At 39.4% G+C, this 72,089-nt stretch overlaps 1 protein-coding gene across 1 annotated transcript; it reads left to right on the forward strand.

The window, feature by feature from the left end:
- The first annotated feature begins 19,793 nt into the window (after nucleotides 1–19,793).
- Nucleotides 19,794–55,295, forward strand: Adamts5 (ADAM metallopeptidase with thrombospondin type 1 motif 5). Its single transcript, XM_038346220.1, has 8 exons — nucleotides 19,794–20,897; nucleotides 31,004–31,136; nucleotides 40,285–40,452; nucleotides 48,435–48,718; nucleotides 49,932–50,115; nucleotides 50,444–50,619; nucleotides 52,465–52,640; nucleotides 54,344–55,295. Exons 1-8 carry the CDS (start codon nucleotides 19,794–19,796, stop codon nucleotides 54,909–54,911), a joined length of 2,793 nt encoding a protein of 930 aa, XP_038202148.1. The 3' UTR covers nucleotides 54,912–55,295.
- Nucleotides 55,296–72,089: the final 16,794 nt, after the last annotated feature.

The following is a 72,089-nucleotide window of genomic DNA, read 5'->3' on the forward strand; positions in this document are numbered from 1 at the left end:
TGTTTGATAATTCATGGAAATGTGAAGCTAAAAGACAATGATCTGCTACTTGTATTTTCAGAACAGTTAAGAGTATACAATAGTGCTTTCAGCTTTCATTATTAAACGTTAGCAAAAATAAATAACCCTTTAGGATCTGTATGATTTTAAAATTTATAAATTCTCAGATAACTTTAAGATACAATGTGTTTGACTTATTGGAGCTTCCCTAAGAGGGAACTGGCTACCAACAGATAATTTCTCATGTTCATAACTCTGAGAAGATTTAGAAGAAACGTAATGGCTATGTAATAGTAACTAGTAAAGGTTTTCAACTGCCTTCAAATAAGTAATTATGAGGTAATTCTAAAAGGATTTTAAATCAGCAGAAAGATGAATTTATGTGGTGTGTGTGTGTGTGTGTTAAATATTTGATACTGAGCAGATATCAGTCACTTAGTCTTTTTAATTCTCACTTTCTTGTTTAATGCTTATGGCAACATGACCATGAGCCAAGGTCAGAAATAAGAAACATGCAGAATGGGTGCTGAGGAAGCATAGCCACAAGGATGAAAAGGCTAGTGATGCATTATCTAACAAACTAGCCATGGCATCACACACGCTTTTCCTCACAGTCTGCGCTACGTACGTATATTGGATTTACTCTAAAGGTGCCACAATTGTATGAACCAGTTCTTGATAATTCATCGATCAGTTGATCAACAAATTGATCCTGTTTGTTTTGGATTTCTTTTGAATAGAATTTAAGCTAGGTTTTTCCATCTGGGATTTAAATTCTGTTTATATTTTATAAGAGCTCATGCAAGATGAATGCTAGATGAAAGAAGTCAGGTGACTCCGCTAAAAGTTGACAAATGGCAGAGTCCATGAGAAATTGAAGCAATCAGAAACAACCTCCATGGCCACCTGAAAAAGTATTGCCACTGATGACTTCCTCTTGACTCTCAAATGTTATTGGACATCTGACCTTCCAAATTACAAAAGAAAAAATTTCTATTGCCTTATGTCACTAAGGTTGTAGCAACTTCCTCATAGAGACTGATGTAGATACCAGGAAATATGGCCGGTTTTTTTTTCTTTTTAACAAAGATCACCACAGTCCCATCCAGTGAAGCAGTGTGTCAAAAGCAAGCAAGCTCATGCAGGGAGTATGGTTGCAGAAGTGGTCAATTTCTCCTTGAGGTAGTGAGCACTTGACAGGAATTTTTGCAGCTGCACTTAAAGATTAAACACATTTTCACAAGATGCCTTTGACCCAGATAAATGTGAGAAAGAACATTATTAATACAGCAAAAGCAGAAAACACAAAAGGAAAGCGCTCAGGAGGGAGTCCGAGGTGCTGATAAACTAACACATAATCCTCCAGAACAGCCTAAGCAGGGATGGTAGGCTACTAAGGGGGTGTAGAAAGGAACCTCGGGTCCCAGGTTGGCTTTTTGCTTGGTTCCTACTTAATACTATAAGTGTTGGGAACTCTGCAGAGTTTCAAACCAATCAAAAGTAGATCACAAAACATTATTTTATTGGTAGTTTAAGAAAGCTGTGTGGGTAAGAAATTGAATGGGGTCAGGCAGCAATCTGGAGACCATGTCACAAACACTGGCAACGCTCTTTCTGGCGTTTGCGACTGAAGTAACAAGGAGATGAATGTAGAGCTATTTCTGAGGTCTAACTGACCAAATAAATATTAGGAATGAGCAACTATTTCAGGGTAGCAAACAATGCCATTACCTGAAAAATGTATGATAGAAGGGACTTGTGCAATGTTTACATAATCCATCGACTTCATAAATATTTACTATCCACCTACTTTGTCCTGGAGCTGGGCTACTGGCATTCAATAATATCCCAGGCCCTTGAGGAAAGGTCAAGTAGCACACACACACCCAGGATGAAGAGGGAAACAGGTCACTGGGGAACTATTTAATGTTTGATTTGGTTTTGTTTTGACTTTTAAGTAGGTGTGTAATGAAGGAAGGTGAGATAGAGGGTAGAGAGGCTGTTAGTCGGAAGAGAAAGAGTAACCCATGTGACGGGAGAAACTTCAGTGTTAACAACAGGTTAAACTTGTAACAACATTAATGTTACCCTGAACACAACTGGTAACTTGCACTGATTCGTCAATGCCATGGCTTTCACATACAGAAGGAGGAACACATAATCACCTTCTCTTACAAATATTCCATCCTTTTACTACAGAATGGTCTTTCATTGGGGTGATTTATGATCATTAAAGAACTGCAGGCCAAGGAGGGAGTGTAGGTGAAATCTTGTTAGGACCACTGGCCAGCTCTCAAATAACCACCCAGAGACTTAATATTAATATAAATACTTGTCTCATAGCTTAGGCTTGCTACATACTAGCTCTTGCAATGTAAATTAATCCATATTTCTTATCTAAATTCTACCACATGACTCAAGGCTTGTTAACACATTTTCTACATGCCATGCTTCCTCTGTATCTGGCTCATGATTCCTGAGACTCTGCCTTTCCGACTCTAATGCTCAGTCTCTTCCTATCCAGCTATAGGCCATTCAGTTCTTTATTAACTGATGAGAGTAACATATATTTACTGTGTACAAAGATTGTTGCATAGCAGTGGTACTGTACCAAATGACTCCTACCCAATACGGGTGCTGTAAGGGAAATATTGTAACAGATAAGAAAACAAAACTGTTATTTTGGTCTCTCACAGCACAAAGTCTTGCTATCTTCAGCTTGTAAACTATCTCATAAGCAGACAAGTGAAAAATCCTGAAACAATCAGCACATAGATATCTTTTGGTAGATTTGACCAGATTCAGTTCTTTGGGAAAATAATAAAATTTTTCTTTTATTGTCACATTTTTCCATGTTTATAGAGATTGCCTTTTGTTACTTTAAATGAGATCAGGGTCCTCAATTAGGTATGTCATGCCTTGGAATTCAATGTGTATGTAGTTCTTTTTAATGAATTCAAACAATTAAACATAGTATTAAGATGAACAAAAAGTCATAGTAAGGGTTGAAAGAATGGCTCGACCATTAAGAGCATTTGATGTTTTTACAGAGGACTCAGGTTCAGTCCCCAGCATCCATAACGTGTCTCACAGCCATGGTAACAACAGTTTCTGTAGCCTGACATCCTATTCCGACTTCCACAGGCACTAGGCAGGAATATGCTGCACATAGGCATACTCATCATTTGCATAAAATTAATAAATACATTTTAATTCATAGTATGTATGGTGATTTCTGTGTATGTGTGTGTGTGCGTGTGTGTGTGTGTGTGTGTGTGTGTGCATGTAACATGTGTATCTATAAACCACCAACTCCATTTAGTGCTCACACTGGAAAATGGATAATCTAACAGTGACCACATCCCGAAAGAAGGATGGCTATCCCTCTTCCAGCAGCTATCCACTGCGAATACATTCTCAGTTTGGGGATGGGGCTTATGAGTTCTGCTCCATATATACTGGAATTTTGACAGTATCTTTCTTGTAAAATATTTTTTGCTGTTTTTGAACCACACAAGGATCACCTCCTATATTTATCACCTGTCACTTTTCAGGCACATCCTAAAAAAATTAACCAAATATCATCTGTTTTTTTAATCATTTTTGTATTCTCTCTCTGCTTATACAAAAATCTCACCTTTTAGCCCCCCCCCAAAAAAATATTGTTTCACAAATACTGAGTAAGGACAAATCCTTCTAAGTACTAATTTTTGTCACATTTTTCCTGTCCTAATGGATTAAACAAGGTCAACTTTTCCTCCCACAGTCACAATATTATAATAAGGAATAGTTCCCTAATGCGTCATCCTTTTCACAAAAGGATCCCAGAAACTATATTAACATTATTGATTTGTAATTACGCCCTAAACTTACAAACTTTATATACAGTACAAAGCTCTTATATTATGTCCATGAGGAATATATAGTTTGTTGAAGACACCCCTGAAGGATAAAGGTGAATAGCAATGGGCTTCTTGAAGAAAGAGTGTGTGAGCCATAGAAAGCAGGAAACTTGAACAGCTGTCCCTACTCTGCTGTATATGAGGTCTTCTCCCTTACTCTAGTCGCACATTATTTTCACACCTAAATGCACCCGTGAGCAAAATACTATTAGCTATAACCTCCTCATCAGTTGAAACAAATACAGTCATCCATCCAAATTTACAGTCGTTGTTACCTCATAAGCAGCCGATAATGTATTTAGTTACTAATGTGAGTGTGAAATTAACAAGACGTATGCAAAGGTATTTAGCACAGTTTCAGACAATATTTCCTATAGTGTTTTTTCCCAATAGTGTTTTAGGGACAGAGAGTATTTAAGAGAAAATAACCAAAAAAAAAGTCAATCTGAGGAAGCCATGTGAGCTGTCAGGAGGTCAACTGAAGTCAAGAAGCCAGGTCAGAGTGTCTTAAGTGTCATGAACATTAAGAAGCAGTGGCAATAATGCAGCTGTGTGTGGTCCCCTGCCAGGACTCAAAAGAACTGGCAGAGTAGAGAGCTTGTGAGTCATTGGTAGTCAACTTGCTGTGAGAACCACCTGTAGTTAAGACAAGTGTCTCATTGAATTTGTTAGAGCCAGAGAAAATTCAAGGATCTCTTTGATGCAAAGTACATAGCCCTCAATGCTGGCTGGCGGTGCTTTCGAGGAATTTCTTTCTGCTGCACATATGTCATATAAAAATGTCTCTTCTATGCTTCCTTTTGTAGGGAAATAGGATTAAGGAACTAAATCCCAATGGGGTAAGTGTCCTGTATTTAGTGCTTCCTTTTCCTAAATTCCTTTCAGTTTTTAAATTATGTATCAGTATCCATGTGGACATGCACATGAGTATAGATGCCTGAAGAGGCAGAAGAGGGGGTAAGATTCCTGAGAGGCAGCATTACGGAAGGTTGTGAGTGAGCCACCAGATGTGGCTGCTGTGACCCAACCTTGGGTACTCTGCAAGAGCAGCAAGGAGTCCTAACTGCTGAGCCATCTCTCCAGACCTGATCCCAACTTATTTACAAAGTAAAGGAGAAACTTTAATGTCCTTTGTAAATTGGAGATGGCAAATTTCTGTCTCAGGAACAGACATGGACACCTAAATTGAGTTTTCTAAACCATAACACTTCTGCCATTCTCAATCTATTTTCTTTCTCTCCATCTTGCCCAGAGGATTTAACTTATTATCAAAGTTAAATCTGGGCCAGAAAGATTACTTAATGGTTAGGGGTGTTATGACTTGGGCCCGAAGACACGAGTTTGATCCCAGGGACACGTGTAGAGGTGAAAGGAAAGAACAATTTCTATAAAGTTGTCTTCCGACCTGCACACATACACACACACACACACACACACACACACACACACCGTTCCATGCATGCCTCTATACAAACACATGCACATGCGTGCACGCATGTATGCACACACACACATACATACACACACACACTAACTGTGATGATAATAAAGTTATAGTATTTATAAAAGTTATATCTTGTATATGGACACTTAAAAATTCTTTGTCTCTTTTTTTCTTCCCTTTTAAATCCACTAAACCTGGTGCATTCTCTAGTCTCTTCTAACTAGCTCTAAATAAATCTTCATTTTCTTTTTATGAATTTACATTCCAATTTCAATACAAGCTTAATGCCTCTTCTGTCTTTTCTTTTTTTTGCTTTTTAAAATTTCACAAATAGAGAACAGGAATATTAATACACTGTTTCTGGGACTATAGTTTAACCCAATCACTGTGAAAATCAGTATGATGGTTCCCCAAAAAATTAAAAATGAAAACACTTATGTTACAGTCACTCTACTCCTGTGTATCCATGCCCAGGAATCATCTAATATTCATTAATGATATCTGTATGTTCATATACATTGGGGCACTACTCACAATAGTAGCTAATTTGTGAAATCACTTACACATCTGACAATATGTGAATGAATAAAGAAAATATGTGTGTGTGTGTGTGTGTGTGTGTGTGTGTGTGTGTGTATGTACACTCCCATAAACACATAACAGTTTTATTTGGACATAGACACAAAATTCCATTATTTGCAAGACAATCAGAGGAACGTGAGATTGTAATGTTGAGTAAAGTAAGATTCAGGGAGAAAAACAGCTCATGATTTCTCTCATATATATGTACTATATATATATATATATCATATATATATAACTTCTTTCATATATATATATGACATAATATGAAAGGGGATAGGTGACTATTTGTGTAAGGAGAGTGAAAGAAATGGACAACAAGGGTAGCATTAATGTAAATATTAGCAAAGTATCTGATAAATATACATGAATATGTAAAAATGAAGTCCATGATTCTCTACAAGGAAACAGTGGGTAAGTGGATAACAATGTAATTGACAGTGGAACATGCAAGTGTAAAACCTAAGTGAAGCTCTTTTGTTTCAGAATGACTAGGTGCAGGCAAGGCCACAGAGACTAGGTAAGTGTTTGAGTAACAACCTTAAGCTAGTTGTGTGATGGTTTTATTTATTAATTAGAATAAAGTGATTGAAAATGCCTGAGATAATCAATATGAAGAGGTAAGACTTATTTGAGTTCTTGCACTGGAGGCTGCAGTTCTGGTTGATTGACCCTACTGCTTTCAGGACTGTGAAGACGCACACCATGGAGGCACAGTGTACAGACAAGGCTGCTCTCTTTGTGGTTACCAGGAGAAGAAAGGGAGGGGATGGGACCCAAACCCCTCATGGATGTATTTAAGGAACACTTACTCCAACCTAAATGATAATTGTTACATATTAAACACTCCCAGCTGGGAAATGCAAAAGAGTGCTTCTCTGTTGCTTTCCTTGGTATGCTGTTTCTCAAGAGGAGAATCTGTAGGAGATGAAAACATAGAAAACAGTGTCTTTGCATTTATTAATGTTGATGAGCAGAATCAGGGGAGTCTGTGAAAATGCATCTCCTCCAGCAACCTTGGAATTATAGCCTGAGCTTACAACTTCTGGAGAGGTCTTTTGTAAAGCTGCCAGGAGATATGCAAGATGTGTGTGTGTGTGTGTGTGTGTGTGTGTGTGTGTGTGTGTGTGTGTGTGTGAACCCATGAGTACACAAAGAGCAGAGACAGGTGTCAGGTGACCTGCTCTATTACTTTTTAGCCTTATTTCCCTGAGACAAAGTCTCTTACTGAATATAATACCAGTGGGTAACCAGCAAGGGCCTCCAAACGTCCTTTCTCTGTTGCCTCCCAACTCACTCCTATACTACTAGAGTTACAGATGCCAACAGACTTGCCCAATTTCATGGGTTCTGGGAATTTGAACAAAGCTCCTCATATTTGAGTAGGAAATGATCTTACCTGCTGAGAGATTTCGCCAGTTCAAAAAATTAGAGTTCAGTAGAGTTTCACAAAGATACTTATCAGATTATTACCATAACTAATTTTCAAACATAGAATGAGAATCCAGCTATATTCTGTAAAGAGACGTGCAGAAGTATAAAATAATATTACTCGTTTCCTTTTTTCTAATTTAGAAAATACAGTCATTTTCATGATTATTGCTTGCATTAGCATACAATAGATTTAAGATAAATCAGCAAATAATTATGCTTCCAGTTCTATATTGTTTTTTAATATGGTAAACATTAGTAGATGTAACTCATAAGACCAATTTGGGAGACTCTCCAGTAAATTTTAAGGAAAAGAGCCTAGAACCATTAATGATTTACTGATTTATGATTTATTTTCCCTTGTTTAGAAAAATCATGAAGAAAAATAAAGAATAATCTCCTACTTTATAACTATTTTTTTTAAAAAAAAAAGAATGGGAAAAAAGAAGGAAGAAAAGAAAAAGAGTAGTGCCTGTGTGATATATAGAACTACATTAACACACAATACTTAATACTTGTAGACATTTTTTTAAGAAAAAGAAAAACAAAAAAGAACTTGGCTGTGTCTGTTTGTTCTTGATGGAAGGTTAATAAACATCTACCAAGTTCTTGTTCAAGTTCCTAATGCTGGGAAATGACAGAGCAGGAAACCAAGTGAGTCCTAATCCCAAAATATGTTATTCTGCCCCCAAAAGCTGATGAGTCAGTTCATCCTTGGCTTCCATGAAGCCTCATGTTTTCTTGTTCAACTCATGTAGGGTATTTGGGAAGGGTGGTTCATCCAAGGCAGATCACTATTTTCATCGCTGAACTTTCTGTTTCTCTTTCATGCATTCCTTCTCTTCATGAGTGTACCTGTTGCATAATACATTAAAGAATTATCCTAAGGTGTGGATCTGAACTGTTCCCCATACACAAACTTGCTTTTTGAAATCTATTCCTTAGCTATGTCTCTAATGGGGAGGTAGGAGAATCATTATGAAGTTGGATCTAGTTAAAAGAAGTAGTTCACTAGGATAGAGCCTTTGAAAGGTATACACAGTCCCTGGTTTCTGCTTGCCTATCTGCTTCCTTGTCTACTATGGGATTCTGCTATCTGCTCTCACCTCCATGAACTGAGGGGCTTGATACCATGCCTTTCTTGCCATGATAGGCTTAAACATACTGAAACTCGGTGCAAAAAAAACAAGTATTGTGCCTCCTTAGGTGGTTTCTGTCAGTACTGGGTAGAGGTAGGCCAAGTAACCAATACAAACTCCTTTGGTGACTTCAAATACAGCAAAATTGCTTCTGGATGTTCAACCCAAAATTTATTCCAAGTGTTATTAGTTCAATGGCTGCATCTTGGCCTTACCACTTGAGCATTATTGAAATGCTAAGGCTTTTGACTCTCTATGAGTTTATTTTAATGGAAGCTAAAGACATGGATATGTATCTACATATTTCACCAGTTTTCCAGTTTTCCCAGTATTCCTGGTGTACAAACTATTCACTTGATGAATTTCTTGAAGATTGTATTTCCTTCTTTTACCCGTAGACAGCATATGTGAAATTCTTCACAAGCACATTGAGTCATTACTTCATTTCCTTTGTAAATGGACCCACTTTATTATGTGCCTGAACACACAACTGCCTTGTTCTTACTCAATCTCTCTTCTCTCTACCCTCAACAATAATAACCTCTTTAGGAAGACTCCTTTTGAAAGAAGTGAAGCATTTAGTTTTCATTTTAATCTCTTTAGCTGATTGCTTTGTAATAAAAGGTGTTATTGTATTTTTGATACCAAATGGTCAGCCCTGAGAACATATGTTCAAAGTAACATTATAAAGACTGAACAAGTTTTGCTTACTTATTTAGAGAAAGAAATTTATTGCAGGTAATAACAACTAATAAAGAGAGGTCAAGAATTATAAAAAGAAGAAGGAGGGGTATAAAGAAGGGTTTGTATGGAGGACAGGGAAAATGAAGTAATTATAATTTCAAAAATAAAAAATTAAAAATCCTTAGAATCAAATATGTAAGACAACTGCAATATTCAAGTTCTTCAGGAATTTTCTCAGATGTTGAGATGCATGAACATCTCATCCAATGATCCTGAGGATAACACAGACAGTAGGGAAGGTTATTTTGTGATACTTTGCTCAAGCAGAAACAGTCAATACGGATTCTCTTCCAGTGCAGGGCTCTATAATAGAACTGTTATTAAAACTGAGATAGGAAATGTTCTGTTCTTTTTTTAAGCAAGATTCAATAACTAATGATGATGATGCTGATGATGATGATGATGATGATGAATTACCATTCACTCCTCAAAAAAAATTATGTTACATGAGGTTGACATATTAAGGAAGCAAACAAACATGAAAAGTCTCTAAGGTCTGCCATGCAGCCAGTGGGTGTGGTTGATAGTCTGTATGCCCTGCAGCAAGTCTGTGTAGTATATACAGAAACTTAAATTGCTTGACTTTTTTCACAAACTTTTTAATACTGTTGATGATTCTAGGAATAATAAACACAAATAGGAAAGTTATTTTTTTATAGTTTTCATAGATGTTGGAGATAACTGTCATCAGAAGTACATTCTTCAACCTCTTTGAAAGTGCTTCCCTGTGGCATCCACTGTTTATTTTTAACCTTGGTATCTAGAACAGAACATCTTAGTTGTAAACATTTTTATTCTTCTCTTGTTTATGGTTCCCTTTTAAAAGTCTTCTTTGGGGACTGAGTCAGAGATAAAGTCTGACGAAAATGAAATGCACACAAAGAGCATTAAGACATAGCCATTCAACTACTGTAATGGGCTTTCCTTAAACTCTTCCTTATCTACTTAAATAGAATTCAAGGCATTTTTTGAATTATACTGTTGGAAGTCTAAACTTTGATGTCTGTTACTGATAGTAATACATTTGTTGGTCCCTTGAACTAGTTCACCAGAATCCCAGTGCTTCATCCTCATAAAACATGGCAGCATAAGGGCTAAAGTTGCCTCTCATTTGGAAAGGAGAAACCAAGAACATGAAGTGTCTAACTGGCTTCCACGGCATCACAGTGCCCAGCCAGGGATAAAAACCTGTCTCTTAACTTACTGTTGTTGCTTTTGAAAGATGTGACTAACCAAATAGAAAGTTAGCACAAAGGAATCTTTTCCAAAGTTTGAGAAAAAAAATAAGGAAGCTAATTACATTAGCTTAACTAAAGACCACAGCTTTATTAAGCATGCTGGATCCCAGATTCTGGATAAGTCTCTTTTGATATTCTTTCTTCTTGTCTGCTTGCCTTTATTCCTCCCTCCCTTTTTTCTTCTACCTTCTCGTCTTCCCTTCCATTCTCTTTCCCACCTTTCCACTTCTTTCTTTCACATTTCTACAGTGATTTATTAAAAATTATTTTCATTTTGTATTTTGTGACACTCAGAGAATAAGATGACATTGACAGGGTCTAAATACATACTTCTTCTGTTTCTCTCTCTCTCTCTCTCTCTCTCTCTCTCTCTCTCTCTCTCTCTCTCTCTCCTTACTGCTTGGCTCAAATCTGTTTTACATTTCTCAGCTTCCTTTGCACAGTCCTAGGGTGTGGCCCTATGCTTTTACTACCATGTAGCCTGTCTTTTTACCAATGGTTATAAAAATGCATTTTCTAGGAAAAGACAAATAAGAGAGAACGTTCCCTTCTACTTTCTTCTTATCTTCCATTTCTATGTCAGTCTTGGGAATAACAAGTTAGGAACTGGGCAGAACCACACGATGGAATAAGATGGTTCTTTGATGATGGTGTGGGTTAGAAATATGTTAGCTACTAAAACATGCTGGACTGAAACATGAGCTAAGAATACTACGAAACCACTGAACCACCGGAAACTTAAGGGTGTTTGTCCAGCAGATAGACTGTTTATTTCTTTTCTTCTTAATTTGTGGATTTTTGCATGTTTGAGTTATATGTGCATATCTGAGTAGGTGTGTGGAGACTTAATTGAGTGTGTGCATGTGTGTGTGTGTGTGTGTGTGTGTGTGTGTGTGTGTGTGTGTGTGTGTCAGAAATCAATTTTGGGTGTCTTCCTCAAATGTTGTCTATTTCTTTTACTGAACGTGGTGCTCACCAATTTGACTCAGCTGACTACTAACTAGTAAGCCCCCTGGTTATAGCTAACTAGTGGACTCTGGGAATTGACCTGTATCTGGCTTCCCATCACTGAGTTTACATACACACACCACTATATCTGGTTAGGTATTCAGATTTAGGTCCTCATGCTTGTGTGACTAGGCCCAGTCCCCTAGACTTTCCTTCTTGCTGTGTGTTCCCTGGATCTCCTGACTCTACAAACAATGTGCATCCACCTGAAGGTAAAAATGAATGTTCCAAGAGAAGCTTGGGTGTGGGATGCTCTTTTTAGAATCAACTGCTCCTGACATGTGTAAGGGCATCTGAGTGGCCAAGGTTTGTATCCTGGGTCCATATCTATGGGCAAAGGATGAGAAATTTGAGCATATGCATTGGATTTACTGAAATAACTCCAGTTTTTGCTATTAGACAAAAGATAGTAAAAATATCAATAAATACCTAAATATGTAACTGTAAAATAGTTAATGCAAATTTTTGTTTATTATTCCTGCCTCCTCTTTCCCATTTATTTTACTATTAACTGGAGGTACACTGGTGAGGAAGAAAAGAGAAGCTCATTTTCAGAGAGTGTATTCCAGTGAGGATGGGGATGGAAGAAAGACAGACTTAGCATGATATAGAGCCAAAGGTGAGATGAAAAAGAGAGCAAGAAATTAAGAAAGAATACCAGACAGAGGGAGTGAAGACGGGAAGAGGAAAGACAGATGGGGAGGGATTATTGCAAAAAGGGGCTGCTTGTTTGTCCCAGCCACCCAGATAGTTTAGCCCCAAAATAACCACACAGAAATTGTATTAATTAAATCATTGCTTGGCCCATTAGCTCTAGCCTCTTATTGGCTAACTCTCACATCTTGGTTTAACCAATTTCTAATAATCTATATATCGCCACGAGGTCATAGCCTACCAGCAAAGTTCCAGCACATCTAGCTCCTGCAGTGGATCCATGGCGTCTCCCTGACTCTGCCCTTCTTTCTCCCAGTATTCAGTTCTGTCTTCCCTGCCTACCCAAGTTCTGCCCTATCAACTGGCCAGGCAGTTTCTTTATTCATTAATGCTAACCACAGCACAAAGGACAGTTTAATTACCTCTACCTTTACACTTACCTTCATCTTCATGAGAATTTGATGCCCTATCTATCTATGATAGGGAACATGGTTTCATTCCTAACATAGTCTGACAAGCGTGTAGACAGATGCAAAGAAGGTTATGAAAGGAGAAAGGGGGAATCAGTAAAGAACAAGGTTGGCTTTGTAGAAAAACCACATGGAGAACCACTAACAAGCATTAATTCCCCAACCCGCTAATCTGGAAGGCTCTATTTCTGCTGATCTTTTGCTCACATCGTCATAGGTCAATTATCAAATCTGTTGGGATCTTGGGATACTTCAGCTAATAATAATATTAGGGAGTTTGCAACAGTGCCATGTATGGTCTCAAGGAGGGGAGAAGGTGAGGAGTTGATGATGAACCTTTGCGTTTTCTTGGACCTTGGTCAATTTTTTTTTTGGTAAGTAAGTGTGCATTATCTCCTTCTTCTTCCAAGTATAATTTGGGAGTTGGGAAGTGAAGATGTGGAAAGAAATGGCATCTCTAAGATTAAATATATTGAGTAAAAGTTGCAGCATCTTCCCCAGACCCTCATAGAGCAGTGTGGCCTGCTGCTGCCTCTAGGAAATGCATGCACTAGGGAGACAGGCAGCTGTCCACTCAAATCCTAAAAAAGAGAAGCTTACAGAGCTGGTAGGGTCAGCACACGGACCAGGCCACCCTTTTCTCCATTTCTTTACCATCTCTGTATGAATAGTCAGTTGATGATCATCAGCTTTGTTTGGACTGTCTTCAGCTTCTTCCTGGGCAGGAACAGTCACATTGACAGCTACAATTACAATTGCATTTCCATCTACAACTCCTACTCATTGGGGCTTGGAAGTATGTCGCTGGAACTGAATTCATGAGGAAGAAAGAAAAGGGAAAAGAAAGAGACCTCAAATGTTTCAAATTACTCTGGGTGGGAAATTCCTGGTTTTCCATGTATTTCCAGTAAGGCTTGATTTTTTTTTAGGTAATTCCAGGAAAATAAAGGGAAAAAAACAGGATTTGGTTAACTCATAAAAGCAAGCAATATGTGCATAATTGTGTGAGAATTGTATAAACAACATTTTACACTCAGTCAGCATAAATAATCACTTGGCAGTTTTCTTTACAGATAACACCTGTATGTCTTGAATAATATGTGTGTGCATTTTTAATTCAAAAACTTTTATACAGTATAAAATTCCTGAGTATAAGGAATTAAAAATCTAGCTTTTCTAAAAATGTATTTTTTAATGTTAAGTAAAACCAACTTGAAAACACATGTGACCAATCGCAACAAAAGATTGTTCTGTTGTATATCCTATTCAGTCAGCAGAGAAAATGACAGTGTTCTATCAGGCATGAAGTAAATTCTTTGCTTAGGACAAAAGATTCTCTCCAGACCAAGTCTCAAGAATATTGTTTTTGCAAGGGAGAAAGAACAGGGCATACAAGCTCTTCTATTTAAGTGATTTCTGAGCAGGACCTTGTGTCAGCCATTAGCAAGGAAACCATGAGGTGTGGTGAGTGTATCTGTATGGGCACACATGGTGACATGTATTAAGTATGTTTGCTGCTTGTGAATTCCTGGGACTTCACTAGTCATCAGTTGCATGTCTGCATTGTGGAATACAAGAGATGGCAAGGGTAGAAAGCGAAGAGGGACATTATTCAGCAGCAGGTTCTCTAAAAGCCCTCTGCAGACTTGGGACTTGTGTCAAATCTAGAATAGCACATACGCTCATTGCCCTGCTGCCATAACTTTGGTTTCGAACTGTAACTTCTAAGAGCTAGAATATTGCAAATCAAAGAGACATAGGAAGAAGAGACTAACTTCACATCATTTATAAAGGGGCCATGCAGCTCGACATTTCCATTCTCAGTATCCGTGCTTGCTGCATCTGTGCTCTCTGCAACAAGGGAGAGTGTTCTAAATGCAGCAAGGCCTGCGGTAGGAGTCTTGATGTGGGAAAGCAAAACAGAGTTGAGAGGCTGTGATTCTTCCATGTGGGAGGTAAGGAGCAGGTGTTTGGCTAGAGGGGAATACTTTACTGTCAGATATTTCCTCCCTCTCACCATTAAAGCCATAGTTTGGGGTAGAGGTAAGGATTTGACACTTTAGCAAATGGAAATTTGAGAAAATACTGCTCTGCCCAGGTTCCAAACTTCTGTGGAGCGCAGTGATGCTGGAAGCACTGAGCATAGAACATCTGGATGTGTTACTCTCTCTCTCTTCCCCTCTGTATTTGTACTTTCCACGTTAGAGTCCAAGTACCTGTTGATCTTCTCATCTCCATCCTTGAGTCTGTGAATTCCTTGCAAACATCAATGGTGCCTTGTTCACCTTCACAAGCCCCCAGAGAGTCTCGCAAAGGCCTTGACACCTTGACTTGTCTTTTCCTAAGCTGTGCTGTTTTTAAGAGGTGTTGTGGATTGAACATAACTGAGAGTTAGGAGATTTTAGTTTTAGGAGAGCTGGTCACTAGAAGGCTTTTTGATCCTCAGGCAAGTCATTTTGGCCTGGAGGTCTCAGCTTGTGACTAACTGGTACATGGTAGATGCCTTGCATAATCCCTATGGTAAATTTGTACTTGTAGCATTCTACAATAGAAAATCTTTCTTTGGAAAAATGTAAAGTTCATGTATCAGTGACTTGGGAACATATATTCAATAAATGCAATTAAAAAATCTCATTGCCTATGCACAAAATTAGCCGTTAGAGCAAAAAGTTGATGTGGGAGAGTTTTCTGTTTGTGTTTATTTCATTTGTTAATGAAATGATGAGCCTTGGCCCATTTAATATTCCAGCCCTTAGATGAGTGGAGTAGACAGAACAGGAAGAAGGAAGTGAGGTAGATGGCTCAGATAATTGCCCCGCCTCTCCTCTCTGGGACAGTCGCCATGAAGCCAGTCACCAGGTCAGACATGCTGAATCTTTCCCAGTAAGACACCACTTTGTGGTGCTACACAGATTATTAGAAATGGGTTAATCCAGATGTGAGAATTAGACAATAAGAGGCTGGAAATAATGGGCCAGGCAGTGTTTAAATGAATATAATTTGTGTGTTGTTATTTCGAGGCATAAGTTAGCCAGGAGGCCAAAAGCCGGACGGCGGGAAGCGGCCCGCTGCTCCTCACTACAAAAAGTAATGAACAGATCCATCTAAACATGGTGGACAGTATAGTGTGCCTTCCTCTTGTAAAACTAAAGACTTACTTGCACACACACAAAAAATTTCTTCTGTGAATTAACAGTGATTAATTTCTTCTGTGGAACATCTCAGCTAGTGCTGGTTCACTAATGCAGTATCTTTGTTTCTCACAGTAACAAAGTAACTTTATACAGTGTATAAGTACCTTCCACAGAAAATAAAAATATGCCCAATAAAAACTTTCTTCAATAGGAATTTGCTCATTTTATCTCAAGCTCTGCCTGCTCCTTTCGCTATGAGAAGTGTTTCCAATAAATATTAACTAATCAATCTTTACCTTTTGAAACAGATCTACTCATCATATTTCCAAACATTTCACTAATACCTCTGAATTCTTATGTCATTCATTTATCAGAATTGAAGGCATGAAATTCAGATTCAGGAGTCCCGTTAGAAGAGCAGAGTTTTTTGTTAAATGAGTAAAGACTTCAATGAGGACAAAGTCATTGGGAAGTTCCTTAAACTGCATAAGAAAAATGATTGCAAAAGAAAACAATCACAATTAACAGTCCCAGCCTAGCATCCCTGAAATTAATCTTTTAAGGATAATTTTAATGATCCCTGAGACACAGTTGAGGAGTCAGTTAAATGTTTCAAATGAAAGTTGTTTTAGAGACTGTGTTTGATGCCAAATAGTGAACTTTTTTTTTTCTTAAAGTGCTATACAAGAAATAAAGTTTGTGTCTGAATTAATTTTCCATTATCATGACAAAACATCATGATCAGGTCAAAATAAATAATAATTTAGCTTATGAGACAGTTTAATTGGTCTTACAATTTCAGTGTGTTAGAGTCCTTGTTGGAAGAAATAGCTGAGAGCTCATATCTTGATTCCAAAATTGGAAGCAGAGAGAGTACCCTGGGAAACTTCAGAGCGTCCCCTAAATGATGCACCATCTCTAATAAGGCTGAACCCCCTAAACCTTCCACAGTTACAGCAGTTGGAGATCAAGCAGAAGAGTTTCTGGAGGCCATTTTTATTCTGACCATTGCTGTATGCACAAGCACAAGGTAATCTCCCCTGGAGGAACTATGTCATCAAGGCTACGGGGAAATGAGATTTCTGGACCTCCATTAAGGAATGCCTTTAATGGCAGCTCATTGTAGTGATGAGTACAGAAAGCTATAGCCTTTGCGGAATTGGAACGCAAATGTTTACAGCAACAGCCTCCTTCTAGGTCCTGATAAAGTTCAGGATTCATCAAGGATACCATGTGTTCCTGGCATCTCCATAATCCTCTAAATTCAGTGATGGTTAATACCGACAGGATCTAACATCACCTGTACAGATACAATCCTCTGTACACGCTTATGAAAGTGTTGCTAGATTTAGTTGATGCCAAAGATCTATCCTGAATGCAGGCAGCACTATTTCATGAGGTAGGATTCTGGACTGAAGCAATGGGGAAGGTGAGGTGAGCACCAATGTGTCCACTTTTGCCTCTTGATTGCTGTCGCAGTGTGACCAGCTGCCTTGTGCCTGTGCCACCATGCATGCCTTCCCATCAGAAGGGGATACAGAACGCACTGTATCCCCTTATACTACCATCCAAAAATAGGTCTAACCTTAAAGAGCTTCTTGAAGGGTATTTAGACACAGAAGTGAGAGAAGCAGCTGATACAGTTTCTGGATGAGAACCAGCTATCAGGATTGAGTTTCCTTGTGTACCAGAGGCCCCATAGGGGCACATCACCACAAGGGTGATGGATATCACAGCTTGAGGGTTCTTCTGTTTTATTCTTAAGAATCTTTAAAATTGGAGTATAGCAACATCATTTCCCCCTTTCTCTTTTCTTTCTCCAACTCCTCCCAATGCATTCCCACCCACCCACTTAGCTCTCTCTCAAATCCATGCCCTCTTGTATTTTAATTGTTGCTTTGCCTTCCCTGAGAAGAGGGGAGCTGTGTAAGTATCTCGGCTATCCTCCAAAGCAGAGAAATTAAAAAAGGATGAAAACGTGTAGATAATATGGGGTGTATGCAGAGATCAACAGTGGACAGGCTGCGCATCAGCTTGAATGTGAGAATCTCCCTGGATTTTCAAAATCCTTCTTAGAATTGATAATTAGAGGAAACAAAGAATGGAGAAACTGAGTAGCAGGAACCATGCCACCTGCCTACTAATGACCACCAACCTTCCTCCCTTAAAACATTCTTTCATCCTAGTAGGAGCTTTTGAAACTGGGCAGGGGAGGGGGGAGCTGGCCAGGAGTGGCTGACTTAGGGGAGACATAGCAAGTAAACAAAGGCGCGTTTGCCATTTAATTGCCTTTTAAGACATAGGCAGGAAAGTGTGAGCAAAAAATTTCAAAGTCTGGTGTGTGTGTGGGGGGGGAGGGATGCAGAATTGCTTTCACCAGTTAACTCTTTCCCACCCCGACAGTCTACAGCCCCAAAAGTTCCAGTGGCTGGAATAGCTGACAAGTTGTGGGCACTGACCAACTCTGCGCTGGAGAAAGCTGGGAGCACCGCCATTTATACACAAAGCCAAGGACTTCCCAGGCCGCAGCCGGCCCTGTCGGGGTCACCGCAACACTGCCTGCCCAGCGACGAGCCAGGAAGCGCCCGCTGCTGCTCAGTTGGTGGCCGGGAGAAGTTAGTCACCCATAGCCCTAAGTCAGCAAGTGTTGGAGCTTGAACAAACTAGGAGTTGAGAAGTTTAGAAATCAGCTACTGGGACCGGCTGGAGGGAGCCAGAGGAAAGAGAGCCGGACTTGGGAATGCACCGGCGGCTGGAAGCCTTGGCCAGTGGATGGAGTTGCCAGGTCTGCAAGACCAGAGCGCACCAGTCCGCAAAAGGACGCAAGAACTTCATATCCCACAGCAAGGGGAAGGAGGCAGGGAGAGAGTTTTTAAAACACCAAAACACCCCTTCAGGAGATGAGGTAAGCCGAGGTTAGCCAACTCCGATTGGTTGTGAAATATCACACGGACCCAGAGTTGCTGTGACTTTAAATGAGGCCAAGGAAATTTCCTGTTTTCCTGCTCAAATACTTTTTTCTCCCTCTCTCCCCATCTCTACCTCCTTTGTCCTTTCTTCCACCTTGCCAGGTCCTGGTCCCTTCCTCCTTCCGGGTCTCCTTTTCCTCGATCACCCTCCTCCACTCCCTGCGCCCTCCCCTAGGATTAGGCGCGGACCGGGAAGGGTGGGAGTGGTGGGGGAAGCTCTCCCTTTAAGAGGCAGCGTGCAGTGACGAATTGTTGAAATTGCCATTGCAGGATGGCACGCTGCTATAAATTCATTGTCCCACCTCCTCGCATCTTCACAGTGTTGGAGCCGCTCTCCGCGCCCGCAGCAGCCGACTGGGGATGACCACGGGCGGGAGGACGCGGTAGCCGAAGGGTCCCGGACGCCCCGCCTGGCTGGCTCGCCGCAGGCCGCCTCCTGCCTTTAGATTTTAAACATTTTAGGGTTCTTTTTATTTTTTATTTTTTTATTTTTTTTCTTTCCGTCTCTTTCCCCTCTACCTTCGGGTTCCAGCAGAGCCAAGGAAGCCCACTGAATACGAAAGGGGCTTGGAAGCTCCTCCACAGCCTGCGAGCCTTAGGCTTCGAGGGGGCGGGAGCCGGCACGCACTAGTTGCGGGCGGGGAGTGCGGTCGCCCTCCTTACTCTCTTTTCTCATTTGTTTTGATCCGTTTGTGAAACGATCTTGTCTGCATTGGTTTTCTCTCCTTTTTCATATTTGGTAGCTCTCCACCGCCTGGCTTTTGCTTTTTGCTACCCCTCCCCTCCCCCTTTTGATTTTTCTTTCTCCGTCTCTTGGAGCACAATTCCAAACATTTTCCAAACCAACAAAGAAAAAGTTCGCACGCTGGCACGGCGGCCAGGACAGGCTGGCGGTCTGCTGCGGGTCCCCCCTACCCTCCCCCGGACACTTGACTCAACTTTGCACGCGAGTGTGTAGAGTGTGTGAGTAGGTGGGTGGGAGAGTGAGTCCCCCACCCCCGCCCCTGAAACTTCCATAGCAAATAGCAAACATCCAGCTAGACTCAATCGCGCAGCCCCTCCCGGCGGGCAGCGCACTATGCGGCTCGAGTGGGCGTCCCTGCTGCTGCTGCTGCTGCTGTGCGCCTCCTGCCTGTCCCTGACCGCTGACAGCCCCACCACGGCACCTGCCCAGGATAAAACAAGGCAGCCTTGGGCTGCGGCAGCGGCAGCCCAGTCGAGCCAGCCGCAGGGGGAGGAGACGCAGGAGCTGGACCATCTGAACCTGCTGGCCAGGCAGCGCAGGAGCAGCGGGCTGGTGCAGAATATAGACCAACTCTACTCTGGAGGTGGCAAGGTGGGCTACTTTGTGTATGTGGGCGGCCGGAGGTTCCTGCTGGATCTGGAGAGGGATGACTCAGTGGTCACCACTGGTGGCATCCTTACCGCAGGAGGCGGACTGCGTGCATCATCTAGCCACCGGGGTCACTGCTTCTACCGGGGCACCGTGGATGGCAGCCCTAGATCCCTAGCTGTCTTTGACCTCTGCGGGGGTCTCGATGGCTTCTTCGCGGTCAAGCACGCGCGCTACACTCTGAAGCCGCTCCTGCGTTCCTGGGCAGAGGCGGAGGCCAGACGAGTGTACGGGGATGGGTCTTCACGCGTCCTGCACATCTACACCCGAGAGGGCTTCAGCTTCGAAGCCCTGCCACCACGCGCCAGCTGTGAGACTCCCGCGTCCCCACTTAGGCCTCAAGAGCGCCCCTCGGTGCACAGTAGTTCTAGGCGACGCACAGCTCTGGCCCCGCAGCTCCTAGACCAGTCAACTTTCTCACCCGCTGAGGATGCAGTTCCTCAGACTTGGTGGAGGCGGAGGCGCCGTTCCATCTCTAGGGCCCGCCAGGTGGAGCTCCTTTTGGTGGCTGACTCCTCCATGGCGAGGATGTATGGCCGGGGCCTGCAACATTACCTGCTGACCCTAGCTTCCATCGCCAACCGGCTGTACAGTCATGCTAGCATCGAGAACCACATCCGCCTGGCCGTGGTGAAGGTGGTGGTGCTGGCCGACAAGGACAAGAGTCTGGAGGTGAGCAAGAATGCGGCCACGACCCTCAAGAACTTTTGCAAGTGGCAGCACCAGCACAATCAGCTAGGCGATGACCATGAGGAGCACTACGACGCAGCTATCCTGTTCACCCGAGAGGTAGGTGCAGCGGGTGGGTGCCCAGCTCTGGGATACGGAGGCGCAGGTGGTCTTGCGGGTGGCTCTGTTTCCGCCACAAACTACCTGCCACTGACTGTAGATTCGCTTAACTGCATCTGTAGGAAACTCAGCCTCCAGCACCACGCAGGTGTCCAATTAGCCTCTTGTAGTACATCCTGCTTTTAGTGAGGAGACCTGTTTTAGGAGAGCAACATTCAACAACGCTGGATGCCATCCAGTCAGACACAACAGTATGGTGTACAAGCATGATAAGAAGACGTGTTTGTGCTTGAGGAAGGTGAACAGTTAAATGGGAAAGGGGAAAAGTAAAGTTGCCTTTGAAATCGTGTTTTCTACTTCCCAGTGAAGACAAAAATGCTGCTTTGTGCAACTTAATGGGAAAGACTTGAAAGTTGGCAGTTGCTTTCATCTGATTGATGTAAATGTCCTTATGCGAACCCTTCTGCATGCAACACTAGCCCTTTCCAAAGGACTTCTTTTCTAATGTGGCTTCCAAATGGGCTTCTGACGTGTCCACCTTGGAATCTGAGTTGCTGAGAGGGAAGGAATGTGGGAGGGCCAGGAGGATGCGGAAGTCCAATCAGCTGAGAGGACAACCCCTAAGGTCCTTGAGCAAGGCCTTCTCCTAGCACATCCCAAGTACCACCCTCCAACCCAGCTGCCAAACAAGGGTCAAATCCAGTTGGAAGGTTTGGGTTTTGGATGAATGTTTCTGAAGGTCTGGGCAGAGCTTCAGGATGTGGGGAAAGAATGTTGTCCAAGGACTTCCCCCACGTTAAGGAACATGGTTAAAGGGAAGGAAAGAGATGGGTCATTATAAACCCAGACATTCTGGGAGGAACAAATCTATTTACACAGTTACCAGACCACCACGTTAGTGTGACATGTCAGACACAAAGTTGGGGCTTGCTGGCAGTTATGAGCCCATGTTCACATTCACAACGCTGTCTTGGTTGCCAATATTTCCCTCCATTACCCTTAACTGATCCCCTTCTACTGTGTGTGTGTGTGCATACGTACATGTGTGTATGCACACGCATGTGTGCACATGTGTGCATTATGATGACTGCTTCAGTATATGCATAATTGTCACGTACCCAAAAGTCAACTTAGGATGAGCAGTCCACTGTCCTACTTATTCCTAGCATTTTGATGCGTTTTGAGTCTGTGACTTAAGCCTGGCCCATTGCCAAAATACAGTTCCCTGCCTAATGTGGGCCTCTTACATACCTGGAAGGGATTGGTGTTTCAAACTCATACTAGGTATATGAAATCCATCCAGAATAAATGAAGTAACTACAAACTATTTTGCTGTGCAAAATTGAAACTTATAGCAAAAGAGCAAGGTTAGGAAGTTCAATGGCACACTGTAGAGGCTTTAGGGTACTACATTTTTTTGTTACTTAATTTTCTATTTTTACTAAGGGAAACATGGTATGAAGGAAAAGGCGTTAATAAATACAGAAAAGAGAAAAACTTGTGGTTCATGGGGTGGACATAAATGTAACCCACATGCAAACAAAGCCACCAAAGACAGCATTTAGGAAGAAGTGGGCATCACAATCTTGTGTGCAACGGAAAACCTTTCGTGTCATTGAGAGATGCTCTGGAAGGCGTCCCTTAAGTCCTTTCCTCATTGCTAGTCTTTGAAATGGCAGAACATTCATTTTGTAGGCTGCCCTGTGAAATTCTTCTGTAAAACTATCCCTTTCTCATTTAGTTTCCAAGTCTTCTTTTTTTTTTTTTTTTTTTTTATAAGCAACTTTCCACGTCTGTGTTTCCTAGTGTTGCTATGTCATGAGTGCCTGCCAAGAAGGAGGCTTGGGACGGTTTGTGGAAGGAGGTTCCCTAAAGAAAGAGGAAAAAATACTTTTGTAGGCAGACCACACCAAAAGGCATGTACTGCCAATCATCGTAATAGTTTTCTCTTGGCTTTAATACAAAAGTGTAGTTCATAATTCTAAAATCACCCTGAAGGCCTCTCACTCTTTAGCCCCTTGCACATTCTTTTCCCAGTTATTTCCCAACTAAAAGGGAACCAGCCTGTGATTCCAAGTGGTGTCCATTGCTTTTTCTGGGTTTGTTACTCACTTGGGTAACTGACAGTCACCTTTTTCCGATCTGGAAAATACATCACTGTAGTTTACCTCGACAAAAACAATGTAGAAATAAATTCATTCTCCAAGTTGTTTTTAATTTAAGCATTCTCAATTACATTCTATTGATGGAGGCATTCATGTGCCAGAGCATGTAAGCAAGGGTCAAAAAGGACAACTTATGGGAATTAGTTCTTTTCCTCTACCATGTGGGTCCCAGGGATCAAACTCAGGTTCTCAGACTCCGTGAAAATTGTCTTTACCCACCTGAGCCAGCCCTAACTTAACTTTACTAAAAATTACTAGATTCTCCAAGATGGTTTACACATGGGAAATACTTCAGTGGCGCCCTCTCTGGCTTCCTTGCTAAGCAGAAGCATACTTAAATACAGCAAATGCCATTTGGCTTGTGGTTGATCTCTGACATATTCATCTAACTTCACAAGCATTAAATCTTTGAAAAGCACTGATTATATGAATCTATTATTCTAATTTAAAAGAGAACTATGAGGAGGCTTGTGAAAGCATTTCAATGCTGGGCAATACTCACTTAAAAGTACTCAACATGCAAAGTTAAACTCTGCCTAATGCTTCAAAAAGTGGAAACCAAGAAGTCTAAAAGAGAGACGATCAAGACTCCACCATCCAGGGGACGTCAGGTATTTTCAGGCTGGCCCATATGAAAGAAAATGAAAGAAATAACTCTCATAGCTATTTCTCTTCAATGAGAAATACCCCGAGTTGGCACCAGGATTCCATTTTTACAACTCTGTTTTGAGTGTAAGATGTGTGTTGCTTAGCAGCCAGACGCTCAGCCATCAAATCCATGTTTTGATGGGCTCGGAGCTCTGTTCAAATTTTGTGTCCAGATGTCTTCTGCTAAATTGCTTGTTTTTCAGGCGTGAAGCAAATGTGTGAGGAAGGGCTTTCCACTCCTGTTTACCAGCCAGTAACACCTTGAACATTGTGTCTAGCAGTCAGCAGAAGAGTGTTACTAATTCAGCTATCACGCTAGCACACTTCACTGCCCTGGCTATGCCCTAGCCTTCAGTAATGTTCTAATTATAGAAACAACACCCATTATTTTTCTGGCACAAAGTCACTTCCATTGTGAATGGCATTTCTGCTGGAATTCACACTATTTCTGCCACCCAACATTAGAAATCCAGCCCCCAGGGGTTTACTCTTTGCTTCCCAGAGTCCTCTCCTAATTTTGATTACCTCCCTTATTATACAATAAATTTTTAAAGACAATCGTCAGTTTATTGTCCAGACCAATCACTCCTCTTTAGAAAGATGTCTTCCTGATCAATGTCGAAATCAGAAATTATTTCACCTCCTTCTTTACAAAGACCAGCAACAAACAATTCTTTACTACTGCATAAACTAAATACATTGGGTTGAATACAAACAGGCTAAAAAACCGCAATCCAAGGCCTATTAATTTTCATTAATTGCTAAAGCATGCTTTAATGAGCTATTATGCGCCACCTAGACCCTCTCTTCTCCCATGCCTATCTTAGTATGCTTGATCCAGGATTCAAACATTCCCCTCTACTATGAGGTTCCTTCTGGGGTTGGGCAAGTAATGGACACTAGGGGACAAAAACCTTGGAAGAGAGAGAGGGTTGCACTCTTTGCCATTTGGTTTGCTGACTAGATCAACTAATTCAGTCATGTTCTTGAGTTCAAAACCACTTTGAGCTTACAGTGACCATTGTCAAGGAATTACAGCTACAGACCAGCCTTAGAAATTTAATAATTCAAGAGTTACAGATCAACCTAAAAAAGATTTAATAATCCAGAAATGGGGAGAATGGTCATGGATTAAGCAGTTCTAGCTTATCATGCATGAAAAAGATATGAGGGTTTTTTATGAACTTGAGCCATAAAACAACAATATACAGCAAGACAAAAGATTTAGATTGTCTCATAGTAGGCACTGTGCATGTGCACATTCGCTATGGAGAGACACTCTGTTTGGGAGATGAAAGCAAAAAGACCAAACATACCTGCTTGCCATCTGCAGGCTTATCAGAAGCAGAGAAAAATAGATGTATGAACAAATCACTCTTATCAGGAAAACTGATAGACTCTCACCATGGATGAACAAACTCTGTGGCAAGAAAGAGAAGAAAACCACTGGTTGGTTCTTCCTTGGTGGCTCTACCCAGGTCTCTATGAAAATATATAATTGCATTGTTTTCAGTGGATGGATGGATTTGATTTGGATTCAACTCCCAGTTTCTGAGCATTTCTTAAGTACTATTGTCCACAGTGTGAATCATTTCATCCCTAAACAACTGGACAATCACCAGCTATCATGCTGTTTTGTTTTGCAAGTAGAAACATACATTTGAAGAGAAATACAGGTAATCTGAAGATAAAGTCCCATCAGTTGGTCTTCAAACTTATTGTATTGGTTTATTCAAATACCCAATCAATAATGTTCTTTATAGTCAGATATACAGAGGTTTAAAAAGTCACCACTTCCGAAAAATCTATTCCAGAAAATATAGCATTGATATGAATGGGTATACCCCATAGAGCTTCTGGTAGATACAGCTATCAGATGTCACAGGCAGAGATGAAGCTGTAGAATTCAGTTCTGGAGGAGGCAGTGTTAGTGAGACACATGTCCAGGAGTTAACAGCAGACACACCAAGCTGCCGTGTGCCATGAATGGCCAGAGGTAGTGTGAAGAATTGGTAAAGTGTAAGAAGGGGCTGTAGGAAGACAGAGAACAGGAGGGTTGAATGATTATTGATGAAATAAAAAAACTAACAAACAGATTACTGGGGAAAAATTAAATATTTGAAGGTATTGTTTTGCTAGTGCTACAACAACAAAATAGCAAAGGAGAGGCAGCTCTAACAAAAAAGAGAAATTCTCACTCAGTTCTGGAAACTGGAAAGTTCAAGATCAAAGATTGTGCTGGCACACCATTTTGATAAGACATCTCTTCCTGGTTTGTAGGAGTCTGTCTTCTTCCCGTGTGTTTACATTGTCATTCCTATTTCCCTATGTCTGTCAAAAACAACAGGTATGGCAAGGGAAGAAAAAAGAAGGGATAAAAACAGAAAGAAAGGAGAGGGAAGGAAAAAGATCCTGAAGAGTCCTGTATTATCTGAGCTGAGTTCCAGCCTAGTGAAGTTATAGACCCTTTCTCCAAATACAGTAACACTGGAATACTGGGAACTGGGTTGAAAAATTTAGGGATGATACACTCAGATTAGAGCATCATGCTGCAGCATCTCATCCTGTGTACTAATTGCAGTAGAAATCAATGGACAGAGCATTAGTGGAGGAGACAACTGAGGAGTGCTACTGATTGGCTTACTGGCTACTGTGGGCACAGTGGTCTTAGGGATTAAAAGATGTGGGTCAAAAAGGTTTAGGAAAAAGAGAGAAATATGGGTAAGTTAAGCTTTCCTAGTAGATAAAATATTTAAGCTTATTGATCAAAATACAAAGGACCCATGCAGGAAATAGTTGCCAAAATAGGTCATGAAGAAGACCAGGGTACGCTGTGTAGAGTTTTGTGTGACAAGCTGTGATCAAATGGAAGAAAAAATTAATCTTATCTGATCCATACTCTAAGGAGTTAACTGATAGCAGCATACAAATTTGGAAATTTCAGATGGCAAAGCATCAGTATGAAATCTTCAGTGTTAGTCCAGGTAGAAAGGAATAATGGAAAGCATGAGAAACAGGACAGTTATCATGACTTAGTTAGATTTTGCGCACGCACGTGTGTATGTGTGTGTGTGTGTGTGTGTGTGTGTGTGTGTGTGTGAGAGAGAGAGAGAGAGAGGGGGGGGGAGAGAGAAGAGAGAAGCTAGCCGTATTATAACATTTCTTATCTCTCACATCCATTTTCTCTTTTTTCTAGAATGTCTTTCACAGTGTTTTGTCTGTTTTGTATGCTTCTCATGGTTTAGTTTCACCAACATACCTCATGCATGAAGACCACCATGGCTATAATGTTTTATTTGCTATAAGAAAAGAAATTCATTTGATTAATGTTCATGTCAGGAATAGGATTGTTATTTAACAATGTTGTGTTGTAGAATACAGGGAATGCAATGGTTAGCTATAATTAAAATTCAGCTTCACTGTGCTGAAGCTAGACTCGCACACTTACCTCTTCTGATCTTTAATTTCTTCATCTATATTTCTGATGTTTTAAGTTAATACTATTATAGGTGTTGCTGGAGCCCTCGCATGAATGATGAAGATCGTTTGTCTCAAAATTCATAAGGTGTTTGTAAATTGTGTCTTATAGATTTGAAATCTCAGAAACAATTGGCCTTACATTCAGCATCTTTAATAGCCTGGTTACCATCATCAAGGACTGGTCCAAGCACCTGCTCCCCTCAGTCCATAGTTTTCTGTTTCTCTTCTTCCCCTGTCTCCTTACCTCAAACTTATCAGAGTGATGTCTGCTCTTAAAATTCTTCATTCAGATTGTTCTTCCAGACTCCCTGTTAGTCCACTACAAACTCTTGTAAATCTAGTCTTAGCAAATGCCATGTCATATCATTCCCAAGTGAGAGCTTGCTTTCCTGAGTCCTACCTTGTTAGGATGCCCTTCTCGGAACATCATACCCAATCCTGTGAAAACCATGCTGATTCCCTCAAGGAGGGTCTTTCCACCCCTCTGTGTACTTGCAACTCCCTGTTCATCACAGCATGTCAGTTTGCTTCCTCACCACACTTCTGTCTTGGTCGCTCACTAAGCTATCATGCTTCTTAAGAAGCAGCATTTGAGCTATGCCTTCTGTGTGCATGTGTGGGACTGTAATACAGAAATCACCAATATGCACAGTCAGTACATAGTAGTCAGGGATGAAAAATCCATCTGCTGCCTCCCCATCCACTTCTCTGTCTCTACAAATCTGGTGGGGGCACTACTAGTATTTCTGAATGGCATGAAAAGTCACAAAATCCCCACATTTACATATTCACGGTCTCTCTGACAGTAACAGGCCTAATGACTTCCTTATGGAAACGTTTTGTCCTGAAGACTCTCTCAGATATATCTTGAAGTTAAATCCACTGTCTCTGTCCTGTAACCTGGCTAACACCACACATGGGACCACAGTTAACTCCCCTAACACTTTCAGAACACTTATATTTTACTCAGTCTTTCACAGTATCATTCCATAACCAATAATAATAAGTTATTGATCCTACATAGATAACTAGTTCCAAAAAAGCAAATATATAATTTGCCCTATGATGGTTGCTGAGTAGGCAGAAAAACCACTACCAACACTTTTAGTTCAGTTACCTCTTTCATAGATGCTGAGCTGCCTGCTTTAGTGTCTCTTACCTTCAATTTTAGAAGACATGTCAATATATATGCTATACTGTGTATACATTAATATGTGATCACCCCAGTACTATCCTTACCCTTCCTCTGGATTTTAAAAATCCTCTCAACTTGAAGGCTAACTGTTGTAAAGGGTCACTGGAAAACAGAAGATATGGATTCAATATTCTATATTAATAGTTTGATATATAGTCTTCATACCTTAAGGAAAACATTGGCTCGCAATGTTCTTGTGTTCTTTGTACATCTTAGGTTGAAACCATAACTGTGCTAAAATGTTTGAAATTACGTGTGAGAAATGGGAAGTTTCCCACTTTATAATTACGGCTGTTGAAGTATAATGGCATGGCTATGTCGTCAAGGGGCTTAATCAGTATTGCTAAAAAATAATAGCAAGTGCTTCGGCTCATAATTTAGTCACATGCACAATTTCCATGGCAAAAGGCCAAATGCATTTAATGCAATTCAAAGAAAACAAGGAGGGCTGATGGCCTCTAATGAGCAATTGATTAGCAGTAAACAGAGATAATAGGCTTCCGGTTTCCACTCCACTGGGGACAGGAAGGCCATTTCCTTTTGCATTGGCTCCAAGCTGATTAGTGACAGAAGGAGTGGAAGTCACTTCTTGGATTTTACTATCTGAAGATAATCAACTCCAAATTATGATTATAAACATAAATCTTGGTTTAAAACATATGTGTATGTAAAAATAACCTACTGTGTGTACGGATTTAACTATGACTGAGGATCTGCTCCTAAAATTGCTAAAATGATGAAAGAGAGGATTAAAAATGTGTTATACTGTATTGCTATCCCAAATAGAAATTATTATGCAAAAGACTATTTGAGTTTCAATATTTTAAAACCACTTGTTTGTTCTTAGCTGCTGTAATTTGGAATTGCATGGGATAACAAGAAAGGATGCCCAGGGACATTTAGGGCAGTGTTGTTGACATGAGGCTGCAATTCACGGCCTGCTGGCTGATAAGAAGCTGATTTTCATTATCTGAAACTGTAATAACACTGTAGCCCACTGGGTAGCAACAGCACAAGAAAGACCTGAAAACATAGATTTGAGAATTGGGTATAGCTTTTAAGTCTTGCTCACCTTTGTTGGACTTCTATACAGCAAAATGGAGAGGAATGAGGAGTGTCTGTTGGGCCTGACTCTATACACTGGACATGTAGGAACACCACCTTGTACCTGGGTGCTTGAAGGCAGCTTAGGTCCTACCAGCAGGCAGTACAATAAAGATGTATGGGGACCATTTCATGGAGTCTGACTATATCTCACTGTTCATCTTAATTAGACGAATGTTGGTTGAGTACCAACTGTAGGATACACGCTCTGAACTGACAACAGCCATAATAGAAACCGTACTTTTCAAAACTATTAATTAAATTTCTTTTCAAGGTTAATTATTAATGTATGGCTTACTTACTTAGGAATGCTATGTTATTCTTTTGGTTGGCGAATATACATGTTGAGTTTAATGACATTCATAAGTATACACAAGAAATTTTTATATCTACTTAATAATTAGTTTAACACTTAAAGAGAATGTTATTAGACATGGTACATATCAAAAGTTCTAGGTCCTATTATATTCTTCAAGCTTCATTTCTTTAATGTCCTGTTGATGTTCTTCAAATGATTTTTAAAAATTAATATATGATCATTTCTGCTTCTGAGTATCTCTTAAAAGCTGTGGCACTTCTCAAAAATAAAATGAATACATTCATATCTACCTGTACAACATACTTGTATCACACATTTTCTTGTGTTCAATCAGGTTGAGACACACTATACTAAAACTATGTGCAAAATGGCTCAATGGGTAAAGGTGCTTGACGCCAACTGTGACAAACTGAGTTTGATGTCCTGGGCTCACATGATGGAAGCGGAAATCTGACTCCTACAAGTTGTCCTCTGGCAACTTTATGTGCACTATGGTACACAGATGTTCACACACACACACACACACACACAATAAATAAACATAAAATGCTGAAAAAGCTGTGTGTGACCTCACATAGGTTTCTGAAGACACAGAATATAAAATTACAATTCAATTGAGAAATTTGAAACTGATCTTTCAAGTAATAATGTACAAATGAAAGTTTTTCTTTCTATAAAGTTATTTATATAAATTCCAGTTTAGGTTCTTTCTTGTATAAATGACTAAATATATGCATATACACAGATATATGTATAAATACAAATGTCTTTGTGATGTATATTCTATCACAAATGTGTGGTTATAGATGGACTCAAACAGAAAACAAATTATTTGCCCTCTCTTCTAAGAAGTTCGGCTTGAATTTAGGCGAGAATATTGGACTTTGCTATGCTGAACACATGCAACCCTTGGCATTTGTGTATGGACTGCAGCTTTAAGGCTGTGATGGGCAAACTGTAATCATGACATCTTCTAAAATGTCGTTGAATTTCTTTATCCTTCTGTGCTTCTGGGTTGCAGAGTAGCTCAGAAGAGCTTCTGCTTTGAATTTGTCTTTGGAAGGCGTCCAACCCTGAGCAGGTGACACCATAAACATATCCCAGTCTTGCCATTCGGGGTGAGCAAGTGGCTGTCCATGGTGGCTCCTTCTGGGTGGAAATTGATTTTAATGATTTCTTTCTTTCTCCCGGGCAGGATTTATGTGGGCATCATTCATGTGACACCCTGGGAATGGCAGACGTTGGGACCATATGTTCTCCGGAGCGCAGCTGTGCTGTGATTGAAGATGACGGCCTCCATGCAGCTTTCACGGTGGCTCATGAAATTGGTACGCAGCGTCTTTTCTCTTCCCTCGCCAAATCAAACACTTGCAACAGCTGCAACGGGACCAAAAACACTTGGCAATTAATTCCAGATTCCTTCTGGTTCAGATGTACCATTGGGTATTACATTTGTTTATATTTGAACTTTCAGGGTTAACTAATGCAGGAAAAGGAAGGCAAAGTCAGCAGCACAGTAGATGTTTCCTTTTGACAGTGCATTTAAAAATTGAGGAGAAACTTGCTGCAGAGTTTTCTCTCTCTCTCTTTAAGCATCCCTAAATGACTCCTAGACAGAATTTGTCACAGTTGCCCATGGAATGCAGAAGTGTCCCTTTTAGAAGTTATTCATGACACTGTTGACTCATCCAAGGACAATCAGTTTGCACAGAAATTTAACAAGTTTTGTGCCATCCTGAGTGATAATAGTAGGCTCCTGTCAAAGGGAACCAGCAGCTTGTGGTAAATATTCCTGTCTCCTTCCCAGTAGCCAAGCAGCTGGAGCCAAGCTGGCTCTCAGCATAGTTTACTTTATAATATCACATATTCAGTTTGCTTAGTATACCAAATATTTCTAAATCCTATAACTGTAAATTGACGGCAGAGGTAAACAGTTAATCTATATCCCTGGGATAAGAAATACTAACCACCAACCTTGGAAACTGATGTACAAGAAACTGACTTAGTCTTAGGAAAAAATGTTATAATCAGATACATACAACTTTGTGTCTTACTGAAGTAATTTCTCCACTGTGTCAAATAATTCTATTATTAAACTCTTTGAGACCTGCCTTCATTTCTGAAATATAAGGAGAGCCATACCTTCTATATGGAATTTTTTTAGGAACTAAATTGGGTGGGGTGTAGATAGTGGGTATTGTAGGCAGGGACTACTCATTTGTAAGAACCTGAATAATAACACAGAAACTATATTAATTACAATACTGTTTGGCCAATAGCTGAAGCATATTTCTAGCTAACTCTTACATCTTAAATTAACCCATTTCTATTAATCTGTGTATCGCCACGAGGCTGTGGCTTACTGGTAAATTTCTGGCTGGCAGTTGGCATCTTTCTCCTTCAGCAGCTACAGGTTGTCTCCTTGACTCTGCCAACTTTCTCTTTATACCTCTGGTCAGACTTCCTGCCTGCCATTGGCCAAAACAGCTTCTTCAATAACCGATGGTAATAAAACATATTCATAGCATACAGAGGGGAATCCCTCTTATATTCACATCCACATACAACAGTTAAATATTTTATTCCCTTTCTTGATTTATGCATAACCTCTTTGCATCTTTGTGGTGCGAGGAATCATACAGTCATCATTGCATTTAGTTTTTTTTCAATATTTTTGTTTAAAAGGTTAAGCTTGTTAAAGCTACAGTAATAACTATTAAGTGGAAATTAAAATTTTTACCTTACTTTCCTAGTAAGCTATGTTTACTAACCACATTTCTTTGAGGAGCTGAATAATGTCTAGAGAAAGGGACAATTTTGTAAATCCAAAGATGATAGCAGTTGACCAGAATTAAGTAATTGCATTTCAACTATTGTATTTCAAGTTTTGATCCTGACATTGATGTACCAACAGTCTCCTTAGCATCAAATATAACTCTTTGAATAAACAGCATTCCCACAGCATTATTGATGTTAATTCAATTCAAAACATTTTGAGCATTTTTCACTTAATCCAAAGTGCTGAGATGAAGCCCAGTCACTTTCAGTTCCCTGAGAAATCCTATTCATCAAGGTCATTTAGACACCTTGATCATATCCATTGTCCCTATATGGCCAACCAATAATAAACTATAGTGAATCACACATTATTTAAGGAAGGTTACTGCTTTTTTCTGCCCTCCTCTCCTTTACACAGAGTGACAGTATTGGCAGGTTTCCCTACAAGAGAAATACTGATCTTTCTCCAAAGTACCTTCATTGCTTCTTTTGACTCTCATACTACACCACCTAGACTAGAATGTCTAAGTCACATTCCCAGTCTTCCTAAAATCTTTAGCAAGACCTCTGAGTTGTACAGGCTGATGAAGCAGTGAGAGACATGGAGCCAGGCAAAACAAGACAGGCATAATTGCCCAGAAGAACAATGTAGGAGCACAGTGAGCTATTATATGCAGAGTCAAACTGATGTGGCATGTCCTCTGTGTATGTGTTGTTTTATTGGTTGGTGAATACAGTTGTTTCGGCCAACAACTCAGCAGAATAAAGCTAGATAGAAAGTCCAAACAAAGATACAGAGAGTGAGTAGGTGGAGTCAAGGAGACACCATGTAGCTCCAGAAGGAGACAGATGCCGCCAGGAACTTACCAGTAGGCCACAAACTAGTGGTAATGCATAGATGAATAGAAATGGGTTTATTTGAGATGTAAGAGTTAGTTAATTAGAAGCTTGAGCCAATAGGTCAAGCAATGTTGTAATTAATATAGTTTCTGTGTGATTATTCGGGTCTGGGCAGCTGAGAACGAATAAGCAGTCTGTTTACATCAAACCTTTGTCTTTGTATATGATTACATCCTGATGTCTCCTTTAATCTCTTGATTGAATTATCTCTTTTTGATTCACTATAACTCTCTGATTCATTTTCCAGTTAAATATTGTCTGCCTAGTTTTCCTTTCTGTACTGCAAAAGGCCTAAAGAGATATTTAAAGTCCAAAGGTCCAAAGAATATGGATTTTATTCCTTTTTCAATAAAAAATCTCTTATTAATTTCATTTTAATAGCTTTCTTATTCTATTTTAATTTTACCTAAATATTCTGAGGCATATACAATGGGAGCCTTAAAGTTTTAGAAGTGATAATCCTAAGACTTTATCTCTGTGGATGATCAGAGCCTTACCTCTAAACATCTTAACTCACTGATCTGTTCAAAGTGTTTATTTAATTGTTTCATGAACTGTCAGCTAAACCTATGCTAATCACGGACTAGATTTTAATTCTACTCTAATATTAGATATTTTCTACCTTCTCTTTTATTATGTATTTGCTACTTTTTAGATGTGGAAATTATATACACAGTCAATGTATTTATAAAAATATGATTTTCAAGCTGTGGCTTTCAAGTACTTAGAATCTGCTTGAATCTCATTCCAAAATGTGCAGTTTTCTTCTTTCCAAACAAGTGCTGTCAATGTGTTCCTGCACTGAAAACATAAACTAGAAGGAAATATCCAGAATGCTAGCATAGATTCTCCTTTTTTTTTTCTATAGGAAATAAAGAAATGTATTTGATTAAGAATAGCTTCTATTAACTGACAAAGGATCTCATAGAGTGTTGTACACTTTCTTTTGCTGTATATAATGGTATCAGATACAGGGTACAGTTCCTTTTATGCACAAAGAAATCAAAAAGTTCTTCCCTCACATAGTCTACACTAAAAAAAAAATAACTCTTAAATTGAAAATTAACACATAAGATACACAGGGATGGTGGGCATGATGGCACACTGACACTGTTCACACTGCAAAGGCTGACACAGAAGGGTCAGTTCCAAGCCAGCCTGGGTCATATAGGGAGACTCTGTCTCAAAAAGAAAAAAGAAAAGCACAAACAATAGAAACCTTATGATGCTACAGTGCAGGACATGGAGCATCATGGATTAGATTACCAGTTCTGAGAAGTTCTTGCCTGCTTTACCTGTTAGCAGGGACTCTCCTGTCATCTGCTAATCCAGTCAATCTCAAAATCAAATGAGCAATGAAATGCAAGAAGTTAAATTACATAGTCACCTGATGCCAATACCACCGGTTATAGGCTTCTGCAAGAGCAGTGTTCACTAACATGGACAAGACCCATAGGCAGTTTTAAATTGCCTTCTGCTTTCTAGGCTGTGCCCAGTAAATACTGACTCAATTGCTGGAGCATTTCAAAATGTTTCTTCAAATCATCCATGTGCTTTGGGTGAAGGCAGGAACATGTTTACAGCTATTTTACAATCCAAATGAGAACGGCAGAAAGTTTTCAAGTTGATGTAAGTTTACATTCTGAGTTTATACTTTTAAGTTGTCAAGCTTTTATTATAGACTTGTAATAATAAAAATTTCACCTGCTGCACATATGGTCATTAAAGACAACCATTTTACTGATGTTGAGCCAGCTTCTAATACACTAAGGGGAACAATAGGATTTTATTGCGATTAATGAAATTCATAATTTCCAAACACACGAAGAGTTTGTGTTATAGTTGTTAATTATAAAATGTGCTAAGTGAATTTCTCCACAGAGAGAGACCGCAATGTGTTTCCTAAGTTGAAACAAGGCAGCTTAAAGAGCCAGACTGAGGAAGTGGTTAAGACACAACAGGGGTCTGCCTGGATTTTGCTGTGGTTGGAGGCTGCCCTGGTTGTGCTGATCAGTGTGTGACTCTGCCCTAGATGGCTAGATTAAACAAGCCTATGTTTTAAGAAACTGCAGGTCCACTTCCCCCAAACACTTGGTAGACCAAAAGCAAGTCCGCAGAATCAGATGTTCCGTTGGCGAGGCAAGCGAGATGTGAAGTGAGAAGAAAGCCGGGGTTCAACTTATTATTTATCTTCGGACCTGTCGCTTTAATCAACCAGACTTGGCATATTTCCTGTCATACTTGAATTAGCACCTCACATGTCTTTCTTGGACCGGGGATAAATGGCAGGGATAGGTATGGGTTACATGTCTCAAGCACTGCGAGATTTAATGTTTACTATGACTTTAAAAATAAATTTTATCCCAATCCATGTTTCCGTAGGGCAGGCCTGTTAATTTTTTTTTTTTTTTTTGCCACATAGGTTGAACCAGCTAGTTGAGCGTGGAATTAAAAAGTAGATTGCAGTCATAATGTGTGGTTTGTTTTTCTTTTCAAATTAGGGGATTGTTCTCTCCCTCTCAATTCCAGGTATTTAGTAATATTAAAATTTATTGCAAATACTAACAGAGGGATAGCTTCTTGGTAAAGTGTATGCTTGTAAACACAAAGACATGAGTTCAATGCCCATAATCCACATTAAAACAAAACCAGAAACAAAACCAGACATTGTTGTACATAGTTGTAATCCCAGGACTAGTGAGGCAGAGGCAGAGGCAAAGGCAGAGGCAGAGACCCCTGAATTTTACTGGTCCACTTGGAGCATTCCAGGCCAGTTACAGACAAGGTATCAAAGAAAAAATTTAAGGTGGATTGTGCCGGAAGAACATTCTCCTCTAATCTTTCACAGGCATGTGCACACAGGCACACATATACTAGCATAAACATGTGCACACACAGCACACATGCACACAGGCACAGCAAGAAGTAAAAATACTATAATGGAGCACCCAACAAAAGAGGAAGTTAACAGTCAAAGAAATTTCTAGACCTGTGTAATATTCATAACTAGCCTACTCCAAGGGTCAGATTCAAATCCAACCCTCTGGTTCCAAAATCCAAGATTTAGCACTGCATAATGAGTTTTGGAGATTATTTAGTGTGAAATTCATTTAAACAAAGAGATCGTCATAGGGTAAAAGAGTAAATTTTTTTCTCTTCCTAAATTACATACTCAATACTACATTGATCATTTTTACTCAATGTTTTCTTAAAGGGGTATTTCCAAGTGTTATCACCTCAATATAAAGGTCTATGTTAGGAAGAGCATGTCTCATACAGCTATTGGAGGTAATGATTCCTCTCTGTGGTGGTTCTAGATTCTGTCCCCTGTGAGCTGTTGACTCAGTTTTCAACTCCTGGCCAGACCTTCTTGCACCTCCATAATCCCAGCTGGAAAATTAGGTAAATGAAAAACATGACCTCATTAAGAAACAGATGCCTTTTCAGAGCTGCACTTTCCCAAGTAAACACATTACAAGGCTTCTTGGGACATTTTTGTAGGATGTGGTGCTGTGTTCCCTTGACTATTGGTTAGTTTGAGATCAGGAGACAAGAACTTGAAATTCTGTTTAATTTGCAGACCAAAGTTTAGCAAAACACTCCGTTTCCTTCCTGAGGTCAGTGCTGCCCAGTAATACCTGAGTTGAATGAGCAGCCAACCCAGCGGTTCCCTTGAACATAATGTGTCTTGGCTGGAGATGTGGCAGTTGGTGTAGCTCTTCTTGCCTTCACGGTGTCCCGAGTTCCGTCTTCAGTGCTGGATAAAGCAAGAGTGGGATAACCCACCTATGACCCAGCCTTCAGGTGGCAGAGGCTTGAAGATCAGAAGTTCAAGGTCATCCTTAGCTTTGGATCAAATTTAATGCTAGCCTAGGATAATTACAAACTGTCTTTTTAAAAAAGTCTATATTTCCATGGGTATGTTTTTGTGTTCCCTTCATAGCTATTTGAAATCCATGACTGTCATCTGTGATGGCAGATTTTGAATTTCCTAGATTATGGATGTGCACTGCCCTACCATGTCACCTGTTGTGCAAGCACCTCAGGCATTTGTACGTAACGTACCATTCAGTTCTCAATAATGCTGGCAAATTCCAGACTGGCATTAAATGTCTTCACATCATGACAGGTGACACAGGCTTTAAACACTGCATTTGCTGTTTGTGACTTTCAGCGTGTGTGTCATGTCTTCTCTGAAGAGCATCTGACACCCTTCACATTGTTCTTCCTTTTCGACTCCTGCCCAGCCCTGGAGGGAAAATCACATGGGTCCCTCGCTGTCACCTGGGTCTAGCTACTCTGGAGCTGGCCGCCTGTTTGTGGGGTGCTTACCTGTTCTTCTAGAGTCATGACTCCTGCTGCTCCTGAGAACATGTTTTCCCCAGGCAACAAACAGCTTTTCTCCATGGAGGACAGAGTGTTTTTTTAAACCACTGTCTTCCAGCCAGTCCTCTGGCAGTGTTTCTGTCTGATTGGAGGATTCTTACAAAATGTCCATCTCCTTTAAGCTATAGCAGAGGTGGAGCTTTGATTTGTTAATGCTCGGATCAGCAATCTGTTCTGGTTAAACTTGCTTATATGTGTCTGTCTTTCATGGCAATTAAATTAGATGGCAACCTTTAGGGATGATAAAAATCATTGTAGGATATGAAATAGCACACTAAATAATTTATTAAATCATGCCAAATATTTTCAAAATAATCTGCCTGATTGATACAATTTAAAATTTTAAGTTTATAGGAGTTACCGCTATGTGTGACAAAAACAAAACAGCTCCTCAAGGTGAATCTGATATTTGCCGTACATAATATATTTTAAACCATAAATCCAAAATACACTCTCCAAATGAAGTGAAAATCCCTTGACGCACTAATAAAAATGCTATTTATATCAATTTGGAAGGAAAAATTCTGGCTTCATTACACATGTGTGAAAATCTTAGATAATATAATGCAAAAAGCACATATTGTCAAATGGAAAACATGGATTTGATGAGATATCCCGCGATGGAGATTCCACTGGGCACATTTCCCTTTTTCTTTTCTCGCGACACAATACAAATCCCCAGCATGAAACTTCCAAGCAGGCTCCACTGTGCTGGCTGTTAAAGCTTCTACCTTAGAAAAATTCAGGGACTGCAGGGTGAATTCTCAGCAACTGCTAGATACATTAAGTAATTTTCAGCAATCTTAATAAAAATGTTCTCTGTGGATGGTGACACTCTTGAAAAACTTCTCTGCATACTACTGACAAATGAGAGAGGCAATCTAGCTCCCTGTGCTATGTGTGACACACTTCCCAAACAGTTCCCAACATAAGGTGCAATGGAGAGGCTTTCAGCGAAAATCTTGCTAGCCTGATAAATTCTGTAAATGCTGCTGAAGGCAATAATCAAATAAATAGCATGAATATGTGGAGAATTGGAAGGTCACTGAATCGTAGTCATTTCATTTCAAGCACAAGAGCAGTCAGCTGCACAGGGAATAATTTTGTTATGAGGTGCCAGTGATTTAACAAGTTGGCCCAAAGTAGCTGGAATGTGGTGCGAGAATCTCATCTCTGTTGGGCTGGGCTGCTCTGCATTGACTGGACTCTTGATCAGATGGCCAGCGTTCCTGCGTTTGCTGTATAAGAATCTCAGGGAAAAAGTGACAAGTCTGCTGTACTGTCTTATTCATGGTGTTGGGGAGTTTATTTGATTCTGAAAGCTTAGCTGAAATAACTACCTACTTCAATTCTTTTTAAAAGCCTTTTAGATTTATAGAAAAATGTCAGTGTACCCCTTAGGGTATGGGAAAAATGAAACTGAGTAACAAGAAGCAATTTGAGATTCTTGAAATCTAAGTATTCTGACACACTCTGAGAACTGATACCTGGATAGACGTGAGGGCAATGGTCTAGACTGGGATTGCAGGAAGTACGGACGGAAGGGTTAAGTGTAGACACATTCTGGCCAGGTGCCTTGGAACCATTACTCATCTTCTTGGCATCCTGTTCTTCACCCATGTCTAGCACTCCAAAATGAGTAAATTGATTTTTTTTTAACCATAATATAGTAGAGATGAGCATATTTTCACAATAGGTTCTTTGTGAGACAAGTAACTATGTACAATTCACTAAATAGCTATAATAAACAAAGCATGACGAGGGATGATATTTCATGCAACAAGAAAGTGTCTAAATGCTACTTTTTATTTGTTTTCTCTTTTTGCGTCATCTCAGAGAATTACTTATGTACTTGACAAAGAAAACAGAAGTCACTGACATTCAAAAACCATCTACTGTTTGTTGTGTGCACAGCATTAAGTCAAATAAAAGAGTTTTACCTGTCGATGTGGGAAATGTACTTAGATCTTCTGAGGTTTGCAGTTGATCCGAGAAGGCAGAATGCTAACAATAAAAATAATACGTGGTGAGGGCTATGACATAATCCCACAGAGGCTTCCGAAATTCATGATTCTAAATGAGGTTTTACATGTCAGTGAGCATATGTGATCCAGATGGACTTCGGGATTATCTACTTCATTGACGTTTTCAATTTTCATCCAAATGTTCACCCAAAGCAACTACTTCATAACATCATGCAGCTTTCATATGCCCCGAGGATCAGTCTGGATATGCAGACTGTTAAATTCACCATTGGTTAGGTGCCAAAAAAAAAAAAAAAAAAAAAAAAAAAAAAAAAAAGAATGAAGATGTGTTGGGTAATGTATTGTTAGGTGGAACTAGAACTTCAGTGTCATCTGTAATCGGCAATTCCTTTCTTTCTCATGTCATTTGCACTCTTCTCTTGCCTAGGACATTTACTTGGCCTCTCCCATGATGATTCCAAATTCTGTGAAGAGAATTTTGGTTCCACAGAGGACAAGCGTTTAATGTCTTCAATCCTCACCAGCATTGATGCATCCAAGCCTTGGTCTAAATGCACTTCAGCCACCATTACAGAATTCCTGGATGATGGTCATGGTATGTAGTTTTAAGGACAGCATAGACTCATGAAAACAGGTTCAAATTTTTGCATCATGATGGCCTCATAATGTTCCGGTCATCCTGTGAGACAATGGTTGCTAGACGGTTTCAGAAAAGAAGCAAGCAAATTGATTGCCTTTTGGCATACAATGCCAGCATCCCTGGTGGCATTACAGCTATGGTAATTTTGCTGTTGACTTAAAAAGTTCAAAAGGGAAACAGTGTGGGAGACCACACAGAACGGCTAACAGTGGGTACCCTGAAAACCTAGCTTTTATTTCCTCTTTCACCAGTAAGTTCCTGTGAGAACATTGGTTGACATCGTGGCTTTCATGATGTTAATGTATCTCAGAATTATTTGTTGCATGTCTATTATAGGAGTTTGGTTAAGAATCCATAATTCTATTGGATTCTCTTTATAGTAACATAAAACCAGGAAAGGAAGCTCTTTAGATATTCATTGACTAGAAAAATTTGAATTCATCCTGACAGCAGATTCTCCCGGAAGTAGAATAAAAACTACAGAACAAAAATAGCAAAGACATAGTGGGAAGAGAATTTAAGAACTTCAAAGGAAATTTGCTGGCTTTATCCTTTACAGGCAGTTCAAGAGCATAACATACTTTATTAAACTCTGTAAGACCAGGATTAGCGCTGTAAGTCATATGAAAGTACAGAGGAAGTCATAATTTCTAGAAATAATAAATCCTGCCCCTTAAGTAGTCCTCGGAACAAGATGCTGCAAATTTCCTCTCGTCTTTTACTATTTTATCATTGCAGAAATGAGGCAGGCTGGACATGTACAGTTGGAAGGAATCCTTGAGATCATACAATTCATCTTGCCCCAGCTTTCAAGAATGAGTGTGCTCTCTCTTCTTTCCGCTCTCTTAGAAGGTGTCTCTTTCTGAAACAAGTGGCTAAGTCTTGGATTTTGAAGACAATAACAATTTCCAGAAATGTTCTATGAGTCATTGTTCAAAGCAGGATCAAGGGAATCTATAATTACCATCTTTATCCTGATTTTCAAAAAGTTTTGATTTATAAACCACCCGATATCTCGATGTGATAGGCATTTTGAACTTCGACTAAAGAGTGCCAAAACAGTCAATAAATTAAATGCATCTCAAATACATGGATGCTTCCCGATATTAGTATTGAACTGGTAAATCTCCCATGGATTTTAGAATTTGCATTTTATAATCTTAAAAGTAACATATCTCTAGCCTTGCTTGGATATTCTTCTGATATTAGCAGCATGGTAGTGCAAACCTCTAAACCTGGCACTCTGCAACCTGATACAAGATGACTGTGAGTCCAGGGCAGTCTTAGATGCAGAGCAAAGCATGTCTCAAAAAATCATTTTTATCAATACCAAATAAATACCTTCAATAGTAGAAAACACACCCTATATTTTAAAGACTTAGTAACATTACCAAGACCCATCTATCGTTAACTTGCACTAAAATAAAATGGCAATTCTCTTTAGTTTGGTTATTGTGCTGGCCAAATCCTGAAGTGACTGTTACTGAAAAATCACTCCCTGACAAGGTCTTTCTCTCGTAGAATCTTAACTTTCTACTCCCAATACTAACCCTACTGCTTCATCTCTTAAGAAGCAGCCAGAATATTTTACTTCTGAATTATGTATTACACATTTTAAAAGGCTGACCTCAACCATGCATCTCTAAATGAATGGATCAAGTTGTTAAGGCAGCAAATTCTTATGGCAAAAATAAGCCAGCTTTTCCCCTCATGTGCATATTAGCTCGGGCACAAAGCAGTGTGGAATTTTATTCCCTTGGCTATAATTTTAGAAGGATTTCTTTATTTCACATTTGTGGAACTCAGGATCTTACTTTCAAGGCAATAACTATGCTTCCAGCATTGCTTTACTTTTTAACAGAATTTCTATATTTTAAAAGTCTATAATCTTGGTTTTTAATTTCACCAAACTTCCATTTTTGGGTCAGTTTCTATTCAAAAGGACTTCTGATAGAGACCAGCTAAGAACACAGTCATAGTAGAAACAGATCATATTTGCTTGCACTAATAAAGATTGTCTGAGTCTCCCAGATGTGAATTAAATAAACAAGGGAATTGCCAGGGTTCTCTGGACAAGAAAATATTTACTTATTTAATCAAATTTAGACACTTTGAATTTTGAATATGTTGATTTCTGTTAGGTGGTCTTTAATTTCAACCAAGAATGAAAAATTATATGTTTTCAATCACTTATAACGATGAAGGTAATTTCAGAATAAGGAAAAATAAGAAAAGGCGGTGTGCAGTGCGACCTGAGCCACGGCTCCTGTCAAAAGATCATTCCCTGATATAGTATTCCAGAAGTGGCTTTCTAGCTCTGCTATTTAAATGAGAGCTGAAAAGTGTAATAACCTTGTAATTATGATTTTAAAATACCTATAAGTCAGTTTAAGAGAAACTATGGTAACAAGAACTGGCAAGCCCATTTTTTCAGATGATTAGAGTACTGACATTTGAACTACTAACTTAGAAAATCAAGGAAAAACCCCAAGTCCAGGATGACTTAAAAACAAGCACACAGACACACATTGGTCCAAAGACTAACAAATTTCATCACCCCATAGCATATCACTTATTTTACACGTTCTTTATAGGAAACCAATGAAGTAACCACTCAAGAACCTTGTGGTTGGGATTTAATATTCTAGGTCACTGAAACTTTACAGCAAGACATAAGGGCATAAGGAAGATAAACTGACAGAGATAAACTGAGGACAAGTGAGCTCACTTGTCAATAAAGAAGTAACATCATCAGTAAACAGCAGACCTAAAACCAACCAACCAGCCAACAAAAAATATGTAGTAGCCTGGTGCCACTTTTCTACACATCAGCAATGTGACTTCCTTCATACTTCTCATTCCTAGAAAGACTTTGGCCAGATGCAGTGATTCCTAGAGAGTTAAGATGGACTTTCAGCTACTTAGGAAAGTTAAATTGAGACACTCAGTAAAGGCAGCAAAACACGTTGTGTTTAAGTCAGGACTGTGGTCACCAAACGTGTCCAATATTTTGACGGTGCCTAAAGTGCACATGATCTGAAAACACTTGTTTGGTGTGACATCACATCTTTCCTACTTTCACCTCCAGCAGTGTTGAAGCAAAGAGAAGCTAGAGTAAAATTAAACTCAAAGCATTTGATTTATTTTTAAAAATTATTAGCCATAAGTAGCTGAGCATTTGTAGCACTCTACCGCTGCCAGATTTAAATTCATTAGTACTGAGTGTTTCCTGATTTAGATCCAAGGAGAAATGTGCAGTGGTTCGCTTATGACTGGGAAGGCAAAGTGCACACTCTAAAGTAACTGTATCTGGAGACTTGTGATTCGGAACAGAAGTAGCCTTGCCTCATGGGACTCCCCCCACCCTTGCAAATGTTGCAGTGTTTATACAAGTTAGCTGAAGGCAAGCTGGCTGGGAGTGTGAGCCTTGGAAATAGCGGTAAGCACAGGTAGAGAAATTGTGCAAGGAATGCAGGTTATTGAATTTCCTTTACTAAAGACTTCCTAACCTTGAGTGAGGCCCAAGGAGATAGCTTTGTTTGCTCCATCCAGAAGCCCTCTGCCAAACTATGAGAAAGGCCATTGGGTACAGCTCAATAACACCAGCAGCCTAGGCTGATAAGGAAAATGTATGAAGGTTCCTCAAATTGTCTTATTGTTTACTTAAAAAACTAAGGTTATGGCCACTCAACAAGCAAAGAACTTTTGTTAGAAAATAGAAATGGAAAGCTATATGTCTGATTTCTTTGTTAATTTCCAACTATAGGAATAGCAATAAAGATATAAAGCCAACTTTTAAGGTGAAATTAAGAAATTTGAAGCCTATTATGGCTATATCTTGGTTTCTCACAAAGAGTGTGTTTTTGAAAATACGAGCAAATAAGACATACACTAAGGCCATAATTTAAAGCTTTGTATCAGCATATGTTGTGTGCCGCACACCGTGCCCCCGTGTCTGCGCTCTGTGCGTAGAGCCCAGTTCGCGAGCTTCGGGCAAGGGGCTGGAGGTTGAGAATACACATAGAGAGACAGACCGACATGCAGACCTTCAAACACCGATACCAAAAGCCCTCTTTAGTAACATCATGTAGGCTTAAATACACTGCAGTCAATGGCCAACAGATGAAAATCCCATCCTCTGATCCTCTAGGCAAAGCACAGCTTTTAGTAACTTCAATTAGAAGGTTCTAGGAGAAAGAGCAGCTGAAGGCCAGGACGCATCAGTCCCAGCAGTTGTGGAAATGCTTGACCTCACTCCTTCATTGTTATGTATGATGATGACCATATAACGCTTCAAAAAGCTGCTGAGTTCAGAGTCACTTTCAGTCAGCATCATCAGTTCGTTTGGCAATGTTCTCATAATGCACTTCTCATTTTTAACATTAGACATGCATCTGAGTACCTCAGAGAAGGTATGCAAAGACTGGAAGCTGAAGCTAGAAACAAATGGGCTACAGAGAAAGCGTTGTGAAGTCTCAGACACTTTTGAGGTTCATTCATTGTGTTTGTCCAACCTGCAGATATTTGGGTCAATGCTGTCTTATACCTGAGTGCCACAGGAGAAGATGGAAATAACTGGTGTAGTATAAAATAGAAAAAGATGAGAAACCTCAGCCCATAATTTCTTCTTTTCATTAACAAAGCAGACAGCCCTAAACAGCATTTAAATATTTTATGTACTATTTCCTGGAGGCAAGTTGGACCTTCCTTTATTTACTGGAGAAACCATTTCAAATGATATTTTTATTTTGAGTTGTTGGCCTTATTTCATATTTTTAACGTTGTATAATGGGAAAACATGCCCAGTATGCATATATGCCTGCTGACTTTACTTTTTATATATGCCAAATGAGAGAGCGAAAGGAAGGAAGGAAGGAGGGAGGGAGGGAGGGAGGGAGGGAGGGAGGGAGGGAGGGAAGGAAGGAAGGAAGGAAGGAAGGAAGGAAGGAAGGAAGGAAGGAAAGAAGGAAGGAAGAAAGGAAGGAGAGAAATGGAGAATGGAATGGAGGGAGGAAAGCACAATTTGGTAGTCGAGCAGAACAAAGCCCTGGTAGAATTTCAGACTAATATTAACTCTTTAAACATGAAGCAGTTATGAAGGAGTGACCAAAAGTACACGTAGAACAGATAAAGGAAAAGTCAACCATTAGTGGCCCTTCCAATAAAGGCCAAAGTTAAAATGTTGAGAGTGGGCATGTTCTTGCTTCAGTCTCCCACCAAACCATTTGTACTTCTGAAAGTGGAAGACCCAGACTGGATAACCCATGATTACATCGTTTTTGAATACTGTGTGCTGTGAGCTTCAGAGGCAAACACTGGAATGATCTTTGTCATTTCCTGGCATAAGGTTTCCATGTGGTAGAGATGTCTATACAGTTTTGTTATAGAAGGGCATCACTAAATATAAAACAAAGTTACTAAAGTGCTTGCTATAGACCAAGCAGAATGAGTGCAGACACAAATCTTTTTTTTAAGTCAGTAAATTGATGTCAATCATTCGAGGATGGAAATCATTGTATTTCAAACAAGAAAATGTCACTTCTGTGTTACCTCTTTTTAAAAACTGTTATTTTAATTGTACTGTATTACACTTTGTAAAGACCTCTTTCATCTTTAAGTGTCCATAGCAAAATAATTAATCCCAAATTCCTAGCAATCTACATGCTTCCTTTCTCATGTCCTGTGAAGTATGGTGGGTAACAATGACTGACTATGTGTCCATCTGGAGATGATCATGTATGCTGGTTCACTATAAATAAGATAGACCCATGCCCTGTTTGTTTACACACGGCTTATGAAGTCAGTCTATGGTCTGGACTTTTCGGGGAAAAAGAAAAGAACCACCGAAAACAGCACTTTTGAAGACCTGGAAGGCATTCCCGCTGATTCTGAGATTTGCCCAGTGTCCTAGCGTCAGAATCTGCTAAGGTTTCTCTCTGATTTACAAAGCAGCCATTTCAAGGAGCAATGAAAATGACATTTTTTCCCAGCGTTCTAAAGTGCCTGCTCTTCCTCAGTCCTGTTGAAAACACTTAGTGGGGTTTTACTATCGTTCCTTCCTCTTGACATGAGGCTAATGTTTTCCTTTTAACTTGATGTTTTTCTCCCTAAGTTCTCTTTGGCGAGATTCTCATTTCTAATGCTTTTTCTGGCTGGCCTTAAAGAGCTTTACCTCTTCAAATGGTCTGGCTTGTTGGTTAAATGGGAACTTTGCTATTTATTCCTTTTCATATAATACCTCTATCACAGGTGGACAAATAGGTGTACGGCACTCTCTTTGTAGAAACTTGAGTGCAGTTGTAAAAATGTTTGTAGTACTCTCAAAATATGCTGAACACTTATTTTCTTGGTGTAAGCAAGGATTTTAATATGTAAGAGTTTTTGTTGGATAACAGGCATTGGCTTTCAGTTCTGATCGAACACAAAACCAACTACCATTGTTTCATCTATTTCTGTCTTTTTTGAACTTTCAAAACCAATTCTACCTTTACAATATAGTGAAAACAGTAAACATATTGCAGAATCTTAAAATAAATTAGGGCGAGGTTAACTAGCTTGGCTAAGAGCACACAATCACATGGTGGTGTCATCATAATTAGACCCTAGACCAGCTCTTTCTAGCACTGGGCACAAGATCTATCATTTTAAGATACTAACATGTGTCAGCCCCTCAGAAAGGAAATGATATATTGTTCTATATGCCTAACAGAGACAATGTGGTATGACAGGAAGATGGTAGCCTCTGAGTGCAACATTAGATAAGAAATTGACAACTCATATTTATACTTATTGACAATTTATATTTCTCGACTTGTCTTTAAAATGAATAAAAAGAGTAAGTTAACTTCCCAGCAAGCTGATATATGGAAAGAGCTCTGAATGTGTAATAAATGTTAGTTTTTCTCGCTATTATAATCAGTGTGTGATTGTATAATCAAGTTGGAAGAATCATGAAAACACAGAAGCCAGTGAGCATCTGTGCTTGAGTGTATGGTAAAGGAAAGCAATGATTTTAGTTCACTGTGTCTACATCCTTAAGGAAGCATTTTGGGTGAAAAGGGGAAGTTCCAGACTTTGACCTCTGATGCCAATAATTATGTGTTATTGGTGGTAAGGAGACAGACTACAGGCACATGGGAAGAGGTAATCTAGAACTGGTGAAAGGGGTGTGCCATCAGTGAGGTATTGCTCGTAGCCATAAATGGCATAGTTACTACGAAGTTTGTCATTAGCATTCCTCCAAGCCTTTCCTCATTGCCTCTGTGATGGTTTCCGAAGTTGAATATTATAAAACAGTCATCACTGTAGTGATGAGGTGAGCAGGCCTGCTTTTCATCCTGCCTGGTTCCCACATAGCTAGCTGTACACCCAAAATAACAACACACAACTGTATTCATTTAAACACTGCTTGGCCCATTAGCTCTAGCCTCTTACTGGCTAACTCTCACATCTTGATTAACCCATTTCTATTAAAGTGTGTAGTACCACGAGGTGGTGGCTTACAGGGAAGATTCTAACCTAAGTCCATCTTGGGCCAGAACTTCATGGCGTCCGCCTGTCTCTGCTTTCTTCCTCCCTCAATTCTGTTCTGCCTTCCCCACCTACCTATGTTCTGACCTATCAGGCCAAGCAGTTTTCTTTATTAATTAACCAGTGAAAGCAACAGATAGATAGAAGACCCTCCTACATCATAGAACAGTAACACTGGCAGTCTTAAGTCCATCATCATACCCACTCCAAGAGTACATCATTTTAAGAGAATCCTAGAATCCAAATAGAGAGTCAACCCTGTTCACTGCATCCCCATGAGCAAAACTCCGCAGACCTGTAGGTATGTTATACTTTGGCACCTCCTGGAAGATTTAATTTTTAGATCCCTATCATCAAAGTTTGAAACCTAAACGTAGGCTGATTCTAAATCTTGATTGCTCTTTTAGGTAACTGCTTGCTCGATCTACCACGGAAGCAGATTCTGGGTCCTGAGGAACTCCCAGGACAGACCTATGATGCCACCCAGCAATGCAACTTGACATTTGGGCCTGAATATTCTGTGTGCCCTGGCATGGATGTCTGTGCCCGGCTGTGGTGTGCTGTGGTGCGCCAAGGCCAAATGGTGTGCCTGACCAAGAAGCTGCCTGCAGTGGAGGGGACGCCCTGTGGGAAGGGCAGAATCTGCCTGCAGGGCAAATGTGTGGACAAAACTAAGAAAAAATATTACTCAGTAAGTGTTTTTTTGTTTGTTTGTTTGTTTTTTTGTCAACTGAAGCCTCAAGACCCAACAGAGGAAGTACTTTTCGGGACATGCATGGTCATAGTCATCAGAGGGCTTCATTTCCTAGCCAAGAGATTTTGTCTTCCATAATCTATTCAAACTCCATTTCCCATTCACAGCCGCCCTACCAGCAGCCAAACACAGGAAAACCTGCCACCAACAGGGATTTCTTGGCAAGTCGCAGTATTTCATACACAAACCCATATTCACACCTCAGAGCAGAGCCTCTGTGGTGCATTCTGGAAGCTCACTTTTAAAATCCTCTTACTAAAGTTACCAGAACATGTCTACCGAAGACTGTGCAGAAACAGTAACAGAGCAGACACTACGCTCCTAGACCATATCCTGTAAGGTCCCAAATGCTCACTTTTTCCTGAAAGAAAATAATATCATGTTAGCAGCTATGGTACCCCAGAGGCTGCTGCCAAGACATGCATTCACAACACAACACACATTCCACATTGCCTGTGTCTTGTCAGACAACCTGAAACAGGAGCTTATATTTCCTAGTCAAAATAGCTCACATTGTAACACCTACTACAGTCTCTCAGATTCCTCCTGTAGTATCTCCATGGGGAAGAAATTTAGAGTTTCATGCCTAGGGCTATCTTCCCACACAGAGCGTGTGGGCACAAAGGCTAAGGGTGCCCTTCATTGTCTATTGCATCTAACTGGGAATGCAGCCAGGCTCAGCTCAAATATATTCAAAGAATCTTCATAGACAGATTGTGTGATATCAACAAAGGCACCAAAGAATGTTAGGACCAAATAGAAGGAAAGAAATGTAAATGACCAACCAACAGCTTACAAAGCCATCAGCATGATACATTTTATTATTGGTCCAAGATGAAAGTAAAAAGAATATTAACAAGGGTCTGTGATTATAAACAAAGCTTTACAGTATCAGAAGGCAGAATATAAAATGACCAGAGAAAACAGGATATAATCCTTGCCATGTGCTCATAACATAGGGTGATATTTTTGATCCTGTACTGGTAGAAACAAGGTCCTGAAACAGATGACATGCTTCACGCTGGAAATGGGCTGAAATTCTTTAATTGGAGCATTGGCTTCCACTCGGATGATATATGTGTGTGATTCCAATGTACCTGTGGGATATTTTTCCTGCCAGAGTTAAAAGATCTTCTGCTTTCTATTTCAGACATCCAGCCATGGAAACTGGGGATCTTGGGGTCCCTGGGGCCAGTGTTCTCGCTCATGTGGGGGAGGAGTACAGTTTGCCTACCGCCATTGCAACAACCCTGCACCTCGAAACAGTGGCCGCTACTGCACAGGAAAGAGGGCCATATACCGCTCTTGCAATGTCACACCCTGCCCACCTAACGGTACGATGCTCCCTGACGTCAGTAACAGCATGTGTCATGTGCAGTCACCATTTTAGTAGAAATAAGCATGGGAAGCTGGAGAAGCCACATTAACCTCATAATAGATAGATCCACTAATATGTAAATTAATATCAAATATGGGAGTGATTTTTAAATTATCACAGACAACAGTGTCTCTGAAGGGCTAGGAGAAAACACTTTTGTTTTCAACTCTGTTCACACCAAGGTACTTTAAACACTGCTGCATAGAAAGCTCTTCAGTACAGAAATCATTAACATTTTCTTTTAAAGTCAGTAAGTTATGAATGCCTCCCATTTTGTCTTCTAGGTAAATCTTTTCGTCATGAACAGTGTGCGGCCAAGAACGGCCACCAGTCTGACGCAAAGGGACTCAAAACATTCGTGGAGTGGGTTCCCAAGTATGCTGGTGTCCTGCCAGGAGATGTGTGCAAACTCACCTGCAGAGCCAAGGGCACTGGCTACTATGTGGTCTTTTCTCCAAAGGTCTGTCCAGAGCAGTAGGCATCTCGGGTAGCAATTACTTCATAGAATAAAGTCTATAACTGTCAAATGAACACAGTCACGATTTCAGAACAGTTATATTCAACACATTTTCATTTTCATCTCTATAATTTCTGTATTGTCAAACTTTATACAATGGGCTAAAAACATTTTCACAGAACAAGTACATGCTTTAAAAATCAATTTTTGAGAAGTGCAGTTTTCCCATTGTTTGGGAAAATAAATTAGGATACTAACTTCAAAACAGTCTAGAAAAGAACTTCCATTTTCCAGGCAAATTTTGTAAAAGGACTATTTGGAAGAAAACATTCTCTTTTCAGCTGTTTACTTAAAAATTCATTTGGTCAGTCTTAAAGATAGGTTTCAAAGTCATTGTCTTTGACACAGGATTTAGAATTAATCTTAGACCTTCCCCATGAATCAGAGTCCTTCTAGTTGCTTATATTATGATAGATGCGTACTTACTCCTCATGTTTCACAGGTAAACATTTTCTAAATATACTAAAAGAAATATACATTATTTTCTGTATCATGCAACAGTATAGAAACAACGTTTATCAAATTTTCAAACGTATGACACATTTAAAACATGTCTGCAATTAGCCTTCAGCTATATCTGTACACCTGTGTCTCTACATTATATACCGCTGAAAAGTCGGTCGATGTCCAGTTCAAACATATATTGATATATCATATCTACTTACTTATGTACTAATACATTTCCTAAAAATTACAAAGAAATAAAAACAAAAATCTAGAAATATAACTGTGAAGAGAATTATTAACACTTTAGCGACATTATACTTTAGTTTACAAATAAACACACAAATTCACATACTTACATGTCTGAAAGAGTCATATGCATACAAATTTAAAGTGCATATATGAGAAATTGAGTATTCATGAACATAAGCACACCAAAGTTTCTATATATGCTGTGTTTAATGGCTTTGGAACAGCAACATAACTCTTTCCTTTATTCAGAACCAAGTATTCCATAACCAAGTATTTCCAAAACTTTTGGAAATACTCCTCCCAGGTATTCTTTCCTGCACAAATCTGTTTGTCTTTACTTTGATGCCTGTAGGTCCAACATACAATGACCATGGCAGGGTTTTAAATAAGTCTAAATTTTCCAATTTTCTGCTATAAAAATTGACAAAGAAGAAGAATCTTTGTATATTCTTAAGCCTGCTAATGTTCAGATCTTTACAGGAGTTATCATCTTCCATGAAGTTAAGAGTCTTTTCATCAATGTAAAAAATCAAGGTCATACAGTGGGACTGTTTTATAAATACAAAAATGGAGATTAGTAACTCAGATCATATTAGGCAAGAAGTTCAAGAGAGAAAGTGTATAACCGAATCTTCCTCATAAAAATATGTACTTGTTTTTTTTCCCATTTAGAATTTCCTGGAAACTGAATGGTTGATTGCTTTTTGATGGTTTACCTTTTAAGATTTGTTTTATTGTCTTAACTGTAGTGTGTTGTTATGTGTGCATGAAAGCAGGTGCGTAAAAAGACCAAATGCATTGGTTACTGATTGCTATGAACCATCTGTCATAGGTGCTAGGAACTAAACTCGAGTCTTCTGCAAGAGCAGTATATGCTCTTAACCTTTTAGTCATATCTAGTCTATTTTTGAATGCATAATTTATTAAAATAAAAAGTTAAAAATTATAACTTTTATTTACATCAAAGAACCAAATCCCAGACATACCTATTGCTGTTATTTTTGTCATTTTTGTCATGCCACTGGACATGTGTGCTTCCCAACTTCATGCTTCTTCCTTCTCCTTTCCTCTCTTCTTCCATTGTTTCCACAGGTCACAGATGGGACTGAATGTCGGCCATACAGCAATTCTGTGTGTGTCCGAGGAAGGTGCGTAAGAACTGGTTGTGATGGCATCATTGGCTCAAAGCTGCAGTATGACAAGTGCGGAGTGTGTGGAGGAGACAACTCCAGTTGTACAAAGGTTATCGGAACCTTCAATAAAAAAAGGTAACGTGATAGCAGCATCTTAGCCCTCATGTGAACTAAACACGGTTTTAGATTCCTGTGAAGCTGATAGGGGAGACTCATATTCCTGCATCAGCTCTTTGTAGGAGATGGTCTAATGTGACTGTAACAATGCTTTCTGCATATGAGGAAGGGAGGAGAAGAGCTGATGTGCTCTCTGTGGCTGATGGAAACTTTAAATGCCTCTGGAAGCAAACTACAACAGCTGTGGAGCCAAGATGTTAGGATTAGAGACAGAAAAAAACAGTGGACGATGTCCCATAAAGTGGTACCCAGCACATCTGCCATTCCTAAAGCCTCATTTAGAAGCAGTCATTGGCTTCACGTTCAGCTATTTTTATATCTTGAAGTTTTATATTATGTGCACGGGAGTTTTGTCCGTATGTACGTCTGTGCACTGCTTGTGTGCCTGGGGCTGGAGGAAGCCATAAGAGAGCATTTGATCCCTTGGGACTTGAAGATACAGAAAGTTATGAGCCACCATGTGGGTCCTGGGAACCAAGTCCTCTCCACATCCACAGTGCTCTTTCAACCACTGAGGCGTTCTTCATTCCCTTTATGATATTTTTTAATTTATTCTGAATATCTTTGAATATCTCATACATGTGTACAATGTAATTAGGTCACACCTACATCCACTTCTTCAAATGCCACTGGACATGTGTGCTTCCCAACTTCATGCTTCTTCCTTCTCCTTTCCTCTCTTCTTCCATTGTTTCCACTGTTTGTTTGGTTTTTCCTTTTTTTTTGTTCTTTTCGAGGTATGGCCTTGCTATGTAGACCAGGGAAAGTTTGTCCATTTGGTCATCTTCTTGTCTCTGTGCTGGGATTTCAGGTGTAAGCCGCCATGCCTGGCTCCCTTTGCTGTTTTTATAGCAAACACATTCTCATTGGGCAGTGTGCTTTTCTTCAGAAAATATTGTTCCCTGATAAGTGTAAGTTAATTGAGGTGCTATGACAACAATCCCATTTTTTTCTTAAAGTAATAGTAAGTACTCATGATGTAGCAACAAAATTCTACCTTACATTTAATTCCTTGTCCCATAAAATCAAAGAAGGCTTCTAGAGACAGAGTTATTCAACAAATAACCAAACCTGTGCTCTTAAACAATTCACCATATTGAAGCAATATGAAGAGCTCTAAGAATGGCCCTTGTAGCCCATCTTGAAAGATAAAGAGTTACCTGGCTTGGGGCACACTAATAGGGCTTATTAATATCTGCTGGTGAATGCAATGTCAGAAATATTAAATATTTCTATGAGATTAACTGAGGACAGATTTGTCCATTTATAATCTCATTTAGTCCACCTTGTGCCTGGGGGAACATAAATATCTTTGTAACTATGGAACATATGGATAAAGATACAATGATTGTACAAATCTCTTGATCCATTTCTAAAATAAGTAAGTAAAATAAAAATAAAGTTTCTCACATCATCTTAATTTTGAATATTCCAATAAAAACAGACATAATGTAATATTTTAGTGCATGTTGTGATTTTGTCCTATCAAAAAGATTAAAGTCAATTTAAACTTAAGTTCTCAATACACTAAAAGTTTATGTTAAAGGGAGAGAAAACTTTTAGAAAATTTCTATGTGTTTATCCATGTCTAGGTATATACTAATTCTATCTCATTGTCCCATTCTTTTCTTCACCTCCCATGTGGGCATTCTTGCCTACAGTAAGGGTTACACAGATGTTGTGAGGATCCCTGAAGGAGCAACTCACATAAAAGTCAGACAATTCAAAGCCAAAGACCAGACTAGATTCACTGCTTATTTAGCCCTAAAGAAGAAAAATGGCGAGTACCTTATCAATGGCAAGTACATGATTTCCACTTCAGAGACTATCATTGACATCAACGGTACAGTCATGAACTACAGTGGGTGGAGCCAGCGAGATGATTTTTTGCATGGGATGGGCTATTCAGCCACAAAAGAAATTCTGATTGTACAGATTCTTGCAACAGACCCAACTAAAGCATTAGATGTCCGTTACAGTTTTTTTGTTCCTAAGAAGTCCACTCAAAAAGCAAACTCTGTCATTAGCCATGGTAGTAACAAAGTGGGGTCACACACTCCACAGCTGCAGTGGGTGACAGGCCCATGGCTGGCCTGCTCTAGGACCTGTGACACAGGCTGGCACACCAGGACGGTGCAGTGCCAGGATGGAAACCGGAAATTAGCAAAGGGATGCCTTCTCTCTCAGAGGCCCTCTGCATTTAAGCAATGTTTGCTGAAGAAATGTTAGCCTGTGGTTTGTTCTCATGCACAAAGATAACTGGAGGATCATCGTAGATATACTTGTGTTTGAAGACAAGGCCTGCCCAAGGCATAGAAAGAAGTGTCTCAGAGTCATTTTCACCAGGAGTCGAATTATGGGCAGAATCTGCTCTCTGCGACCAAAACATGTACACTACTTCATGTCATGGATACAGAAAACGTGGGAGGTATGGAACATCCCTGGGCCTATGCAAAGGAGACACACCATGATGAATGTAGAACCGAGGACAGTCGAAGATGACAGAGAAGTTTTGTCACCTACCTCTTATAGAATGTCTTCAGAGGCATCGTGATCATGTTCAGTCATGATACACAGCTTACTTTTACTGTTTGTAAATGCATCACCCTTGGAATGTCACTTTATATACTTGGTCCTATATATACATATATATGTATGTATATATGTATGTATGTATGTATATTTCTATAAGAAAGTATTTGACCAAAGTAGGTCTGCAGCTATTTCAACTACTAGCTTCCAGAAAGAGCTGTGGAAGATTTACTGGAAATTCAGAACTTGCTGCTGTTAAATATGATTTGTATATTGTCTGACTGCAGGAGATAATGTTTTAGTCAAAAAAAAAACCATTTTGACAGCATGCATCTTCTGAGAAACACTAAAAGGGAAAGGATCTATATGTATCTGGTCATTTAAACACATCCTCAGGTCCACTACTCTAACCTTTGACTGTCTGTATTTTTTTCAGGCAGCCAGCCAAATTATTGTATCATTGTGGTGTAAAAATTATGTTTTCCTGTGTATATGTGATCAATATCCAAGGGTCTTTTAAAAAATTAGTTTGCTTGTATTGGAATTTAAAAGAAAAAATATTCACTGTGTTTTCAATTTATATTTTCACAACTGCTTACTCTCTGTGGCTCGCAGCTAATAGTTCACAATGTGTAGGAGACAGAGAGGACACACAGCATCAAGTTACCTGTCACATCCAGCACCTTCACTACCAGCATACCTCTTCTCGGCCAGCCTTTAAACGAGTTCTTGTCTGCTTGTTTGTCTTTCCCAAGGGTTGGAAAGGACTTCTGTTCTGTATAAACTGGGTCTAACAGTAATATTAAAATCACCTCGTGTTTAGTCTCATCAAGAAGGACAATTGGTATTAATTCTATTATTTCAAAAAATCAGTCTCATTAACATTAATAAGACTGTTTCCACACCATAGAAATCATCTCATAATTTAAAAAATATAAGCATGTATTCACTATTTTAGAGAGTTTTCCCAGTTGTAAAGTGCTTGACTATACCAGCAAGTGTATAAATAATGAAAGGTAAGGGTTTTCAGGAAGTCTCTTGCTGTGCAGGAAGGTTGCATATTGAAAATATTTAATAATCATAAACAGAAAATCTCCTTTAGAACACATACTGCACAACCCCCAAGAAAACTCACATAATATAATGTGTTTTATTCTACTGTGATTTTTTTTCTTCTCCATGAGATATTGCAAGCAAATTGTTTTATGTAAATTTTATAGTGATCATACCTAATGTGCCTACTGTTAAGGGTTTGCATACAAGGATTTTAAGAAATCCTGGCTGAAATTTCACTAAATGTATTAAAACTTATTTTATTATAGGATATTTTAATATAAAGAATTATGTAATTGATGAATCTATATCACCTTTATTTCAGCAGACCAGAAGAAACCAAAAGGCAATTTTACAGTCTTTGTTTTTTTTTTAAGAAATCATTTTGTGAAACAGATCAATGCTCTTCCAAACCCATCACTATCCTTTAGAATCTCTCAGTCTGGTCTCTTTACATAAAGAAATTCAACCTACACCAAACTGGTGGCTGATATTGATTGGATGTCTCTAAACATAGAACAGGGAATGAATGCAGTCAAACTGGTCAGAAGACAAAAGATTAAATATCACACTGATTATTTAACTGTACAAAGAGAATGAATAGAGAGTTTAAGGTAAATTTTTGAAAACCATACAATCCAAGCAGTTCAAATGTGACAAAATTCATATTTTTATCTTTTGTGGTTCTATTAAAAGAATAAAGAGTAAACATGATTGTCACCCACTTTGCTTCCCCATGCAATCTTCATGGATTTTAAGATTTTTCAGGGGTTTGCTTTGCCCTCCAATAATGAAGCTCTATTCTTCACACTTAAATAGCCGCAGAGAGGACAGAACCAACAAACCACTATTGTATGTCTGAAGAAAATCTCTCTCCATTTTAAAGGAGAATCCTCCATTGAAGAGGGAATGTATATAAAACTCCTAAGGAAAGAGACACAGCAAGCTGAGATTCAGAAAAGGGGGGGTGTCAGAGAGGGAAAGAGTGATTCGTGATGGGGGTAAGTGTGTGCTGTGTCTTCCGTCTCTCCATTGTCTATCCTGAATTTTTTTAAAAAAACCTTCGGTTTAGGATGATGAATAAATGTGGAGGAAGATAACACTCAGATTACAAACTCCTCACCTCACTTGCATAAAAGTCACTTAGAATAAGTTTCATTAAGTACAAGAGAGCCCAGAATAGAAGAGCACCTTGTCCTTTTAGAACAGAAAACATCACATGAACCCTCCTCGTTGCTTGGAAGCCTAAGAGCATTGTTTTAATGTATTTAACAGATCCAGCATTCATTGCCTTCCTGTGGAAACAGTTTTAAACTAAGAATTGAGGGATGAGTCACAAATGAACAAAAAAAGGTGCAGCACTGAAAAAATAAGTAATTTATTGTTTTTCCAACTGCTATGTGAATTTCTGTGATGAAATTATTTATTTTTATTTAACAAAGATTATGTGCAAATTCTTCTATGTTGAAAATGTTTTGCTATTGTCCTATTTTTTTTTAATTTATGCTTCCTGTTTGTGTATAAAGTGCACTTTGTGAGTTTATATACTAGACACTACTGGTGGCTTTTGTACTGTTCTTTTTCTTTTTATAGAAAGCTTTCTGTGTGCAACAGGTGTGTGTGCTCATATTCCTCGTGTACTTGTGATCTGCCACTCTCTTAAATTGAGTCTTCCGTGGCTCATAGTGCTCCTTACTCACCACTATTTTAATAGGTCGTTTAAATCTTAATAACATAGGTTTTTTTCAGGTCACGAGTTTAAAAATGCCTATTTAATCTAGCAAGTTGCAAGTTTTTAAGTAGAGGACATACACAACTTGCAAGCACCCCAGAGAAGTTAAGCCACAATGGAGAATCTGATTTAAAACAGACCTAGTGGTACAGGCCTGCAATATCAACACTTAGGAGGCTGAGGTAGGAGGATCATGAATTCGATCGAAGTTAGTCTGGGGCATATAGCAGATCCTTATCCAGGGAGAAGAAACAGACTCAGTTTTGTTCACATCACTGAAAAACACATACAAGGGGCTGTTAGTGCTTTTTATGAAAGATATATACACCAGCTTCTACGTGAATAAAAGGAATATAAATACAAAATCTTTTAGATTTTTTTTAGAAGCAGCTCCTCAAAATACTCTGACTTAGTATCATCTATTTCTAGAGATTGGTTAGATGATCTCAAACAAAATGGATTTGTGTGATTCTGATAGTATGAGTCACTACATTGTCTATGGGTATAGAAGGACACTGCAGAATGTGACATTTTACAGCTATCAATATGTCTAGAGTTATATTCCTGGAATTAGCAGGAACAGCTCTGGTAAAAGCAGCTCATCTGTGACTGATTGCACGCACAATCCAGTTGTAGCAAAAAGGCCAAGCTCTCTTGGATCCACTATGCAGCTCATTGGGTCAACCCTGACTCTGATGTTCATCCATTGATAACTTCTTTGTTGGCAAGAAAGCAACGTGAGTGTAACAAGCAAGAGCTATAGGCTGGTTTGGAAGTCCAAAGTGTTCACTATGACTACAGCTCATTGTTAGATATATGTGAAGTACAACAAACAATTCTACAAAGAGTCGAGAACTCTCTGTGAAACAGCACTGCCATAATGTATATATGTTGCTCATCTCTCTACAGTGAAACATGCAGTCATACAAAGGCATTGCAGTTATTTTTAGATTTCATGGTTACAAAATAAAAGAACTATAAGAGCAAAACATCATTCAAGACAGATGCAAAACAATATTTAAAGAGTTTCATCACTGAAACACACAGAAAAGAGCTTTTATTCTTTTATATTAATTTTCTCAATGACCAACAATGTATAGTTTTCGAGAATCAAGCAATTAGATAAGTCTGAACAGTGAGCTAGAATGTGCTAAATAATTTCTTATTAACATGGACTATAGACATGGCTTACTGAATGATATCACCACAAAGCACATCGCTCTATAATCAACCTATAAGTTCTATTCAGTCAAACTATGGGGACAAATTGCAATATGAGTATATGATTTTTCAATCAGTACACAGGAATACAAACATTCAAATCAGTAAAAAAAATCCACCCAACAAATTCTTGGTATGGAATATAATTCTAATGCAGGATATAATGAGGATATATAGGGGATGTAATGAGGCATTTATTTATGTTGGGAGAGAATAAGACTTTGACATACATATTATTAGCACACCCAGTACATTCTCTGTTACTATAGCAACACCTTTCAATATGTTTACTCTCTAGTCCTTGACTTATGGTTCTACTAATCAGCATGTGGGACTGCACAGAATAAGAGAAAATATAATACTGCCCCATCTGATCCATCACCCTTCAAAGCAACATTCCCAGTGACTCAGGAATTTAACTCCTAGGAGACCTGACCTCAGAACAGACTTCTTCATTCCATATTCCTTTGTCTTGTCCAGTGAAAAACTGTTATTGTAACAGAGGTGCTAATATCTTTAATGGTTAACTGTCAAACATACAGTATCTCTGACTTAATTTTTCATTTCAACATGATTCTAAAATTTACATGATAGTTATCTAATCTGTTTGTCAGAGTTTGGGAAGACAGAGTATGGAATGTCCATTTTAACCAAAGGTAAATCTGGGGGTACTTACCATGTTATCAAAACCTGAAAAGAGACAAGTGTTTTGGTGTTTCTGAATCCCTAAGCTGTAAACAGTCTCCTGAAATGTGTGTGTTTTCTTTATAAACTTTGTAATATGTCATGACATAGTCAATATTTAATGCCTGTTTCTCAACCTCTTCTAAGCTTTGCACTGGAAGTACTGGGACCTGTACAGAGAGGATATTTAGAACAGGGCTACTCGCCAATGTGTAGTATTGTAAATTAGGCTTCTGACTGAGGAATGCGTGGTCTTTTCATGTCAGTTCTGCAGTGTGCATTCAGATGTGGCACGGACGTTGCTGGTTCTTCTTGCTACAATCACAAATTAGCAAACACCGCTTACATTTTAGTAGTGGCCTAGTGACTGAATGGTGACAAGTCTTGAGAGTAGACATTGCAAGTAGCTAAGTCAATGACAGAAGTACATCCCATGTGGCATAAGCAGTGGTACCAATACTGAAATTCTATATTAGTGTATACTAATAAAGCCAAATAATAAACCTAGATAGGTACAGCTCAGATTTTAAAGTCTTGAAACATATTTTCCCAATAAGAAAAGAATTATGAGACTTTGCACACTTTTTCTTTCTGGAAATGATGGGCATGTGATACAGCTGAATGACCAAAAATATTAGGACAGTGAGACAGGTCTTGATGAAAATGTCTTCTTAGTTTTGACAAACTTCAGATTGGAGGCACCTATTTAGAGCGTTGCTTTATCTTAGTCTACTGCCCACATCAACTTTGCTATGCAGGAAATACTTGAACTGAGTAGTTTGAACCTATACTGTAATACATTTTCATTGAGGAATATTATCCTATTTTGTGAAGCATTTTCCTGTACGAAATTAAACTGTAAATCTAAATGCGATTTTGGTGGATATAATAAATAGAAATTATAAACTAGGTCAAAGTATGTGCTGTATATAATGTGACTTAGAGTTGGAAGGCATTATCTCTTTGTTTTTAAATATCTCATGACATTTGTAGCATAAAATCAGGTCTCTGATATTTCTCTCATTCATCATCTATTTGTGCACAGACAGGATTTTTTTCTTAGCTAAAACAGTGGATCTCTGGCATGTAACTACTAGTCAGTATACCAGTATAATACTACAGGTACACTTAAGAAGTTAAGATTTTTTAAACAAGCCTAGATTAAGTAAACCTAGATTCTTAGGAGAAATTTATTAGAAGCTCTACAGTATTTTACAGTAAGTTTATGAATTAACTTTTCAGTGCACAATGTTTCTTTTTAAACTACAGCCATTGGTGCTTAGTGAGCATTACAAACACTGTATTTCCCTTTGATATCAAGCAATAGCTTGGAATTATGATACTCAAATTTTCTTGCACTACTTTATTAATTCTTTGAGGATTTCACACAATGCATTTTAAATCCCCTCCCCTCAACTCTTCCCATTACCACCCTCTCAGTCCCTACCCCATTCCTTCCCCAGAATTTTGAGATTTTGTCTTCTCCCCTGCCCCCATTGAGTCCAGTATGTGTTGCCCAGCTAGTCTTAGGAGTAAGATAAATCCTGGTATGTGGTCAAACTACAGGGTGCCACACCATTTAAAAAAAAGCATCCTTGCTTTCCCAGCAGCTATCTCATGCTAATGGCTCCCCAGGTAGCAAGGTTGCATTGTCACCTTTCCTGTTTCATGCTGGGATTTTGTCAGGCTGGAGCCTGTGAAGGTCCCAGGCATCCTGCCTGAAGTGTGGATTCACATTTGCACATGATCTGTTGTATCTGGAAAATCCCTGTTTTCTTGATGTTATCAACCACCTTTGGCTCTTACAATCTTTCTGCCAGTCTTCTCTGAAGACTCCCAGGCCTTTTGGGAGAAGGTGTATCATAGGAATGCTCCATTTGGAGCTGAGAACTTCACAGTCTTTTATTCTCTACACTTTGATTGTGTGAGTATCTCTGAGTTAATTGTATATACTGTCAGGAGAAACTTCTCTGAAGAGCACTGAGGAATGCTCTGATCTGTAGGTTATCAAGTCATTAAGAAAGAACTCGATACTGTTATTCTACTAAATAAACAGAATATTCATATTAATATTCTTAAATTTTATCCTTAGTAATTTCTTTTAAAGAAACTAAATTTTAAGCAATCTCGTTGATTTTACAGGTGGCATATAACTTATCCATTCTAATAAGGCTGAAATTTCTTGAGCATTCTATTGGCTGAGGACCTATAGCAAGCGCTGCTTGAACTTCCTAATATGCTATATCTCTATGACCTAATAAGGTGATCCCAGGATCCCAGTATTGAGAATGACTACCGCAATGTGATAACTATGACAAGTGCTGCTGAGCACTGCTGAGGTAATCATTCTCTGTTGCCAGCTTCTTTCAGGGTGGGGGTTCCTAACTGCGAGTCTGAGAGAAAAACTGTAGTATGAATAGTAGGCTGTTTGAGCCTGATGATGTCCTTACAGTATCTAATGTGTGGGCTCCTTGGTTCTAGTGAACTAGTGAGGAAACAACAGAAGACCATGCAAGTTATAGGGATGGACTCATGTGCCACATGCAGCACAAGGGAAGACTTTCAGAAATGAGAAGAAAGAATTTGACTCCGAAAACTAATAAATTGATGCTAGGCATTTTAAAAACCTTCATTACTTACCCATTGCCTGTGTGACCCACAATGAGCTGGGTCAGACAGGTTAAAAACAAAAACGAAGGGCTGCTTTTTCATTACAATGAACAAAAGAAATGCCTAGAAATGAAACTACAGATCCTTGTGACACCCAATTATCTGTAATGCTTAGATCCTGCCATGTCTTTCCAGAAAATTTCCTGTTTTATCTGTGCAATTAAAGTGAATGTTTTCAACAAACATGAATGATTGATTATGTGGCATGGTGCAGTTCCATAGATTTACATCCTAGGATGCTGGTTTCAATGTAAGGTCCTAGACTCACCCTAGCCAATAAAATGAGCTTCCGCTTAGTAGATGAAGGAATACAGCAAAAGTCTTGCTTTTATTAGTTCCTTTTGATGTCTATTATGTAGATAAAAAGAATGAAATCCCAGAATGACCAGCTATATGGGTCAGTTCCCAGAATGGAAGGAAACAAACAGACCCAAAACCACTATCACATGCAGTTATAGACTGTAATATGGAGTTGTGTTTCTTCTACATGTCAACAGAACCTTTTCATCTGACTTCATCTTTCAGCAGAATTTGACTTTAATTAGAATGACAGTCCTTTTATTGCTATTTGCGTTATGATACAAAAGTATCTAAACCTGTGGCTGGAGAGAAGGTTCAGTGGTTAAGAGCACTTGTTTCTCTTGCATGGGACCAGGGTTTGGTTCCCAGGACCAATATGGTAGCTCAAAACCACTCATAAGTCCAGTCCCAGAAGAGTCAATGCTGTCTTATGACCTCATTACATATGCACAGGAAAAATATTCATAAACATAAAATAAAGTTAAAATTTTAAATAACTAAACCTTAAAGATAAATATATATATATATATAATTATAAGTAGACTGAATTTATAGTGACTAAGATGGCTATGAGGTATAAAGAATGAAATATTGAGAGACATTAACATATTTGTCTTCCAAATAAATCTTTTAGATGTTCAAAATTGATGTAGGATTCTCCTCTATATGCTGTGAATATGTTTTATTACCATTGGTTAATAAATAAACTGCTTTGGCCTATGGCGGGGCAGAATATAGCAAGGCAGAAAATCCAGGCAGAGATAGAACAGGAAAGAAGGCAGAGTCAGAGAGATGCCATGTAGCCGCCCAAGAAGCAAGAGGTAACAAACCACTAGTCTTGTGATAAAATATAAAATAATAGAAATGGATTAATTTAAGATATGAGAGTTATTTAATAAGAAGCCTGAGCTAATAGGCCAAAGAGCATGTAATTAATATTAAGGCTCAGGATGGTTATTTTGTAAGCAGCTGCAGGAGTTAGTGAGCGGTACCTGGTAGGTGAAGAGGAACTAATCCAGGGAGAACAGCAGAATGGAAAATATTTGTAGTTACACCAAATAACTTACTAGATTGTTTCTTCACTCTTGCTGTCTTTACTGCCCTCCAACTATGCAACAATATTATCTTGATGCTGTATTTTCATGTATGTTTTAGGCAGTTGTAAAATGGGAAGTCAAACCTTAGCTCAAGGAAGGATAAGGAAAAAGAAAAGACACAAGAGCCTTTGCAAGCAGAGTCCTGAAAAAGTTATTTAATATGAGAATACTAAACAAATATTAAGCTGAGAATATGCAATAGGTGCCTATTCATTCAAGCTTGTGTTACAACCTCTCCACTGCTGCCAGCTCAATCTAAATCCGCTCCACTGATACAGCAGCAAATGCCTCCTGGTGGGGCTTCCTGATTCCAACAACAGCAAGACTGCTTCTGGAAAAACCATTTAAGTCAAATCCTTTCGCTTCTTTTCTGAAAGTCCTCTAACATATTTCTGTCCTACTTAAACTTGAAAACAATGTCTTCCCCTGGTCTCCAGCATCACACAGGATGAGATCCCACCATTGTCTCTGATATCTACTTCTTTTTCCCCACCCCTTGACTCACCATTCCATCCTTGTTGTACCTGCAACTGTTCTTCACTGTATCATATATGGAATATGTCTAGAATTCTTGACCAGAACCCTCTTTTCCAGATACACCATGTTCTTCTTTAATCACACTAAACCCTAAGGAACATAGCCATATTCATATCATAGCATCTTATGTAATTCATCTTAATCAGGGAAATTTTTCCTCGATAAATATTCATCAGGTTTTGGAGGTATTTAGAGTTACCACTGTGGTAGGAGAGATGCTACTGGGGCTCAGTGGCTGGGGAACTGAGGAAGTCTTGCCAGACAGGAAGTAATGTCCTAGAGCAAGGAAGGATCTGTTTAGTGTCCATGGAACTGAAGTGATTGAAGAATTTTCCCTTGATAAATCATTCCTTTCTGGTTTGTTGTTTGGAGCAGTGAGACCCAGATCCTAAATTTCTTGTAATCCCCTGATCTGAGTGCCTACAGCTGCTCTGAGCATGATACCTTCAGGAGTTCCTGATGGCAGGAGAGTGGTTTCTGGTGGGTTTGGCTGGGGCATGGCAATCTCTATATAATCTGCCCCTAAACACAATAGAGGGGGCATTCTTGGGAAATTCAAGGATGACCCGTGTCGCTGTCTTTCTGTCTGTGTGTGTCTGTGTATTTTAACCTCCAGCCCCTTGCCCACATCTCACAAACTGGGTTCAAGCACACCGAGCACAGACACTGGGGTGAGGTGTGTGGCAATTGGAGGGCCCCACCGAGATTTCGGCAATTGGAGGTCCCCACCCGAAATATCAGCAGTTTGTCACTTTAATAAACTTTATCAAAACAGTGCCCCTTCACCTTCCATTTTGATGTCAGCCACCACAGCTATAAGTCCTTTCTCTTGTAGAGCAACATAAACTGAGAGCCAACCCATCATTCTTAGAACGTTGGCAGGCACCTGGTGGGTGTTTCCTAAAAATAAAATCTAGGTAGATTATGAACTTGGCATTATTGGGGCAGTTGATGAATTATGCAGGTGACTATAGCATAAACATATGACAGGCAATTACTATAAATCACTATCCCCAGCTAGGTCCTTGGGCAGCAGAGCAGAGGGTGCCTGAACTGGCCTTGCCCCACTATCACACTCATGATTATATCGAATATCACCATACAATCTTTGTTCAGTGACAGATGGAGATAGAGACAGAGACCCACATTGAAGCACTGGACTGAGCTCCAAAGGTCCAGTTGAAGGGCAGAAGGAGGGAAAAGATGAGCAAGGAAGTCAGGACCTCGAGGGGTTGGTCCACCAACTGAGGGAGTGTGCCTCTTCTAAAGGGAGCTCATCAAATCCAGCTGGACAGGGTCTGAACGAGCATGTGATCAAACAGGACTCTCTGATTGTGGCTGACAATGGGGGCTGACTGAGAAGCCATTGATAAAGGCCCTGGGACTTGTTTTTATGGCGTGTTCTGGCTTTTTGGGACAGCTTCCTATGCCTGGATGTAGGGGGGAGGGCCTTGGACTTCCCACAAGGCAGGGTTCCCTGCCCTCTCTCAAGCAGGGAGAGGGAGGGTGGAGGGTGAGTGGGGCAGAGGGAGGGGATTGGGAGGAGAGAAGGAAGTGTATATATTTGAATGGAAAAAAGAGAAAAAAATCACTATTAGTCTGATTTTTTAACTAATTGCATAAAATCTGTGGAAATCTCTCTGACCCAATCATTTTATAAAATTAGTTCTATGTCCAAAGCCTAGAGTTTTTGAATGAGTTAAGTAGATTTTTTTTGGTAGCCAAACAAAAGACTTGAGAAGAATGGAAGTTGTGTTTCTTCAGGAACATTTTGTAAGCAGTACCTAATTTTCAAGCAAATGGCATATGTTTTTAAACAGTGACTACTTTAAATAAATGGACTCTAGTTTCTAGGAAAATCTAGGAACTCTGAAAATTCAGTATTGCAACCAATAATCACAGTTCAGTTTCCAAGTTTCAAGGGATCAGTATCCATTCATTTAAGAATCTTTTGTTTACAAGTTCTTGAACTTGCACCAAAGAATAAGAGCTTCACAAAACGTTGAAAAGTTGAAAAAGTTGCCAAAGCATGCTTTCTTAAACTTGGTCACTAAGCATGGCTGCAATGCTGCTCCGGTTAACTAAAAAAGAAGATGTGGGCAAGGTAATTTTTTTCATTTTGTTTTTTATAAACTAGAATATTCTAAATATAAAAAGGCATTTTCAATAATATATTAGATGAAAATATTGCAAGCCCTAGAAAAAGAAATACAATAAGCAACATGTTATAGGTTATGAATGAGAATAGACATGTAGAAAAGTGAAGAAGAGTCAGAAAAGAGAGAGACAAGGGGAGAGACAGATAAAAGGAGAACAGAGACAGAGAGCATGAGCACAGCATGTATGCAGCACAGCATTGCAGCTGTAAGCAGCAAGCTCAGGGGAGTGCAGACTAGACTATGGAATTCTCCTTACATTTTCACGGAGTTATTTCTTTTTAGATATATTTAGTATACTTGCCACTGCACTGCATTCTGCCAAACCAGAAGGATTCCAGAGGTTCTCATTTATTTCTTCTGTCTAAAGCTGTTACCTTACACCTCCTAAAAGATTTAACACCACAGCTTTCAAATCTGTTCAAAAGACCCTACATCTCCAGAAGCCAGTGTGCACTTTGAGAAATGACTGCACCTTGATGCATTTTGCTTTTGTCCCATGGAAATGATTGTCAATCATTACAGTCTGTATCGACTAAACTCAAAATCTGATTCACAATGGCAGGTACAGTAGGATCCCTAAAAACACATTACTTTTGTTCTTATCCACTGTGTGTGTGTGATACAGAGGGCAAAGGAGTAATTCCTTTTGTCAGTTCAAAGCTAACTTGAGCCAGCATGTTTTCCTGCATACTTAGCAAAATTCTTTGGCTAGTTTTAGTAGGTCATACTTACAAACTTGAGAAGTTCATTGCACTCAGAAGTAGAGAAGGACTCTTCACTTTCAGAGTATTTCCAGCTCATTTTCCTCATCCCAGAATGGCTGAGCTGGATGTAACAAGTGAAAAATGTTCAGAACATTTACCTTCTACCCACAGTTATACCTAACTATGCTTAAAACTCTGCCACAACAATTCCTCTTTTCTGAACTTCCTCCTAACATGCCTAAGGCTAACCTTGTGCCAAGTTAATCTTCAGCATAGGTGCCTTCAACAGTGTGTCATAATGAAAGTTGTTCCTTTCACAAAGATTACAATGCTGCTGCAACTACTCATTTACACACTCATTCATCACATATGAGTGTGATGTAGGTGTGTCTTCTATCTATCTGATATTTCATTGGTTAATTAATAAAGAAACTCCTTGGCCTGATAGGTCAGAACATAGGTGGGTGGAGTAGACAGAAAAGGATGCTGGGAATGAGGCAGATGCTTCAAGCAGATACCATGCCTCTCCTCAGTGAGACAGACGTGATGGAGCCAGCCGCCAGGTCAGACATGCTGAATCTATCCCGATAATACACCACTCGTGGTGTTACACAGATTATTAGATATGGGTTAATAAAGATGTGAGTAAGAGGCTGAAACTAATGGGCCAGGCAGTGTTTAAAAGAATACAATTTGTGTGTTGTTATTTCGGGACATAAGCTAGTCAGGCAGTCGGGAGCCCAGCAGGAACACAGCCTGCCGCTCCTCACTACATGAGTGTGAAAACACATACTCCTAGTCAAAATGAAGAAGATCTAGAATTGTTTACTCCTGAAAAGTCCAGTCTTAATTAGATTCTTTCTTCTTAGGAATAGTGCAAGAGAGAGAGAGAGAGAGAGAGAGGAGAGAGCGAAGAGAGAGAAGAGAAAGGATAAGAAGAAAGAAGCAAAGATGAGAAAGCAAGCAAGAGAAAGAACGACGACGAGAGAGAAGACAGCCATGAATGAGAATGCGCGATCGCAAATGAGAAGAGAACGATCAAGATAAGCACAAGGAAGCACCCTCCCTCCCTCCTCCCTCTCTCTCTCCCTCTCCCCCTCTCTCTCTCTCTCTCTCTCTCTCTCTCTCTCTCTCTCTCTCCAGTCACTCTCTTCTTACCATGAAATACCCAAGTCCATGAGTGTTATCTTTCAAAAAAGGAAAAATAATGAAGGGAAACCAGTGTTTCTACATCTCCAGCAGCTGAGTAACTTGCTACCTGTTTTGTTATATGTAATTTTACTGTTAAAATTAAAACTTTTCTTTTTTATTTGAACAAAAAGTGGAGATGACATGGTATTCCCTTCTGTAGGCTGTGATTACATTAATGAATAAAGAAAGTTGGCTTGAGCCTATAGCAAGGCAGAACTTAGCTAGGTATGGAAAACTAAACTGAATGCTGAAAGGAGGCAGAGTCAGGGAGAAGCCATGGAGCTGCTGCCAGAGACAGACATGCTGAAAAATTGTCAGTAAGCCATTGCCATGTGGCAATACACAGATTAATGGAGATGGGTCAAATTAAGATTTAAGAGTTAGCAAATAAGGAGCTAGAGATAATGGGCTAAGCAGTGATTTAAATAATATGGTTTCTGTGTGATTATTTCACGTCTGAGCTGCCAAGGATCTGGGAAACAAACAAGTAACCCTCTTACAACAGTAAAGTGCTCTGCAAATGTTAGAGTCAGATATAGTCCATAGGTCCCCTTGCAATCATCATTATGCTGTATCAAACACGTAGATCTCCTCTGGCTTCTAGCTTCCTTTCCTTCTTAGTCTTCACTTGCCCAGAGTATTGTTCATGAAATAGCAAGAAAGGTGGTGGTGCCTGTGGAATAACTCTGCCAAAGACCTGGATTCTGACTTACTGTATCAGATTTTACATGAACTAATAATGGCAGAGGTTTGTGCTCAGAGGCAAACAGCTTAATGAGCCTAGTAGCCAGTACTAGGAAGAAGACTCACACATGCCTCCCTCTTGATCTGGCAGCTTCTCTTTTTTTTGTACTTAGAAACTAGAACCTTGTTTGCAACCCAAGACCTTTATTTTGAATATCACACCAGCGAAACAATAAGAATGATGCTCTGTCTGTGTTTTAATGCAAAGTTATAAAGAAGTATTACTGATACAGGAAAGATGTAGTGTGGTTGAATTTGGTGGAGGGTTTTTCTCTAGAATCGAGTGTGCTAATACTAAGGAGTTGGGGTGCCAGGAGCTCACAGTCACACAGACTTCTGAGTCAGTAACCTCCATGTTTTCTCTTACTAATTTGATGACTGAAATTCATAAACAACAGAAGAATGAGTTGAAAATGAGTTTTATGATACATTCAGAGACAGGAGCTTACCAGAATGAAGGCAGGGCTTCTGCATAGCAGGAATGGCTTCCTGGAGAAGAACACCATTGACCTACTAGTCTAAGGGTTTTTACAGAGCTTATAACAAGAACTGGGCTGAGACACAAAGACTAGGATGAGTTGGTCAGTCCAGCCGTTCCAACAGGGGTGATCAGGCCCTCCTCTCAGTTTCAGGTGCATCCTCCTGTCTGGATTCTAGGCAGTTGTGTTCACCCACATGATGTAAAAACAGATATAAAGAAGCCAGAAGAACTGGATCCAGACCCCCTTTCTGGCATTCTTGGACTCCAGACAGGGCAGGAATGAAGTGCATGTCCAGTTTCTAGTGAGAAATAAGGATCTGCCAAGGTCCCTGGTCTACACTGCTTGGCCAGTTTCTACATTCTGTTGTTTATAAGTATGTCTACTCTGATAACTATGATAGCTGACACAATTTTGTAATATCTCCCCTCAAAATATTAATAAAACTTAGATGCTGGTACTTGCCCCATGCTCTGGACATCATTGGCACTTTGTGAGGACCATCAGGATGCAATCTAGACTCTCCAGATGGTTCCTCTGCTGTGCTTTCCTCCTATCCCAAAGCATCCTTGCACCTGTGTTCAAAGCTTAGACTTTTTTCACTCATTAAACCAAGTACAGGTGGTCACTCTGTAAATTTTAGTATATTTTCAGCATCTCTGAGCCATAGTTCCTTAATCTTTGTGCTTGATGAGCATGGTAATATGACTTTAAAATGTATATCTCAGAAGAATATTCCCATAAACATCTGACCTTTCTTCACTACTCCTGTTTCTGCAGTCCCCATTGATGGAACCCTACTGCAACTGTTACCATTCATAAAGAACCAATAAGTTTAAAGGACCTGGTCCTGGTGTCTCTGATTGTGAACAAGCAACAATCCTATACTATCTTCTTCTCTGCATATGTCCTGAACATATGGTTATCCTCATTCACCCCTCAACATCTGACTCTTACCCTCACCACCTCACCTATATATTCCCATAATCTCTTCTCTGGAGAAGAATTTCTTAGCCTTTTAAAGTCAGTATTGTACCTTTTCTCTAAGAGCCAATTTTGTTGATGCTTCCTTCATGAATTTAGAGAGGCCTCACTTTCACGACATCCTTCCACATTTAGAGGCTGAAATTCATCCCCTACCCATTTTAAAAAGCAGTAAAATAAACAAGGAACACACCAAAAACCTAGTTAAATTCATGGTGAAGTCAATAAATGAAAGAAAATAAATAATCCACAGAAAAAAGAAACACTTTAAGTAAAAGAACTAATTCGCATTCGTGCTTTGCCTTTCTTTTTTAAGACTGATAAGCTTATGTCATTTGTTTCTTTGCAGCTCATGCTTTCCTTCCTCATCACAAGGGTCTTGTTTACATCCGTCCTCCACATAAATGAAATTATTAGATTTCTAAGGAGTCTAGAGTACTTCCTGTTTGTAAGCTAAGATTTCTTTATGAATGAAGAATAAAATGTATGTATATATGCCTGTAACAGAGCCCTGGCTTTGGGGCATTGCTGTTAGTTCCAGTGTTTGTAATTGCATCTCTGAAATGTTCCACTACACAAAGTACAAAGCCCGTTTTCACAGTTCCCACCCAGCCTGTCTCCCTCATACGCTCAAATTAGCTTGATGCCAGTGAATGTCTGCTGTGTTTATGACATTCTGTCTCCTCTGCACCCAAAGAGGCCCTCATCTTCAAATCTCAATTGTGAGTAAGCTTTTGAGTAACCAAAAGTTTGTTTGCAAATTTTCCAACAAATAGCATCTTTTATCCCCCACCTTTGGCTGATGGATTTTCCCTGAAGTAAAACAGTAGCGTTTGTGTTCTCATTTTAATAGGACTTCATGTATACTCACATGAGATGAAGGAATAACAAATGGAGCATATCAGCAAAGTCAAACCATGAATACAAACAGCAAGAAACCAAGAGACGCCAAGTAAAAGAGGAGAAATATGCTACTGACCAAAAAGAAAATGAATAATTTAAAACAACAATGAAATGATTCTTAATGATATTCTAGTATCAGTGTCTAGCCAGATTATCATCAGAGAGGCTTCCTCCAGCAGCTGAAGGGAACAGATTCAGAGATCCACAGCCAAACTTTAGGTGGAACTTATGGAACCCTGCAGAAGAGGGGAAAGAAGGGTTGTGGGAGACAGAGGGACTAAGGACACCAGGAGAATACAGCCCACAGAATCAACTAAGCAGGGCTCACAGAAACTGGAGGCAATCACAGAGCCTGCATGGGTCTGTATTAGGCCTTTTGCATGCATGCTAAGGTTGTTTAGGTTGGGGTGTTTGTTG

The sequence above is a fragment of the Arvicola amphibius genome, chromosome 10, assembly GCF_903992535.2.
Source record: "Arvicola amphibius chromosome 10, mArvAmp1.2, whole genome shotgun sequence".
Lineage (NCBI taxonomy): Eukaryota > Metazoa > Chordata > Mammalia > Rodentia > Cricetidae > Arvicola > Arvicola amphibius.

Coding starts and splice junctions, on each gene's coding strand:
- Adamts5 (XM_038346220.1), top strand. CDS start 19,794: ATGCGGCTCGAGTGGGCGTCCCTGCTGCTGCTGCTGCTGCTGTGCGCC. Junction 50,620..52,464: donor ATGTGGTCTTTTCTCCAAAG/GTCTGTCCAGAG, acceptor TTGTTTCCACAG/GTCACAGATGGGACTGAATG. Junction 52,641..54,343: donor GGAACCTTCAATAAAAAAAG/GTAACGTGATAG, acceptor TCTTGCCTACAG/TAAGGGTTACACAGATGTTG.